Raw genomic sequence first — 60,948 nt, forward strand, 5'->3', positions numbered from 1 at the left:
GCAACTCATTAGTCACAAACATGTGGAGGGTAATATACTTATTCTGTGTATGAGTAGGAATTGAACATAAATAATGATTCTAATGATAATTCACAATTTCACTTACCTCCCCCTAGTTCACTTCCCTCGCCCGAACCCAACTAGTTAGGTTAAAGGAGAAAATTTCAGTTATGTTCCCTTTTTTATTCTAACTACAAAATACAAAAACTCCTTTAGTCAGAAAAATCTGCAGATACATAAACACAGAAATAGACATATTTAAAAAATAGTAATTCCACCCAGAAATAATTACCTTTAAAATTTTTTTAAATGTTTGTTTATTTTTGAGAGAGAGTGTGATTGCACGTGGGGGAGGGACAGAGAGAGAGGGAGACACAGAATCCGAAGCAGGCTCCAGGCCCTGAGAACACAGCCTGATGTGGGGCTCAAACTCACAAACCATGAGATCGTGACCTGAGCTGAAGTCAAACACTTAACTGACTGAGCCACCCAGGTGCCCCCAGAAACAATAACTTGTAATCCTATGGAAGTAACCTCCTAGATCTTTTCAACAGACATATATACATGCATGCATTTACTATTAGATGGGATCATACTGTAAGTACAATTATGCTACTGTAATTGGAACCGCTTTACAGTGCATGACAAATATCTTTCCATTTCAATACAACAAGGGTGGCCTGCTGCCTATCAAGCTCTGTCCTGGTACCAGACCTAAGGCTGTCCCTCCCATATGCCCACCTTCCTCTGTTTCTAGAAGGGCTTTTGAGGTGGTTGTGGCCTTCAGAGGACAGCCAGGGGGCCAAGACAGCAGAAGCCACTTGTCTACACTGCTGTCAGCTGGCTTGGGCCAGTGGCAGGTTAGCCGGCTGCCCCGGGGTGTGCAGGCTAGTCTGACACCAACTATTTCCCGAGGTACCCGCACCCCAGCCCATCAACTTTCCCAAGACTACAACTCTCCATTCTTCCCCAGGCCTTCACTCCCATCCAGGGTGCTCCAGAGGTCCCTCCCTCTCTGGGTGCTTCCCAGTCTGTTAGAGGCATCAACTACTTGCTCCACTACACTGGGCTCTTTCATTTGGGTTCCCCAACCAAGAAGCTGTAGTTTTCTCCCTGCCATGCTGTGTGCACACATCCCTGAACTGAGAGAGATCTGCAGGGTGGTAAAAATCCCCACTACACCAGTAAGTAGGCAAAGGCTTAATTAAAACTGCTGGTGAATAGTTCTAGAACAGGACCCTGGATGTTTTCCCTCCACGCTGCTGAGGGGTAAATGGCAATATTAGAACACCTTGTTTAGTCTGTGACAAGTAAATCTTGCTGCATCTCAGAAATGCAACAGGAATGTTGTTTTGTCATTTTCCTAGGTGAATCTCAAAGCCCTTGGAGGGAACACGAACTTCTCTCAAGAATAATAATGGCTATGGGACATCTGGGTGGCTCAGACAGTTAAGCATCTGACTTTAGCTCAGGTCATAATCTCAAGAGCCAGTGTGGGACTCTGTGCTGACAGTGTGGAGACTGCTTCAGATTCTCTGTCTCCCTCTCTCTCTGCCCCACCCCCTTCTTAAAAATAAGTAAGCTTTTTTTTAGAAGAATAATAATGGCTAACATATACAAAGCACTTTATCTATGCCAGGCGTTTTTCACATATGATCTCATTTAATTCCTGTCAATATCCATGATGTAGATACTAAGAGCCCATTTTACTGATAAGGAAATTGAGGCCAGGGAGGTTTACTAACTTGCTCAGGGTTGCCTGGCTAATAAGTGCTATAGGCTAGTAAATGGTATACCCGAAAACTGAATCCAAAAATCTGACTCCAGGGCTCAGACTGTTTCCAGGGTGCAGTCCTCAAAGGAGGGGTCAAAACAATCTTTTAGTCATCACCCATCTCTCCGTCACTGGAGAAATCTGATTTCTCTTAGAAAGGTCATAAGCCATTTCAGATTCAATTGCTATATTTCAGTCTATTCTAAGAAATAGAATGTCACAAATATAGAAATTCCAAATATTGGACTTCCATGGGCTCAAATCAGATTTTAAGCCATGGATGGGAAAGCCCCTGGAAAGGACTAATTGGGAAGTTGGGTAAGTCACTTCTAAGAACACAACCCAGGAAAGAATCATAACCCTGTGATACTCATTTCAAAAGAGAAGCTCCAGGTTTGAGTCAGTTCTAATGTAAAATGTCAAAATCTTAGCCAAGTTATTCTTGAAGTAATACAATGGAAAACTTGCACAACTGGATGTCAATACTCATTATAAAGCTACAGTAACTCAGAAAAGTTACTGGTGCAATGATAGTAAAATAGGCCAGTGGACAGAATGGAGGAGATCTTCCAAACAGGCTCACACATAGGGGCCCCTGACTTACGATGAAGGTAGCACCATGGAGTACTAGGGAAAGGACTCTCTTTTGTTTTGAGAGAGAGAGAGAGAGAGAGAGAGAGCGCGCGAGAGAGAGAGCACGCGCGTGTACAAGCGGGAGAGGGGCAAAGAGAGAGGGAGAGACAGAGAATCCCAAGCAGGCTCCCACTGTCAGCGCAGAACCCAATATGGGGCTCAAACCCATGAACCAGGAGATCATGACCTGAGCTGAAATCAAGAGTCTGACACTTAACGGACTAAGCCACCCACCCAGGTGCCCCAGGACACTATTTTTAATAAACAGTTTTGTGGAAAGGAAATGAAACCTGGCCTGTGCCTCACAACAGAGACAAAAACTCTTCCAGGAGGACTTTATCCCCCTCAGTTGCCTTTCATAATTGGATCTAATCTAATCTAGAAGAATATCTTTTTGGCTTCAGTTCAAGAAAGTTTCCTATAACAAGTCACAGAAAGATTGCGAAGTTGGACATTAAATTTAAGAATTTCTACTCAAAGCAACTTCACAAGAGTAAAAAGACAAGCCACAGAGTGGGAGAAAACATTTCCACACAATCTAGAATTTTTTAAAAAAATTACAAATCAATAAGCAAAAGAGAAAGAGTAGATAACCAGGCGAGAGATTTGAATAGGCACATCATAAGAAATCCAAACGGCCAATAAGTATATGAAAAGGTGCTCAATCTCATTAGAAATCCAACAGATGTGAGTCACGACCACTATAAGCCTACCCTAGTGAAGCCTTCAGCCCTAACTTTCAGTTTATAGAAAATACCAGAAAGCGGGTGAAACACTGAGAAGAAACAGCAGACAAATGCAGAATGTGGGGCTTCGAGACAATTAGCCTAGCCTTTTTAAAAAGTTGGGGCCATGGGGGTGCAGGGGTGGCTCAGTTGGTTAAGCATCTGACTTTGTCTTCTGACTTCAGCTCAGGTCATGATTTTGCAGTCCGAGAGTTCGAATCCTGTGTTGGGCTCTGTGCTACAACTCCGAGCCTGAAGCCTGCTTCAGATTCTCTGTCTCCCTTGCTCTCTGTCCCTCCCCCACTCACATTCTGTCTCTCTCTCAAAAATAAACATTAAAAAAATTTAAAGGTTGGGGTCATGAAAACAAGAGACAAAAGATACAACAACCAAATGTGATGTATAAACTTTGAGTGGATCCAGATTTCAAAAAACTGGCCATAAAAGACACTTTTGGGTCAGCTGGAGAAATCTGATTGTGGACCAAACATTATACGATATTAATTTTCTTGATTATTGTGATTAATAGTAAAATATCCCTCTTCATGTAGAATTTATGTTGAAATACTTAAGAGTAGGTGTCCTCACAATGCTGTTTTTATACAATTCACACCCACAAAACAGATGATAGATATGGATATAAGCAAATACGCCAATGTTAATAATTATTGACTTGTAGGTATGTGAGTGTTTTCTTATTCTTTATGTTAGAAATTTTTAACAAATATTAAGTCAATCTAATAATAAGTGTTTGGTTAAAAAAACACTCTCACACGAGTGTATTTCCACGCATACTAACAGGGAAGCTAAACTATCAAAGACTTGCATTCCCAAGGGCTGGATGTGAGCACCACCGCCCCCCCCTCCCCACCGAGACCTCTCACACACAGCTGGTGGGAGCATAAATTGACAGAATCACTTTGGCATCATCCAGTCAAATTGAAGGAACAGTCCATGACCTGGCAATTCTAATCCAAAGAGTCTACCTGACTTAAATGTGTGTACTTGAGTATGGGCAGACATGGTTGAGAATGCTCAGAGAAGACGTATTCACAAAATCCCCAAAGTGGTAACAAGTAAGCATCCACAATTAGGCAAATTTGTAAAAATCATTTGATTATTCCTACAATGAAATACAACGGTGACAATGAATTAACTACAGCTGTGTGCAACGTAAATGCATCTTGCGCATATTACGGTGGTAAAAGAAGCCAGACACAAAGAACACATACTGCAAAGATCCATTTCTATAAATTTCAGGAAAAAGCTTTAAAAGTGTCCCTGGATGTGCATTTTTGTAGTAAAATTTTAAAAAGAAGTGATGACCCTAAAAGTACGGTCACAGAGCGGAATATGCAGGAGGGTTCCAGGGTGCTAACAGGATTTCATTTCTTAATCTGATAAGGAGCTTACTTTAGATTTTAAGAAGTTAAACTATATATTATAATTAATATATTTTTCCATAGGAGTGTTGTAGTTCACAACAGAATTAAATGTCAAAAACAGTCTACAGGAAAAATAAAAATAGGACCTGAAATCCCTCAGTGTTCTCAGGGAGGACTCTTTTCCACCATGTTTGCCTGGGAGAAGATGGCCTTTGAAATGAAATAGGGTTCTTTTTTTGTTTTTATTTTTTGAGAAAGAAAGAAACAGAGTGTGAGCTGGGGAGGAGCAGAAAGAGAGGGAGACACAGAATCTGAAGCAGGCTCCAAGCTGTCAGCACAGAGGCAGACTAGGGCTCAAACTCATAAACTGTGAAGCTATGCCCTGAGCCAAAGTCAGATGCTTAACTGACTAAGCCCCTGAAATAGTAGGTTTCTAGGGCTCTTCCGGGGGAAGGCTTTCCAGATTTCCATTGACCTTACTGCAAAAAGAATTGGTCAGCTGTCATCAGACTCTGAGCTCTTGCGTCCATGAAATAAGCTAAATTATGTTTCTTTCTGGAGATGTGCCCATCCTACCAGAGAGGTAATTATTATTTCCCCAGCCTGTAAACTCTGGGAAGGAGGAGGAGAATGTTCTGTCTTCATTACACCCAAGGCCAAGGCAGAGCACAGAGGACATCACAACGTGGGGAGGGGTAGGAAGTCTCCGAGCACTGTAGTCCTGCCTTGACACTGAGTGTCCGTGGTAGAGTGACTGGCTCAGGGGCACAGAATAAGACAGCAGGTCAGACCTCAACCCAGGCCACATGCATCATTCCATGTTGCTAGAAGAAAAGCATCTCCTATTTCTGCTTGCTTGAAGCTTTTCCTTAATTTTCTCATTCATTACTAAGGAATTTCATTCAGCGGTGAGAATTAGAACCCAAGAAAACAAGGTGAGGTTTTCATTTTCTCTTATCTAACAATGAATCTCAAGGTGAGTGGTTGGTTCCATGATCAGAAGGGGATGGGGTGTGGGGGGGTGGGAAGCGCAAGACTTCTGTGATTCTCTTGGCCTTTTCCTAGTGGCCTCAAACCAAAGCCAGCATTAGGGCATGTGACACTCTTGAGCAAAGTACAAAAAGACATTTTTCTGAGCAAGTAAAGTCCAACAGGACTCACTCCATCCCTCGGTGAACAATTTACTAAAAGACACTACCACCAACAAAATCTAGATGTTAAAGGTGTCTCTACATACTCACAAATGTGAGTCAGGACATCTGAAATGAACCTCTGGACTTTTTCCACATAGTACTGAAATCTGAATTATGTAAAGCCTAGGATCTGAGTTCTAAAGTAAAAACCACTACCTCAAAGCCATGCTGCTAGAAATTAAATAGTCAGAGGTCCATCTAGTCTAGTGGCACTACCCAGGCAACGCATCTGATGGGCTCACAGAGTTCACTTGCAAGTTGAATGCATGGCTAGAAGGGGAGGGTAGCAAGTGTCCTGGCAGAGACTGGTGCTAAGCCATTCAGACACAAGTTCAACACCATGGCAGTTTCAGTGCCTGCGTACATGTACCCTAGGCTACACAGGCCCAGCTACAAAAATATCAGCTCTGCTGTGGTATCCACTTTCACGCTTTGGTCAGCTTGCTCTCAGAACTGAGGGAGAGAAATTCACTTGTCCCCAAACACTTCTCCAGCTGATGGGAGAAGGTCAGGAGGGAAGTGGTTTTCATTGCCTACAGGTGGAGCTGAGAGTTAAGTCCGGGGAGGGAGAACGCACAGCAGATCAGCATTTGAATCCGGTTTAATATTTATAACTGACACCACACCAAAGCCCTAAGGGGAGGGGATCTGGGCAACAGGCGCAACAACTACATTTATAAAGTATGAATCAAGTGCCTACATTTATAGCTGCCAGGTCACTGTCTATACAATTGGCAAACTTGGGGAAATGCGCACTATTTTCTCTCCTAGATCCACATCATCTGTAATGAGGGCTTTATAGAAGCCCTGTTTGGATCCATTTAGGAAACCAAATACCCACCCGCTTTGTGGTTAGATTTTACCCTATTTTCAAGCTAATAAATTGGCCCCTGGCTGTGGCTTGCAAATTGCCAAAGACAAGATAGTTCAAAGACCAGAGATTTTACTCACAGCACAGCACCGAGCATGAATATCCTCGTCCCAGTCTGTGGGAGCACCCGGATGGCATAACCCAGAGAGATACCCATCCCCCATGCAGATGTGCCCTTGAGTGGATCCTGCTCACCCCCAGGGTATGGGAGCACCCAGATAGCATAACCCAGAGAGATACCCCTTCACCCCACGCAGTGTTTGTGCACCGCAGCAACACTGGGCTTCGGGGCCCCTCTGCTTTTATAGCAAGCAGGCCTGCTCTTTGTCAGTGAGGGTGAAATAGCGTGTCTCACGACGTTACCAGCCGCATAAACAACCCTGACGCATGGTCGCCACAATAGAGCCAGAAGGGTTTTGCCTTCTTGGTCCACACGCAGGACATGGAAGGGCTCTCTCTCCCAACAATGAGCACCTCTGTGACTAATAAAAAGCCAGAGCCCATCATTCACAGGCCACAGAACCTTCCTGAACGGGAAAGCGCCAGTTCCTGCTAAAGGAGCTGAAGAGATCAACAAACACGAAACGTAGCAAGAAGACAAGCACACGTGCGCCAGCCTTGAGCCTCCGGGAGCCGGGTGTCACCCCAACCCCGGCACTCACGTGGGCACACACCGCAGGGCCCGTCAGCCGTTTCCTTCGTCCTGCTCCGCTTCTCCGCCCGCACTTGCCGCGAGGCCGAAGCCATGGGGCGTCTTGCTGCTGCCACCGGCGGCTTCTCGAGGTGCCCACCACGCGCCCGGGCTTCTGAGCCGAAGGAAGCCACGGGGCCCAGCCTCGAGAGGGCTGCTCAGCCCGCCTTCTTCGTGCGACAGCCGGCTAGACGTGAGCAACTGCGGGGCGAGGAGGGAGAGAGCCGGGCCGGGCAGAAGAGCAGAGGTGCCACAGTCCGCCCACCATACCCCTGCGCAGAGCCACCTGCTCCTCCCGGAGGCTTCCCTACCCACATCGCCCAGCCTCTGAAGCAGGGCTCGGGCTCATCCTTCACCATTTGTGAGGGTTTCCCAAACTTGACCGGGGAGGGGACACTTTATAAAGATTTAATTCAGGGCACCTGAGTGGCTCAGTCAGTTAAGCGTCCGACTTCGGCTCAGGGCATGATCTCACTTGGAGCCGCGAGTCGGGCTCTCTGCTGACAGCTAGCCCAGAGCCTGGAGCCTATCTTCAGATTCTTTATCTCCCTCTCTCTCTGACCCTCCCCTGATCACGCTGTCTCTCTCGCTTTCTCAAAAATAAATTAAAAAAAATTTATAAAGATTTAATTCAACCACCTCGTTGTATTTAAAAACTTTCAGAATTTCCGAACATAATTACCCCCTCATTCTGCCTGCCTCTTCTCTTCCTCTCCTTTATCAGCAATGACTCCTTTTCTCCTTTCCTACTTTCTTTTTGTTCTTTTTTTTAATTTTTTTATTTATTTCTAGGAGAGAGAGAGAGACAGCGTGAGCAGGGGAGGGTCAGAGAGAGAGGGAATCACAGACTCTGAAACAGGCTCCAGGCTCTGAGCTGGCAGTCAGCACAGAGCCCGACGCGGGGCTCGAACCCACGAACCGTGAGATCATGACCGAAGCGAAAGTCGGACGCTCAACCGACTAAGCCACCCAGGCGCCCCTCTCCTTTCCTACTTTCAATGGCGGAAGCCAAAGAGGAAAGGGATGATGGGGACTTGTCAGGACCAGAAGAAACAAACCATTTCAGTTCCCTCCCCATCTGCCACCTCTAACCTGAAAAAAAAAATCCTCTTGAGAAATTCAGACAGTTCGACACAGATCTTCAGGCCCCATTGGTGGTGTGCGGCATGTTTGCAGCCCCATAGTGGGGTGTTTGGTGTTACCTATGCAGAGAAGTACACACATCCACCAAGAGGCAAGTGTCTGAGGAGTGGCCACTGCCGACTGCTGTGCAGGGCATGGGCTTTAGGTGACCATCTTCATCCATACTTGCTTCTCTATGGCCTTGTGACTGAATGATTAGATTTCTAAGAAAGCTAGCAAAGATTAGACACCCAGGAAAGAAAGCAAGGCCGAGTTTTGGCCTCCTCAGCACAATGACCTATTCTCCAAACACTAGCCTAACTCTAGGGCAAGGATGGCAAACACGTTTTACCTTTCATTACCAACAACCAGTGATCAATACTGGCTGCCCAGAGCCTGGGTCGGATTTCATATTTGTACAGGGTCAGATAATATCTTAGACTTTGTGGACAGAATGGTCTCTGTGGCAGTTACTCTGCTCAGCCCTTGGAGTATGAAAACGGCCATGGACAATACATAAACAAGTGAGGTGTAGCTGTGTCCCAATAAAACTTTATTTATAAAAAATACCAGGCAGCAGGCTGAATAAGGTCCTCAGGGCATAGTTTGCCACCCCTCCCCTTAGAGACCACTGTGTTATAAGGAAGTATGATGTCTGGAGGCTCAGGGGCAGTGTTGTAATCAATTAGTCTTATCTGCACAGGTGCTGAAGGGGAGTAACGGGTTCTAGAACACTGATCCACAAAGTGGGCTATACCTATCTCAGGAGGGGTATATGATCCATTGAGATACGGGAGAGGAATGGGGGAACTCATTCGAATTTCTTTTATTTTTATCTTATCTATTTTCATTTCAGACTATTGATCTTGTCTACCCCATCTGGAATCCATGGAATTTGTAATGAGTCAGTCCACTCATGCTATTCAGAAGTCAGGATTACAAACCTCTGAAAAGGATATTACAGCACATGTAATATTGCCCTTGATTGGCAGTATCTGTCCATTGCCTGTCTCTGATGATCTGGTCTGAGCTATATATGTCTCTCAGGAACTCTCTGGGAGGAGGGCAGAGGTCCCTAATTCCTGGCAGGCAAGGTTTTTTTTTTTTTTTTTTGGGAGGGGGTAGTATGGTGAACTTGCCATGCTAGAGACGTCTTGGACTTACAGTTCTGTCTTGAATCTGATCAGCGGCTCAGCTAAAAGTCAAAACCCAAAGAAAGGGAACACCCCACCCCTGCATGCACGCACACACACACACACACACACACACACACACACACACCCCATTCACAAGAGCACTGAATAAATTGTGCTTTCCTGGCCTCTGGTAGTCTACCTCTCCCTTGATCATTCAGGCCTGAGATCTATGGGTGGACAAGTTGTACACTGCACAAGAGTGCTATATCTAGGGAGGCATCATTGACATTGTAAGCACATTAGACTTATACTTACTGTGATAATATTCTGGTAATAGCAGCATCATGTTCTAACAAAATCAGTCCATTGTGACAATTGCTGACCAATGGATGTAAAGTATCGAAGAATAGGGGCCTTTTTAATTCCAAAGGTACTGAATGGGTTAACAGGAGCCACAGCTACATGACACCTGTATTAGGTAAAGAATGGAAAAGAAGAAAAATATACAGAATACAATAAGTTCAAACTTTTCTGGGGTCAGAGCTGTCTTAAAAACACTCCTTACAGTTTGGGGAGCCTTTTTAGCGACTCAGCATTTGAGCTCTGAAGCCTTAGAACAAACCTTTTAAGAGTAACGGTCTGGAGCTGATGGTCTACCTTCAAATAGTTAGCACCACTCTCAACTGGAGGTAAATGAGCAGAGGGACAGAAATTATTTATTTCCCCATCTCAGCTGCTCTCCCTTTCACAAAGAGGAGCTAAAAAATGCAGTCAAAGCAGAACGACGTGTGCTGCTGTGAACCCACACAGAAGGATGTGATGGAGTAAGACTCTCCTTAACGAAGAGTCACTTGTCCTGTGGCTTCCCAGTATCCATTACCCTTTCTCCTAGTAATAACCCCCCACTTTCCCTTTGGGAAATAGTTTCTGCTCCGTTGTGCAAAGTCTCTGTAATTGCCCAACAAAACAGCCTGCCTTCTACTGGCCAAAGGGATGGTCATGTGATTCAACTAAGCCAGATGTGCTCTCTCTCTCCCTCTCTCTGATGGTTAATTTAGTGTGTTTACCAGGCTATGGGATGCCTGGTATTGGTCAAACATTATTCTGGGTGTCAGCACTGCTAGGAATTTACCCAAGGGATACAGAAATGCTGAGGCATAGGAGCACATGTACCCCAATGTTCATAGCAGCACTCTCCACAATAGCTAAAACATGGAAAGAGCCTAAGTGTCCATCAACAGATGAATGGATCAAGAAGATGTGGTTTATCTATACCATGGAATACTACATGGCAATGAGAAACAATGAAATCTGGCCATGTGTAGCAACATGGATGGACCTTGAGGGTGTTATGCTGAGCGAAATAAGTCAGGCAGAGAAGGACAAATATCATATGTTTGCACGTATAGGAGGATTAGGAGGAACTTGACGGAGGAACAAGGGGGAGAAGAAGGGCGGAAATGGTGGGGGAAAGGGAGAGAGGCAAACCATGAGAGACTCTTGAATGCTGACAAAAACTGAGGACTGATGGATGTGGGGGGGAGGGGGGGATGGGCATGGAGGAGGGCACTTGTGGGGATGAGCACTGAGTGTTATGTGGAAACTAATTTGACAATAAACTATTTGTAAAAAAAAAAAAAAAACATTATTCTGGGTGTCTCTGCAAAGATGTTTTTGGATGAGATTGGTATTTTAATTGTATGTGGGTGGGACTTGTCCAATCAGTAGAAGGTCTGAATTAAAAAAATAAAGACCAACCGTCCCCGGAGTAGGAGAGGCTTATCCGGCAGACTGCCTTTGGGCTTCATCTGCAACATCAGCTCTTCCTGCCTAATGGCCCTTGAAGTGACATATCACCTCTCCCTGGGTCTCCAACTCCAACCCACCCTGCACTTGGGGCTTGTCAGCCTCCCTAATTGTGTGAGCCAATTCCCTATCATAATTATCCCTCTCTCACTCTCTCCCTCATCCCTTTCTGTGTATATTCTATTGGTTCTGTTTTTCTCTGGAAAACTCTAATACACTCTGTCTCTTCCTCTGGATTTTGATGCATGGGTGTACACACTCAAAAACAGAAGAGTATCTGGGAAGCAATTATTTCAGCAGTGATGCCATGATGAGACATTCAAGGTCCTCAATCCTGCTACCTAAACCCCTCCAGAAATACTTCATTCTTGTCCTTTCCTGAAACTGGTTCTCAGTCTTTCCTAGCAATTTCCTGTATCTTCTGTCAGCCCGCAAATATTTACTGAGTACCTACTCTAGTCAAGGTCTGTTGTACTGGGGAAACTGATGAGAAAGGTAGGCTCTTGTGGAACTTGTTTTCTGAAACGTCCTTTACTTCCTAAGTAGGTTAACTCTTGGGACGCCTGGGTGGCTCAGTCGGTTAAGCATCGGACTCTGGCTCAGGTCATGATCTCACGGTTTGTGAGTTAGAACCCCCTATCAGTCTCTGTGCTCTGTGCTCAGAACACTGGAGCCCGCTTTGGCTTCTGGGTCTCCCTCTCTCTCTGCCCCTCCCCTGCTTGTGTGCGCGTGTGCGCTCTCTCTCTCTCACATAGCACTCTGTGCTCAGAGCCTGGAGCCTGCTTTGGCTTCTGTGTCTCCCTCTCTCTCTCTCTGCCTCTCCCATGCTTGTGCGCTCTCTCTCTCTCAAAAAAAAGTTAAAAAAATTTTTTAATAGGTTAACTCTTATCAAAGAGTTGGTCTCTATTGCTTGCCATGGAAGAATCCTGACTGATACTAATATTCTCAGATTGGATACTGCTGGTCTGCCCCTTCTCTAGGTCATCAGGGAGAAATGAGATGCCAGTCCTCTGAAAAGAATCAGAGGAAAATCTCCCAGCTCTGCACAATCCTTGCAAGCCACTTCCCTAGGATTCCCGAAGCAGTTTACCTGAGAACCCACCAGTGGCCTTCTCTAATGTACTCACTTTAGGATAACGTCTGACTCAACAGGAACACCTGCATGAGTGTGGCTTCTCAACTGGAAGCCATCTAAACCATCGTTTCTCCTCTCCTGCTAACAACCTGAGAAGATACGTTACAAATGAGCATTACATTGTTTGCACCTCATTATGATTTGTTTCACATTTAATCTTCTTCACCAGAGGCATTTTTAATGTCCTCCCCCAAGACCCACAGGATTTATTCTCGGATTAGGCAAGAGACAAGATGAGAGAAGCTGTTCGAAGGGGCCAGACACAGCTTTCTTTCTCATCAGGTAGCACTGGATGGCTATTTAACACAACTGAAACTCTATCCTGCAGAGAGAAAGCATGCTGTTTGCCTCACCGTGGGGGTGTCAGTGACTGCGGCTGGGAATTGTCACCGTTTAGTTTAGCACTCCTGGCTAAACACTGCTTGCATAATGCAGTGTCTAAAGAACATGATTCTTGTTTGCACTTAAAAATAGAACTCGGTCACATAACAACTCATACAGAACCCGTGAGGCTGCTGGAGGAACAAACTTGAATGACAGTCACAGGGGTTACTGAACACCTGCCCCTGTCATTCAGAGCCTGTGCTCTCTGGGAATGGCCAGCACACAGAAGCCAGCCCTGCCCTGAAATCAAGTGATGAAAACAACTGAACTGACCCAGTTCAATTAAGAAGCATGAGTGCACCTTAAGCAGGCAGCAATTCAGGTAGCCTCTCCAGGCCAGGCCTCCTAGGGGCTTAGCTCTGCGTTCTAAAAGAATTAACCGTTGTAGTTCAGTGGCAGACATGCTGGGTTTACCACCGGATCACAAGCCGTGACCCAGTTAGGTTCTGAATTCCACCCTCACTGACTGGGTTTCACCCCATGTGCACGAGTAGGGCTCCGAATGGGATGCGCTAAACGTGGTCCCCGGCTCCTTCTAAACACACACAGGCGTCCTGTGACCCACTGCTGGGGCTTGCCAAGAGCTGAGATTTAGATAAGAAAGATTTAGGTTTCCCTACCAGGAAACACATTAACACCGTAGTAGAGTTCTCGTTGGAAGAAAGGGCACGCCAGTGAGGGAGTAGAGACCTCTTGCCTGCCAATCCTTAAAGCGAAACCATCAGAACTGCGGATATTGTAATATACTACCAGGAAGGAAAGGACGTGAGCAAAAAGGAGGCTCTTCCTTCCCTACCCCAGCCCTCACCAGCCCTCTGGCCTGACAAATCTCTTCTCCTCTGTCTGCCTCTCTTCCCCCTCTTTAAAATTCGCCTGCGAAGACTGTTTCCCGTCCAGTCGCGGCAAAATTTAGAAAGTTTAATTGGACACATGTGTAAGTTCTTTGTTTCTGCCTGTGGAATTCCAGAGCGGTGATATCCTGTGTGCTTCACAGTCACCTGGGGAGCTTATAAAAATTACAGTACCTGGGCCACAACCCCGGAGATTTGGGGGCGGTGGGTCCCAGGCATGGGTAGGTTTTTAAAGTCTCCCAGGTGATTCTAATGTGCAGCCAGGGCTCAGAACCATGAGCTGCACAGAGAGAAAAAACAAAACTCTACTGCTCCCCCCAGGGAAAGGTGGGAGATGAAAGACACGTGGATTCTCCCACTTCCCCCAAATCTTCAAAGGGTTTCTTTTCATGGGGTTAGACGCATTGTCTTGTTCCCAGACCTTCTATCTCCAACTTCCTCCACCCCTCTGCCAGGATCAGTCAACAAGGAAATGAACAAAATATCTTGAAGAGGTGGCTGGGGACTTTTAGTGATGCTTTAAAATATTTTTAAGCTTATTTATTTTGAGAGCGAAAGAGTGCAAGCAGGGTAGGGGCAGAGAGAGAGAACCCCAAACATGCTCCATGGGGGTCAGTGCAGAGCCTACTGCAGGGCTTGAACCCATGAACTGTGAGATCATGATCTGAGCTGAAACCAAGTTTCTGATGCTGAGCTACCTAGGTGCCCTACTTTTTATTATTTTTAATTAAAGCAAAACTTTAAGTAGCACTTAAGTGTATTATGGGGACACCTGGGTGGCTCAGTCAGTTAAGTGACTGACTTCAGCTCAGGTCATGATCTCTTGATCTCACAGTTTGTGAGTTTGAGACCCATGTTGGGCTTACAGCTCAGAGCCTGGAGCCTGCTTTGGATTTGGTGTCTCCCTCTCTTTCTCCAACCCTCCCCAGCTGTGCTTGCTCTCTCTTTTAAAAACAAACAAACAAATATTTAAATGTATTATAGCCTTTACCTCAAAGTTTATCTTTTAGAATTTACTCAGTCCTGGGGCACCTAGGTGGCTCAGTCAGTTAAGCATCTGACTCTGGATTTCAGCTTATGTCATGATCTCATGGTTTGTGAGTTTGAGCCCTGCATAGGACTCTGTGCTGACAGGATGGAGCCTGCCTGGGATTCTCTCTGTCCCTCTCTCTCCCCCTCTTCTGCTTGTGCTCTCTCTCTCAAAATAAATAAATAAAACATTAAAAAAAATAGAATTTACTCAGTGCTGGGGCATTTATACCCAACCAGAGGGTCTTACAGTCCTTCCTCTGTGCCACCATGTTCAGAACAGGCTGCTGCCTTCACAGCCAGCTGGTGACACTGTCCCCTCTGCCTTGTCATAGGCCCTTATTAGTAAAGGGTGCCTGGGTGTTAAGCACCCCATCCCCTATAAAAATGGAATGATTCAGGATAGAGGATCTTACTATGGTAAGACCCTTGGTGAAGGACTTAATGCCTCAGTGCAGATTGGTCAGGCCAGCTTTCTCTGTACCCTCACTAGGCTCCATGTCCCCCTGACTAACACATCTGTTACTGAAGCTTGTTCCACAGGTCATTGTGTCTCCCACTGGAATAAGTCCTGGAAGACCCAATGTTCATTTCAAGCCCTCCTACAGCCTGGAGTTTGTTCTTTGCCCTTGAAAGCACCCTGTGTGCTTCTGCTCTGTTGAATCAGACATTTAGAAGGAGGCAGAAACCTTGAAAGAGAAACCAGAGGACACAGCAGGGTCACAGTGACGTGGCTAAGAGCTGGGGAATCAAACAGACCTTGATTCGAATCCTGTCTCCATCACTTTCTAGCCATGCACCTGGGATATCATATCTAATCTCTCCGAACCTCTGTTTACTCAAGCGTAAAATAAGTTTAGTTATAAAATCTACATCATAGGATTGACATAAGGACTAAGTGAGATGTACCTGGTGGCATCATGTGACCAGCCCAGATGGTAGTCACTATTGCCACTGTTATTAGTAATAAAGTTAAGAGGGGTGTGATGGACCCATTGGCATCTCCTCAGAATCAATGTTAACTGTGGAGCAACAGGACCTAAGGGAGAAAACCTGAGTTTAGAGCCATCCCTTCCTCTATGATTTTAGACCAGTCGTAGCATCTCTTCAGGCCTCAGTTTCCCCAGGTGCAAAATTGTGGTGACTTCGCAGGGTGGTTAGAAGGACTAAGTGCAACAATGGCTGTAAATGTGCTTTGCAAGCTGCAAAAAACCATATAATATTAGTAATCACTACTCACATCCAGTTCTCAACATTTTCTAGTTCTGAAAACTGATAAAAGGAATAAACAGCTTCTCTAAGATTAGAAATGGAACAAAATGAGACTCGACTCTCATGCCTTTAATCCAACAACTCAATAAAGTCCAGTCCAAAGGGTGAGTCTCACAGAGAGTGAGGGATCTGATTAAAAGGGGGCACCCGTGATGGGCTAATTACATTCTGGAATGATCCCCTCCTTTAATTCAGCAACTGCCTAGTGTTTGCTTACCATATTATCTCCCATTGTCTCAGGAAATACCCTAACAATTAGTTAAAGTTATTGATTTTCATAAGTGATGACCTTCATGAAAGATGGCCTAATATCACAAGGCAAAAAGAGAGAGGGGGCAGAAAATACCATAATGTATGTTTCTTTCTTCAAGGAGCCTGTTTTTCTTAGCTGTCATGGTTTTTTGTGTTTAACTTTTTTTTTTTTTAAATATTTTTTTATTTATTTCTAGGAGAGAGAGAGAGAGAGAGCGTGAGCAGGGGAGGGTCAGAGAGAGAGGGAGACACAGACTGAAACAGGCTCCAGGCTCCGAGCTGGCAGTCAGCACAGAGCCTGANTGAGCAGGGGAGGGTCAGAGAGAGAGGGAGACACAGACTGAAACAGGCTCCAGGCTCCGAGCTGGCAGTCAGCACAGAGCCTGACGCGGGGCTCGAACCCACGAACCGCGAGATCATGACCTAAGTGAAAGTCAGACGCTTAACCGACTAAGCCACCCAGGCGCCCCTGTGTTTAACTTTTTAAAAAGTATATTGGGTTTTGGGTGACACTTTCCTGGTATTTTTTAAAGGGTTTTCCAACTTCTGCTGACTTTTCTAACCTACACAATTTTCCATTGCTATCATAAACATTTCTAATTTGAAGGTTAAAGGCAGGGAGCACCTATGCCAGCCCGAGAGAGGGAATTTAATGTCAGAATGGAACTTGCCACCTGTAAGCAGGCCCTGGATGGCACCTATCAAAGTGGAGGGTCTCTCTGGGTCCTGAGCTACCTAATTACATACTCTCTTCCTCCTCCATCTGCCAGCTGTCCTCAAAGCCTCCATTGACCCAAGATGCTCTCCATTCACATTAAAGATAGAGATAACTGGGGAGCCTGGGTGGCTCAGTCAGTTGAGCATCCGACTTCAGCTCAGGTCATAATCTTGCCATTCATGAGTTCAGGCCCCGCATCAGGCTCTCTGCTATCAGTGCAGAGCCCCCTTTAGATCTTCTGTCCGCACTCCCCTCTCTCTCTGCCCCTTCCCCAGTTGCACTTTCTCTCTCAAAGATAAATAATTCTTAAAATAAAAATAAAGATAGAGGGGCACCTGGGGGGCTCAGTTGGTTAAGCATCCAACTTTGGCTCAGGTCATGATCTCAGTTTGTGGGTTTGAGCCCCGTGTCGGACTCTGTGCTGACAGCTCATAGCCTGGAGCCTGCTTCAGATTCTGTGTCTTCCTCTCTCTCCGCCCCTCTCCTACTTGTGCTCTGTCTCTCTCCCAGAAATAAACATAAAAAAAAAAAAAAAAGAGATGACTTAGGACACCTTAAAATGCTGGTCCTCCGGGACAGTGTTCCTTTAGGAACATTCAAAATTTAGCCAAAAGAAAGATATTTCAGTAGTGGAATTCCAGGCTTCGCTCCTGGGGGGCCCAAGCAGTACTTCGTAGTACTATGGGAGCAAGCAGGACATTATTGCTCCAGTAATCCTTGCAGTCAGTGGTATGAAGTCATTAGAGGGCTTCCTACCTCTTTGCCCACTATGCACTAGAAAGAAATTAGGGCCGACTGGCTCTGTGGACATGGGAAGTGAGCCAGGTCTAGGACCAAAGAAAATTTGCAAAGAATGCACAGGAGGGCCACTCCTCCAGAATTTTTTACATGTTTGCGGAGGCCACAGGGTTAACTCAAACGGAAGAAGGGCAATCTAGCGATTAGGAATGTTCTCTGTCCTCGAAAAGGCTCTGAGGAGGAATGTCTTGGAGTTGAGGCATGTGTACAATACGCATTAATGATAAGGAGTGCCCCTTTTGAGAGCTTTGTTCCCATTTGCCTATAACTTCATTTTACCCCCACATTAGACAACAAATGAAGAGCAAGAAAGGAAAACTTTAAGTCACTCATTCAAAACTACAAAATCAAAAGCTCTACTTACGCAATCCTGCATTTCACCAGCCAAAATAGCAGTGAGCATTTATTTTAGTCCTTGGCAAGTATTCAAGTGTAAGAGCCTATGGAGGTGTTATGAAAGGCACTGGCACATAATTGTATAAGGCAGGCAAACCGGGAAATGGGTCTTCTTAAATGACCAAAAAGAAAGGGGATCCCGATTAAGACGACATCAGCTACCAAGAGGTCTTGTCACCCTTTGAGGGGCTCTAGACTTATAAAAGAATGACCAGGTCGACAGGTAGTGAGTCATAAAGGAGTGAACACATGCATGAAACAAATGGAAATCTGAATTTGTGACCTCAGGTCCCTATGCCCATTCCTGACACACCGGTAAAAATTTGCCCTTGTTGTGCTAGGGCCAGCTCTCTCCCCAACCAAAGTAAATATTAGACAAATATTTAAAGAATATCATTTCAAGGGGGTGGAAAATTATTTGCCTGCTTGAAGCAGTCATCTGTTTTCAGGGTGCCTCTTTTTTTTTTTAAATTTTTTAAATTTTTATTTATTTCTAGGAGAGAGAGAGAGACAGCGTGAGCAGGGGAGGGTCAGAGAGAGAGGGAGTCACAGACTCTGAAACAGGCTCCAGGCTCTGAGCTGGCAGTTAGCACAGAGCCCGACGCGGGGCTCGAACCCACGAACCGCGAGATCATGACCAAAGCGAAAGTCGGACGCTTAACCGACTAAGCCACCCAGGAGCCCCTCAGGGTGCCTCTTTAAACCCAGTAGTTTTGCAAGCCAAGAGCAGAGAGGAGAGGTACAGCTCAGGACTATCAACATTGTCTTCTCTCGTTCCTCCTCTAACACAGGGGCCTAGTGCCCTTGGGCTGCCCAAAGTCAGGAAAAAGGTGAGGTAGGATGAAGAGAAGAGAAGGACAATGAAGTGAGGCCTGCCCCCTCATCCAGTACTGTCTCACTTATGCTTCATGGCATGGAGTAGCACCAGAGGGAATTCCATTTTTTGAGGACTTCTTACCTGCCAAAGACTGCTGATTGCCTTACATACATTATCCATACATGTGTGGAGGTGGTTTTCAACATTCCTACGTTCCATACAAGGCTCAAGGGAAATAAAGAAATTTATCCAGATTTACACAGGGGTTCAAAGCCTTTGGGAGGGTCTCACTTCCCAAGCCCTGCTCATACAGGAGACAATGTGAGGGTCCTCTTAGATTCCCTTGGTGCCACTCTGGCCTGGACCCTCAGCCACAGGCTCTGGCTTGGTGGCCTCTCCAACCCAGGAACTTACTCTGCCTGGGGCCAACTAGAGACTTGCCTGGGAGAATGAGGACCTTCCCCTTACTGCTGTTGGGAAGCTGGGCCAACAAGCCACATAGCCTGACATTTTGGCTTCTCCCACCACTTCCGGACTCCGCCGAAACACAGGCTGTGAGATCTGGTTTCCCTAACTGACACTTAAAGGGGCCAGAGAGGCAACCCAGAAGTGGTGCCCAGTAGTTATTCCCGCATCGGAGAGACCTAGTTGGACAGTTCTCTTCACCCTCCTCCCTTCCAAGGACTCCTGCAAGGCACGGTCTCTCTGAACATCCTCCCTGAAGGATGTTTCTATGTGGCTGAACTGACACACCTGCTGACTTACCAGTCCTGTGTCTTCAGAGCCCTTGGTGGAGCAATGCTAAGGCAATCCCCCTGCAATACTCCCCACCCTTCCCTACCTCCCTTCACTTTACCCTCATCATCACTGCTCAGAGATTGAACTTTCTAAATAAAGCAACAGCCTGAAACCCAGGCTTTTCAGTTTTGTCTTGACTTAGTTATTTATTTTGCCATTCTTACTAATGTGATAGGTGCCTGCAAGCCTACCATCCAAAACAAAAGCTAAACTCTTGACATAACCTTCATCTGACCATGTGGTCCCCCCTCCCCTTCTCCACTGTCCCCACACAATACAACCATCAATACGGACTTCCTTTGCTTTTTCAAATGTGTAGTTTTATTGCATCTATGTGTATTTCTATAAAGTATATTCTTATATTCATTGTTTTCAACAATTAATGAATTATATGATATTGCATACTTTTAAGACATCTGCTTTCTTTGCTTAATGTTGTCTTGTATCATTGCTAGGATTTATCCACATTGTTGTGAGTTAGTATAGTTCAGTTGTTTTTAATGCCATGTAATATCAAGTTGTGTGAATATGTTACAATTCATCCATCCACTCTCCTGGGCATTTGAGCTGTCTCCAGGTTGTTACACTGGGATTAGTGAAGCTATGAACATTTTTGCACACGTCTCCTGTTGTATATCTGTATAAGTTTCCCTTGGGCCCATCCCTCAGAATGAACTATTGGATCCTATGTATACAAATGTTCAACATTAGGAGATATGCCAAGTTGTTTTCCAAATTAGTTAACCAAATCTGTGCCCTTTCTATCATACTCAGAGTGTTCTCTAAAATCCAGTGCTAGTCGCTCCCCTTGTTCTGACAGTTCTCCAAAATTGAGAATTGTTGGTTGGCAGGAAGTACCTTATGTCTCCTCTGAGTATTTGCATTTTTGAGAGGATGCTTGGAAAGGCAGTGCCTTTCATCCAAAGCAATGACTTTCTCAGGCTGAGTATTTCAGGGCCTCTATCTCTATAGGACCTTCCAGATTCACTCAGTCAATACTTCGCTAACATGCTTACTAAGTTCTGGGACTGCAGAAGACCTTAACGATCCAGTATTGGGAGACAGCCCTGCCTTCAAACATTCTAAAGTCTGGTCACCTGGGTTGCTCAGTCAGTTAACTGTCGGACTTTGGCTCAGGTCCTGATCTCACAGTTCCTGAGTTTGAGCCCTGCCTCTCCTCTGTATTTCTTGCTCTCTGCCCCTCCCTCCCTCTCTCTCAAAAATTAATAAGATAGACAAACATTCTAAAGTCTGATGTGGGAGGAAGTCAAGAAGACTAGTAATGCTGGGATGCTTTCTCCGTCTTCCTATTTCTTCCTCGCCCCTTTCCCCCTAGGCAAATGGTAACTCAGATTGAAAGAAGGCAATGGGGGTGAGGAACACAGGAAGTCTTCAGAGAGAGTGGGCAAGTATACACTAAACTTCAAGTTACTCAAAGACAAATAACTTCAAATAGTCCCACCTGGTTATGTGCTATCATCAATCCCCTTCCACTATAAATTTCTTGGGAGAAACTGTCCCCTCCTAACAAGGACACCCGGTTCCATGATGAGTCAGAGACCTGACTACCCCATTCTTGGAGACTGATGGAAACCTGTTCTTCTACTCCACCCACATAAGGATCTCTTAGAATAAATATAGTGTACGTGAGGACCTCTCTGCCCTCACTCTCTATCCACTGTTCATGTTCAGGTTGACTCCATGTGGCAGCCAGATGGACTCTGGCTGCCTCAGACCTCCAGAGTTCCTAGAGTTTCCTATGATTCTGGAAAAAGGATATTTTTCTGGATAGCTGGCAAATAATCAGAGAGACTTCTGGCTGGTCCAACTCATATAATATACTCTTCTGGGAACCAATCACTTTGACTAGAAAGATAAAATACTGATTGACTGAGCCTGGATCACATACCCATCCTTGGGCCAAACCATCTGACCAGAGGGTGGGGGATGTGTTTCCCTAAAAGGATGCTGGGCAGATGGAATAAAATGTGTGCCCATGAAAAGGCTCACAAAGATAGCACTTTACTTGATTATTCTAGTTCATATTCCTCTTATTACCTCTTTCCTAGTGAGGGACAAGGCAAAAATATATTTTACATTGTCCCTCGGTATTCAATCAACTAGCACAATGATCCTTGTAATATAGAAATAACAAGTCATCTACCAGATTTCTATTGTAGTGGCTTTAGTGATCACATGCATAAAAGAATGTTTAGGATGGAGCATGTAGCCTAGCATAGTATAGTTTTATAGTCCTCTCTCACAGCTGAGCAAGCAAGAACCTTAAGTGGCTCCCCCACTCTGCCCCATTGTCCACTTTTCTCTTTACCTGGATTACTGATCTGTAAGTGTTGTGAGTTCACTCTCCTACACGGAGCATTTTCAGTCAGTTTTCTCGATTGCTTTTTTCTGGGGCTCTGAGTATATTCCTTATTCCTCTCTTTAAAACCAGTAGCTCCAAGGGGTGCCTGGGTGGCTCAGTCGATTAGGTATCTGACTTTGGCTCAGGTCATGATCTCACAGTTCATGTGTTCAAGCCTCGCATCGGGCTCTGTGCTGACAGATACCTCAGAGCCTGGAGCCTGCTTCAGATTCTGTATCTCTCTCTCTCTGACCCTCCCCTGTTCATGCTGTGTGTGTCTCTCTCTCTCAGAAGTAAAACATTAAAAAAAAAAAAACCCAGAAGCTCCAAAACTAATCATCTCTCCCTTTTTTCTCACTAAGCCAGTCTATTAGAATTCTCAACCCTGGAGTTTTTGGAAATGCACCTGAAGGATGGGCATTGTGTCCAGGCGGGGATAGCAAACAAACGATAAATCTTAAAATCAAACCTCACAGACAGCAGTCCACCTCACCTGCTTATTAGAATTGGCTTTGAGGAACCCCTTGGTGCTTAGAATGTTGAGTCTACAGAATTTTAAAGGGTTCTGAGAGTGCCGTACAATTTACCCTAGAAATCCTATGCAGGGTTTTTTACATAGGACCTAAGTCAATGGTAGTTGATTACATAAATTATGAAGATTGTAGTCATTGCCAATTTATCTCCATTTTACCACAGATTTTGCAAGATAGTCAAATGTAGAGTGGAAGACAACAAATCTAAAAAGTGTTTTGTGTGCTTCATTGCATATATCACACTTTGAAAATATATTTTCCTTTGGTTTGTTATTGTTGTTGTTTGGGTTTTTGTTGTTTTCCTTGATGTTTTGCTTTGGGTCTATCTTTCCTTTTAGAATTTACATTATCAGAGGACAAAAATATCTAGTTCCACTTTGTATGATTAGCACTTAGCAAAATGCCTGGTTCATATGGGTGATCAATAAATATTGGAAGGAACAGGTCTCTTTTCAGGACTCTCTTTCTTCTCAAATGGTTGGCAAGTACTGAAATTAAATGTGCTAAGAAAATCCCAGTCTTCCTTAAATTAAATTGTGCAGGAATCCAAGTTTACTTTAATTCTGCCTTCTATTTGCCTTTTCTTCAGCCCGGAACAGCTTCTCCGGCACACTTTCAGGCACCCAGTATCCCTTCTGCAACTTCTTGGCAGCCTAGAACTTTTCCTTTAGTTTAAGCCTGTCCTTCTAGGATGGTGCTCCAGATTCTAAGATTACCCTTTTTTTCCTACACTCTCATTAAAATTCCCATTTTTCTCACTGCCAGGAGAAAAATAATCAGATAATTTTCCATTAAAATGTTATGCGGTAATAGACCATTTAATGCAATAATTCTCCAGGGTGTTTGTATTTTAAAATGTGAAGCTGTAGGGGCATCTGGCTGGCTCAGTCAGTGAAGAATGTGAACCTTGATCTCGGGACTGTGGGTTCGAGCCCCACACTGGGTATAGAGATTACTTAAAAATAAAATCTTTAGGGGCGCCTGGGTGGCTCAGTCAGTTAAGTGTCTGACTCTTGGTTTTTGGCTCAGGTCAGGTCCTGATCTCATGGTTCCTGAGTTCAAGCCCTGCATGGGGCTCTGTGCTGACAGAGGAGAGCCAAATTGGGATTCTGTCTCTCCCTCTCTGTGCCCCTTCCCTGCTCACATACTCTCTCTCAAAATAAAATAAAATAATATAAATAAGTAAACTTAAAAATAAATAAATAAGTAAAGTCTTTAAAAAATAAAATGTGAAGCTGTTAACATAAGTAAAGTATTATGAATGGCATTTCAGGATCCCTGTGACAGTGCAGAAGGATGAATATATCTTTCCATAGGCAGGTGGTAGGATGGTTGGGGCTTTCCTCCTTTTTTCAGGGTTCTGTCTTGATAAAAAAGAAATCAGAATTGGGGCAGCTGGGTGGCTCAGTTGATTAAGCGTCTGACTTTGGCTCAGGTCATGATCTCATGGTTTGTGAGTTTGAGCACTGCATCAGGCTCTGTGCTGACAGCTCAGATTCTGGAGCCTGCTTGGGATTCTGTGTCTCCCACTCTCCACTCCTCTTCTCCTCACACTGTCTTTCTCTCCCTCTCAAAAGTAAATCAACGTTAAAAAATTTTTTAAATGAAAATATTTTAAAAAATCAAAATCAATAAATTCTTAGACTTCTTATCATAAGGTCATTCTAGGAAATGAAAAAAAATTAAGAGAAATAAGAAAGCAGAGGAGTCTAAACACAAACAAAAAAAACCCCCTTGCCTTTATGTAAAAAACAAAACAAAACAAACAAAAACAATAACCAAAGAAATTGTTTCAGAAAGCAAAAACCAATTTATTTAGCTTGTAAGGAAATTACAGGGGCACCTGGGTGGCTCAGTGGGTAAGCATCTGATTCTTGGTTTCCACTCAGGTCATGATCTGGCAGTTTGGGAGTTCCAGCCCCACATCAGGCTCTGCACTGGCAGTGTGGAGCCTGCTTGGGATTCTTTCTTCCTCTCTCTCTCTACCCCTCCCCTGCTTGTTCGCTCTCTCCCAAAAGAAATGAATAAACTTAAAATAATTTTTTAAATGGTCCCTCCTCACTGGAACCTGGCCTCTCTTTAAAAAAAAAAAAGAGAGAAAGAAAAGAAAATTACAAATAATTGTTGCCTTTAAAAAAATGGGATGGGCAAAGAGTATGCTATGAAGTATAAAGAATGATCACAAGGAGGTTCTCCAAAAGAATCCTTTTGGAGATTTAAGATCCATTTAAGGCTAACTTCTGAAGTGTATTTAAAATAAAATTCCATTTGCAAAAATTCCATTTACAGTTAACTTTCTAGAAACCAAGTTACTTTATAAACTACTTTCTTCTGCCTCCAAGAGAACTGTAAACAAACTTCCGTTGCCAAAATGTCGTTAGCATCAGAATATCCCTGGCCAGTTCCCACTCAGGCATTTCTTTATTTACTGTCTTCACATGATGTTAGAAAATTGATTTTTGTTATTGATAAGATTACAGGCTTCCTGGACATCTGACCGCTCAGCTTTGAAAGTGGTCATCTGGGGTAACCTCTTCTCTCTTAATAAATGCTACGATGTCACTCCAAAGAGCATGGAGGCCCTGACACAAAATCCCAAGGGCCAGCATCAGGAGGGAAGAACATTTCTCTGGGTTTCCTATGTTAGATATAGAAAATTCAGGTCCCAGAGCGATCCCGACCGGCATGCTAAGAACAAAGAACTTCACCCACCCAGTTTACTGTCCCAGATCTATCACACCCAGTTCTCTCTCTGGCAGGAAGTCAGTTCTCTGCACTTGCAAAAAGAATAAATAAACCATCCATACAGAACTAGTGGACATTCTGTTTTGTTTCTTACCAGATTTCACGAGCGATCCCTGGGTAAGTACAATATTGAAAACTTGAAATCCCTGTACAAATCTTTGGGGGCACTCTACTTCCCAGGGAGACAATAAAACGTGGGAATAACTACGTTTGAATAACTACTTATGATAGAAGCGCTCAAAATTGGATTCTAAAGCCCCTATATCCACCCTGCTGCCTATCTTAGGCAGCCTGCTGAACTCTTCTATCCTGGACAGGATTCTGGGACCAGCCTATGAGACCTTCACATTTGTCTTCATTCCCAAGTCCTAATTTGTTGTTGCAAGTACTCCATCGATGTTAATTAACGTATTTCAGTTGATGCTACACAAATACTGTACTCCCATTGCACAGAGGTAAGCAAAAGGAAATTAAATGGTAATGCTTCAGGAAAACTTCTGGATATGATAAAGCCAGAGAAGAAACAAGAGGTTTCTGCACCTAAATCTTGTGCTTTTGTTGCAGGCAGTATTGTGCTGCTGGTGCTAAGCTGGCTGTCTCCTTTTCACTGGCACCCATCTGGGACCTGGGATCTCATGCCCAACAGGTTTAGAAAACATCAGCTTTCCTGAGGGGTGCATGGGTGGCTCAGTCGGTTAAGTGTCTGACTCTGGGTTTCGGCTCAGGTCACGATCTCAGAGTTTCATGAATTCGAGCCCTACATGGGGCTTTTTGCTGGCATTGAGGAGCCTGCTTGGGATTCTCTCTCTCTCTCTTTCTCTGCCCCTCTCCCACTCATGCTGTCTCGGTCTCTATCAAAATAAATAAACTTTAAAAAAAAAAAGGCATCCAACTTTGGCTCAGGTCATGGTGTCACGGCTCATGAATTCCAGCCCCATGTCAGGCTCTGCTGACAGCTTGGAGCTGGAGCCTGCTTCAGATAATGTGTCTCCCTATCTCTATGACCCTCCCCTGCTCACGCTCTGTCTCTCAATAAGAAATAAATGTAAGAATAAAAAAAAAAAAAAAGAAAAGAAAAAGAAAGAAAATATCCGCTATCTTGAACCTATCCACTAAATATCTTTTGAGTTTACTTTTATAATATTGCCATAGTGATATTCCTAAACTGAAACCAGATCATGTTATTCTTCTTTGCCTCAAAGCTACTCACTGCCAGAGAATAAAGTCCAAATGTCCTGCCTCTACATTGCTCTCCTCAGTCAGACCATCAGATCTCTGATGGTATATGGTCCCACAGAGGAAGCCCCCTCTCCTCTAACACTATTCCCTACCTTTTGCCGCACTTCTACCTGGAACCCCTCCCATCTACCTGGAGAGCCCCCTCCACAGCTCTCAAGCTTCACTGCTGCGTCATTTGCACAAGGAAGCCTTTTCTAATGTGCTCTCATCACTCTGAGCTTCTGCCTCAACAAAATGTGGATCATAATTCCTACACCCTCTTTTGGTTCAAGAGTCACATGAAGAAAGGGAGTATGAAAGGCCTTTGGAAAAGGCCAAACGCTATGCAAGTTCCAAGTTATGTTATAAAAGCTATTATGCAATAAGCCTTTTCTCTTTAGAGACCTAATGGAAGTCCTTGTGATGATTATTGTAAAATTCACCCCTACAAATGAGAACATTTCTCCTGCTTATTCATTGCTTAAATGTGAGCTAGGCTTAAAATGGTGAAAAGGACTGTTCCCACTCCAGCCACAAGAGATCAAAGTCAGGCCCCCACAAAGAGGATCAGCGTGATCTCTGCCCCACGGGATCCACAGTGGTGAAAAATTCCATTTTCTTTGCTTTCTAGAGTCACAAGAGTGACAATTCGAGTCACAAGTTTCATATCTCTTGCCTTTTATCCATGGAATAATCTTCCATACAATCCTTGTCTTCTTCTAGCCAATAAATAGAAGTTTGATCTCCTTAAATGACTTTGGCTCTAGCGTTGAGTCTTGGTTATTTCTCAGCCCCCCCGACAGGGATACTGAGCCACCTGTGGTTTTTAGAACACTGTGATCAAAGCAGGTAACAGTTACTAAGTGATGACTCTGTACCAGGCACTCTTCCACATGATCTCTGCAAATTAGAAAATTTAAACCTCACTACAACTCTCATTTCCTCTCTGCAAAATGGAAATGAGGACGTGGAAACTTAGGAAGGTTCGACCCCTTGCTGAAAGTCACAAAGTAGAGGTAGGGTTTAAGCCTAGGAGTCTGACAACACAGCCCTGCTGTTAACCACTGAATTGTAATTGCAGCTCTAACGGACTGCAGAACAGCAAGAGGTCTCCCTTGCTCTCCAGAAACTTGCATTTAGTGCAGTGGGTGGTGGGGCCCAGGGTCATGAGAGCAGACGCCATATGCACCTGGATCGACCATATGCTGCTGTGGTTCACTGCCACCAGTTGGGACGCTAAGACCTAAGGGGGCCAACCAAGGGGAAGCAGGTGCTGACACTCAGGTAGCCATTGACCAGCAGAATACTAAGGTCAAAGCAATTTGCATATACCGAAGCCTCATGCATTTTGTTCAGTTTTCAACAGAATGTCTTATTCAATTCCCTCTACTCCTGAACACCTCATCCAAAAAGACCTCATTAGATTAAATGTCGTGTCCTAGATTGGATTCTGAAGCAGTAAAAAGACATTAGTGGACAACTTGTGAGATTTGAAAAATTCTGCAGTTAACAGAAATATACCAATGTTAATTTCCTTGTTGTTTTGACACATGTCTTTTGGTTATAGAATTGTTAACACCTGGGAAACTGGGCAAAGTGTATATAGGAACACTGTACTTTGCAACTTTTCTGTAAATCTAAAATTATTCATTTTTATTTTTATTATTTTTTTAAATATTTTTATTTATTTCTAGGAGAGAGAGAGACAGCGTGAGCAGGGGAGGGTCAGAGAGAGAGGAAGTCACAGACTGAAACAGGCTCCAGGCCCTGAGCTGGCAGTCAGCACAGAGCCTGATGCGGGGCTCGAACCCACGAACTGCGAGATCATGACCTAAATGAAAGTCGGACGCTTAGCCGACTAAGCCATCCAGGCGCCCCTAAAATTATTCATTTTTAAATGTTTCATTTATTTTTGGGAAAGAATGTGTGTGCAAGTGGGGGAGGGGCAGAGGGAGAAAGAGACAGAAGATCTGAAGGAAGCAAGCTCTGCACTGACAGCAGTGAGCCTGATGTGGGGCTTGGACTCACAAACCATGAGATCATAACTGAGCCGAAGTCAGACATTCACCTAACTGAGCCACCAGGCGCCCCTAAAATTATTTTAAATATTAGGAGTGACTAGATAGCTCAGTCGGTTAAGTGTCTGACTTTGGCTCAGGTCATGATCCCACAGCTCATGGGTTTGAGCCCTACGTCAGGCTCTGTGCTGACAGCTTGGAACCTGGAGGTTGCTTAGGATTCTGTCTCCCTCTCTTTCTGTCCATCCTCCACTCGTGTTCTGTCTCCCCCTCTCTCTCTCAAAAATAAATAAGACATGAAAAAAATATTAAAATTTAAGGGATGCCTGGGTGGCTTAGTCAGTTAAGCATTTGACTCTTGGTTTCGGCTCAGGTCATGATCTCACGGTTTGTGGATCGAGCTCCATATCTGGCTCTGTGCCGACATCATGGAGCCTACTTGGGATTCTCTTTTTGAGGTGAATTTACTAGGCCCACTGAGTCAATCTATTGCACAATTTAAATAAACTTAGAGTGGTTTTTACAGTTTCTGAACTGATTGTTAAATACATCAGTGAATAGAAAAGAACTGTGTGTTGACAAAACTCAGGTTTTGAATTATCGGTCATAAATACTATCTTTTCAGGATAAAGACAAATATTGGTTGAGAATGAGGTACAAAGTCTGATCTTCCCAATAAAATGACCAGAACTTTGTATTACCATTGACAAATACAAAGGAATGTTATGGTTAGCCAACAATATGATTTCCCTAACACAGATTCTGTCTCTCCTCTTGACATCCTTAAATTCCGAGTACCATAACCTGGCACCCATTTTATAAACAGCAAATAGAAAGCAAAATAATGACAAATTATGTCGATAACTCAGCCATAATTATAGTACCATGGGGAGGACTCAACAAAACTACCTCAAATAGGACAGTTTTGCATTATAAGGATTATTTTCCATAACAGCCCTGGTAGAGAGGGGAACATGTTTTGCCCAGAGCTTCTCGCTCTTAGCTCAGATTTGAAGAACAAATCAGAAAATGACCAATGTTGCCAGTTAATGTGATAATCATCTGAACATTCTTCCCAGATTTTAGACAGTTATGCCTTCAATGAGATGCTATTGTTTAAACACTTGTTTTTCTAGGATCAAAAAAACTTTACAGCTATCTGGTTGCCTAATCAGATCTCACTTGCTCTGCCGGCCACTACCAGCTCCTTCTCAGGCAAGTGGGAGCTTCTCTGAACTGAGAGGACTGGCAGTTGCAGTGCTAAGCTATTTGTAACTCAAAGTAACTGCAGTGGTTCACTCCTGCTTTGTTTTGCCTGGTCAGATCCTGAGAATCAGTTCAGACAAGTGACCAGAACTTGTGTTCAGGAAGTGTTCTTTTGGTCACCTTACATAGTCTCTATCTTTTCTTTCTTTTTTTTTTTTGAGAGAGAGAGAGAGAATGAGCAGGGCATGGGCAGAGAGAGAGAGGGCGACACAGAATCCAAAGCAGGGCCAGGCTCTGAGCTGTCAGCACAGAGGCCAACACGGGACTCGAACGCACAGACCATGAGATCATGACCTGAGCTGAAGTCGGACACTTAACTGACTGAGCCACCCAGGTGCCCCTAATGGCACAGAAACAAGGAAGAGAATTTCTCAAAGTTCAAGGTACGGACTCTAGCAATAAAGGTTTGCTAGGGAGAAACAACTGTGCCTTCCATAGGGGTGAACAAGAAGCAGGACAGGAAACAATAAGGGGTAGAAAAGAGGAAACACAAAATCAAGCTTCTCAGAAGCTGAGCCAATTCTAATTCCTTAGACCTTCCAAAAAAAAAAAAAAGAAAGAAAAAAAAAGCCAAAACTCGGATCCTAAATTACAGTATATTGAAAAGTTTTAAAGTTAATAAAGACTGTTGCAAAGTGAACATCATTCTGATCCACCGGTGTACAGCTCATTCGGAAATGCCAGAGTCTAATCTAACATCGAATCTTTGTGAATATGAAGTCGAAGCCCACACAGCACTACTATCCACAAACCACCCCCAGGGTGCCCACCCACTACTATCCACAACCCACTCTTAAATGCCTCAACAAAAGAGGAATAAAAATTTAGAAATACGGACTAAAGAGAATATAGAGTAGAGCATCAAGAAAACCAGTAAGGAGATGGCTACCTTCGAGCGCCTATAACAGTGCCAGGGGAAAAAGCGCAGAAACAGAGTAGGAAAGAAAGACAACACCTGGGTGTTGAAAGAAAGGCACCTGGGTGGCTCAGCCGGTTAAGCGGGGACTTTTCTCAGGTCATGATCTCAAGCTTTGAGGGTTCGAGGCCCAGCAGCGCCACCAGCTCTGTCTGACAGCTCAGAGCCTGGAGCCTGCTTTGGATTGTGTCTCCCTCGTTCTCTGCTTCTCCACCCCCAACACACCCTCACGCTTCGTCTCTCTCAAAAATAAACATTTAAAAATGTAAAAAAGAAAAGAGAAGAAAAATAACAAAAAAGAAACAGCAGGAAGACCTGGAGTACCACATATAGTGCGTGGTCTCCGGTGCACTTAGAAAGATGTTCAATAACCATTGTCAAACCTTCCTAGAATAACTTCAGTGGCAAGGAACTTAATTCATAGGTGAGTGCTTGGAAGCTGGTACTGGGATCCTATTGTGCTAAATCGCTTTCTTCCTCATTTACTGTGTTACACGGTGTTAACCATCTTACCACACATAGCACAGGCCACCATTCCAGCTCTCCAAGAACAGCAAGATATTGGGGAAAACGCTAAGGCGATCACTTCTTAGGGCTCCAGAAACGGTGCTGTGGGCTGAGTGTCACCAAAGCAGGATCTTGAAGCGGGAGCAGAAATTAGCCGTCTGTAGAAAGACACATAGAGCACCCCAAGTGGCGGACTTGTCCGACGGGGTAGGGGGTGGGCAGGTGGGCCAGGAGGAGCCTGTTTCGCCACACGTTTTTGCGGTCGGTAGAACTTTTCTCCTACATCCTTCAAACCTGACTCCAATGATCATTTCCCCAATAAACTACATTTCTGTAAGAATGTTTCATAAAACACGCTTCTGAGTTGTTCCGCAACAACTTTCCAGCATTTTAACAGAAGGTCCCTAACAGCAGCCTTGAAGCGTGGCTTGGTCTGTGTCAAAATATTATAAATCCATCTATAAACTGGGAACTGTGAGGAGAAACCGCAGGAAGAAAACCGCGGCCAGGAGGGTGGGATAGGGACTGGCCGCAGCAGTGAGGCTTTGCGCGCGGCGGCGGACCGTGCTGCGCAGGTGCGGGAGGGGGGGGTGGTGTTGGCAGTGCGGTGGCGCGCACATGCGCGGGAGGAGACGGAGGGCCGGAGGCTGGCCTTCAGGGAAGGGGGCGCGGCGCAGGCAGCATGGCGTCCAACATTTACTTGGTTCGCCAGCGGATCAGCCGGCTCGGCCAGGTGCGGCCCAAGGAGGCGTCTCCTCTACCCAGCCCCTGCCCCCCCCCGCCTCCCGCGGCCACCCCTCTTCCGTCTCCGCCTCAGCGCCTAGGCCAGCGGCTCAACCGCCGCCGCCCCGCCCCGCGGCCTCCCGGGCCCGCCTCCCAGAGCCCGCCCCGCCTGCCCTTTCTCGCCGCCAGGCCGCTGGGTCTTGTCGGTCCCCCTCCTCCTCCGCCCTGCTGTCCTGACTCTCTCTCCCTCCTTCCTTCAGAGGATGTCCTCCTTCCAGCTCAACCTCAACCCGCTCAAGGAGCCGCTCGGCTTCATCAAGGTCCTCGAGTGGGTGAGTGTAGCCAGCGCCGGCGAGGCCTGGGACCGTGCCGCTGTGACCGTGACCGCGCCCGCGCCGGCTCCGGCCAGGCCAGCGCCCTCGGCTGGGAGGCGAGGGGTCCCGGGAGCAGGAGCGAGAGCTGGGGCGGCCGGGTCCGCGCGGGCTCCGAGGCTCCCGCCGCCCCTGGGAGGGACGGGACGAGATAGCTGGGAGGGGACGGGGGACCGCAGGCTGGGCCTGCGCGGGGCGGGGACGCCGCGGTCCGCGTCGAATCACTAGTCCCTCGGCCGCCTGGGTCCTGGGGGAAGTCGCTCTCCCACACCAAAGCTCACCCCTGGGTGCTCCCGAGGGAGTCGGAGTTCAGAAGTCTCTGGTTGCGCTGCTTCCCGCAAGGGAAGAGAAAACTTCCTGTTGCGGTCTAACCGAAACCTGATGGGTCGGAGTCGCGCCCTGGTCGGCGCTCTCTCTGCGTGTCTGGTGGAAAGGGCCAGCCCGTGCATTTCTGCCCGGTGCTGACTGCAGGCCGCGCTCCGTCGAAAGCTGGTTGTGCCCTCTCGAAGTGATTGGACGAGCAATCGGTTTTTAGTTTGCTTTTGAGATGGCTCCAAGTTAAAAATGGATAAAAATAAACTGTGGGTCAGGACAGCGGACTGAGGTAGGGGAGAAGGTCTTCTGCAAAACGCGTCCAACCAGGCCGTACCAATCAAACACAGGCTAGGAATCGCCATCAAGTTTGTTTTAGGTACTTCCAAGCAACATCCGGCGGTCACCTCTTAGTTCTTTCCTGGGAACATTCTCGGTCATTAACATCAAAGGCGATTTATTAATTTGACCTTGGCAATGATCAGTCACATGGAGGAGTTAGCGAATACATTAGGCACTGCACATTTGCTTCAGATTTCGTGGCGCAGTACATGTTTCAGTGCTGATTTTCAGGCCCGGATTAATAGGCAGCTGGCATCTATCCACTGTGCAGGCAAGTTGTTTTTGTAGCCAGCAACATTTTACGTCCGTAATTCTTTAACCCTGTATTTTAGCGATACCCTGGTGAAGAGTGAGAACTTCCAAATTCCTGGGTTGAGTAACTTACTGAGGATGTTTTTTAAAGTAACACAGAAACTCAAAATCTGTCATGAGTACTCAAGCTGATTTTCAAAAAGTTTCCTACTTTTATGCCAGAGTTTTACTTGTCTTCTGAAAACTAAAATGGTGCTGATTTCACACAAATGTTTACTTGAAGACAAATACTCTCTCTCTCTCTCTCTGTCTCAGGGTTCTGTAAACCTAGGTCTAGATTAAAAAAGAAAGAAAAATGTTTGAGTATATAAAAATTTGAAATTGCAGGAGGAAAATCGTGTTTAATTGGGCTAATCAAATATAAATGTTAAGAAGAAGTCTTATCTCATTGAGGGTTATAAATTTATAATTAAAGTTATCACTCGATAAATGAGGCACTTGTTCATATTTGTGTCAGTCTTTTTAAAAACCAGTCATAACTTTTTTCCTTAATATTTTAAAACATTAGTGATAAGTTTGTTAGTGCTTATAGGTCTGATAACGTTTTGAAAAATATCCTGTTTATGCTTTTTAAAGAAATAGCTACTTTTAGTTTAAACAACATATTACACAAGAGAACTTGATAAATACTTTAATAAAAGTATAGGCAAAGTGTAGTAGGTGAAAGAAAGGAGAAATCAGTTGCTTGGAGGAACTGGTGGGGCGTGGGGCTGGGGGGGATGTCACAGATGAAAGAACACTTGAAGGATGGGTACTTGTTCACTTGCGGGGGGGGGGGGGGGGATGTGGGAAGTGGCTTTCCAAGCAAGGGGAAACATGTTCAGTGGTATGAAAAGTTGAAGCAGCATACCCCTGTTTGAGAACTTTAAGTAGCTGGAGTTGGCTGAAATGGTACTCCGGAGGGTGTGGTTTTAGATGATTCTGAAAGGTTTATAGGGTTTGCAGAGTTAGGAGTTTATCCTATGGGCCAATCCTATAGGCTAATCTTAGAAAGGTTAACCTTTGATGATCTGGGTCCTTTATTTAGGAAAATGAATATTTGCAGGGTACAGAATTTGGAGATATTTATTGGATAGCTTCCATTTAAGCCCAGAATTCCTACCATTTGGAGGGGGTCTCATTGAAGGGTTGTAAACAAGTGAATAATATAATTAGATTTGCTTTTTAGAAATTCTCACTTGTCAGTAATATAGAAGATGGATTAGAAAGGTAATAATTGAAGGGAGACATTAAAATGTTATTTGTTTTTTATTTTGATATATATAGAGAGAGACAGAGCATGAGCAGGGGAGGGGCAGAGAGAGACACATGCTGAATCTGAAGCAGGCTCCAGGCTCTGAGCTGTCAGCACAGAGCCCGATGTGGGGCTCGAACTCAAAACTATGAGATCATGACCTGAGCTGAAGTCAGACGCTTAACCGACTGAGCTACCCAAGCGTCCCTAAAATGTATTTGGAGGGAGGGTGAAGAAGAGGGAGAACTCTAAGATAACAGCCACATTTCTGACACAGTTGGTAGCGGTACCTCTGTCTAAGATAGATCACTAAGGAAAAGGAGCAAATTTTTGGTTGAGCTCAGTACAGTTTAGGATGTATTGAGTTTGTGGTTTCTAAATTATACAGAGGAGGTATCCTTCAGGCCGTTGGCTATATGGATATACAGTTTGAAAGATAAGAATGGGCTGGAGATTCAACAGGTATCTGCCAGCAAGGAAGAGAAGAAATGGTTAAGAAGATGGAGAAAAATAACATCTTGGCATCAATGTTAGAAGAAAAGAGTACTATTCTAACCATATCAAGAGGTACAAGAAAGAGGTTAAGTAAAATATGGACTAAAATGCATACTTTGGTTTTGGTAAGCAGGAGGCTGTTGGTGGCTTTATAAGAGCAGTGCCAGTAAATTCAGAAACCAGATGGTACTAGGCCATATGGGTATATAGTAAGAAAGTGAAGACAGCGAAAGTAAACCACTATTCGACCTTGAAGGTGAAGAGATGTGGTGGTAACCCATTCTAAAGATGGGAAAGAATGAATGTGTTTGTGGGTTTGAGAGAAGACGCTTGTGAATAGAATTGTTGGCGCTTAAAAACAGAGGCAGAGGGGGAATGAATGATAAAGGAAGGTTCTAAAGAAGGGCCCATAGTAGGAATTTTTAAATCTGTTTTGAATTAATTGTTCAGTTTCATAAAGCATTGATTGAAGTGTGGCTGGTTACCTCTAAAAGCAGTCAATAAATAACAATTATAAACAAATCTAAAGTTTAGAGAATGGTTGCTTTCCATCCATATGACTAAAAGAATAATTCCCTAAATTAGCTTATCTCTAGCAAGGTTCTAGAAGATGTTAAACTAAGGAATAACCTGATGATACGTAACTTTCAAGGGGTTAGATGCTCAGTAAATATTTACTGACAGAATAAAAATAAAATTACCAGAGCAGAAGCATTTGCACTTTGTTTCTAAACTGCAGCCACCATGTTATATTCCTTCTGTTCCCTCTTTTAAAATCTACCCCTGGCATCTAGTAACAGTGACCAGCAATGTCATTGTAGTTCCCTTCGTGTAGTAAGTACTCACCAAAAGTTGTATTTTTGTTGTGCTTATCTGGAAAGAGCAATACTTCATAGGGCTATTGGAACGATTGAATTAATAAATATGTGAATGATTATAATGTATTTGAACAGTTCTTAGTGGGTTTCTCAGGACTGAGATGCTGTGTTTCTAAGAAGACTAGACCGCGACAGTGGGTAGAATTGAGGCCCATATGTCAGACATACGTATTTCTTGGTCCTTCAAGATCACTAAATTCTCTATTACATATTTTAACTTTTTAATGTTTATGTCTTTTTGAGAGAGAGAAAGAGAACATAAGTGCAGGAGGGACAGAGAGAGGGAGACACAGAATCCAAAGCAAACTCCAGGCTCCAAACTCAGCAGAGAGCCTGACCCAGGGGCTCAAACTCACAAACTGACATCATGACCTGAGCTGAAGTCGGACGCTTAACCGACTAAGCCAACCATATTTGAAACTTTAGAAACAACATATTATATGCTTTTCATTTGTCTACTTGCATTCCTGCCTTTAGAACCCTGTCAAGGTGTCAATAAAAAATTTAGGTAAGAATAAATGCCCCATGTGTAGAACACATAAGTAAAGTCGAAGATTAATTTTGTCTAAGCAGCTTTTTTAAGTATTTAGTATTTCTCTGGTAAATTTTAATTTGGCTCTTACTTTAAAGTCGTTTATCCCTAATATTTAGGTAAAAGGTTTTCATTGAGATGATTTTATCTTTTTAAAATATTAAACACTGTGTTTTGGACTTTCTTGCTACTATCTTGCATAGGTGGACACTGAACAAATATTTAGCTCTTAATGAATCTAAGTAATGTACTTTCCTAATTCACACACACAAAATTGTAGAAGAGACACTGGGGAATATATAAGGAATTATACACTAAGTTGAATTTTAGAATTATTAACCATCTCTGAATATTTTTGTCTGTGCTGGTCAATTCTATTCTCAACATTAGCAGATGTTTATTGAGTATAGATATATGTGCCAGGGCTTTACCTGTATTTTCTCATTTAATCTTCTGATAACCTGTGACAGTTGTTATCTCCATATTAGAGAAGTGAAGTAACCTAGAGAAATTAAGTAACTTTTACCCAGTTTCCCATGATTATGATTATTCTATCCAGGACTCTAACAATCTGTTCTTAGTCATTTCAATAACTTACCTTAGTGTTTCTTACTGGTCTTTTAATAAATTAACAAAAGGATTACCAAAAATTTCAGGCTTAAAAAACAAAAGCCTAAGTTATCTGAAGTTAATTTTTTTCTTGTTTGTTAGATGCATGTATAAGGTCTTAGGAGTTAAAGTAGGATGTTCTTGATCTTTTATCAAGTTTGGATTTTTTTTTTCTGATTTAATATATGCAGTTAATGAGCAAACTCAAAAGACACTTAAAAACATCACTTTGGGACAAATTATGAGCCAAGAAAATTAGGTTGAAAGTAAATACGAAAATCTGTAATTCTTTAAGTTGCATATATCAATTTGTTTAAACAACAAACTTTCAAATACGCACAATAGTTTATATAAAATACTTAGAATTTAGCCATCCTAAGTAAATTTAAAATTTTTGCAAACAGTGGCCATGTTTTATCCTAACTTTGTGGTTCAGAAATAGCACAGAGGAGCACCCTAGAAAATACAAATTACTTGAATTGCACAGTTTGGGAGACAGGGCATATATAGACTGCTGTTTCATCTATTTGCTTAATTTTTACATTTTTGGGCTATCCATGTCAGGAAACTTTTTCCTAGCCCTATTTTTGTTTATTCCCCTTTGCCCCCACTATGGAAAGGGAAAAAGGATTTCGATTAGCATTTTATGCCCACTAGGACTCTCTGCACTTAAAGATTGTTCATAGATTTATGGACTCACCCCTATGATTTTGTTCTGTTTTGTTTGTTCTACCTGATTCTCACTTATTTTCTGTGAGCATCCTTGAAGGGTAGATCGAATGTCATTGTCATAGACAATGTACGTATACTGTGCTTTGAGAACAAACACACATAACGCTTTCACTCCACACATACAAATAGCACTCTCTGCTAAAACATAAAAGGGGAAATTAAGAGAACAGAGCAGTCCTCTAATACAATGGTTCTCATATACTTTGGTCTCAGAACCCCTTTATACTCCTAAATATTGAGGATCTCAAAGCGCTTTTGTATCTATTGATATTTACGACATCACAAATTTAAGCAGAGGCTTTTAAGGGAACATTTATTTTAAAACACAAAAATAAGTCACTTGAAAGCTTGAATTACACCAATGGCAACAAATATTATCACTTTTCCTTAAAGTAAAAGGCTCACTTCATTCATTTTTGAGAAAAATAGCTGCCAGATACAATGTCTGAATGACTTTTTTTGTCTTTCAAGTAAAAATAATATTTCATGAAAAAAAACCAACTAGTTCAACATATAACTTAGTTATTTAAATGCTTTCCTTGGAGACAACCATTATGTGCAGTTAAAGTATTTGCACATCCTATTTCATCAAACAGAATATTAGGACTAAAGGTTGGTGAGGATTTAATCAAAATCATAATTTTTGCTGCTTCATCCAAGACATTCTTAAGTAAAACTGGCTTTCTTTTTTCCCTGCAAGCTCATGGCAATGAAAGATAATTTCAACATATAATAGTTAAGAGTTAGCAAAAAGACTTGTGTTTATTTCACTAGGAGCTCCAGTTTACTTCTCATGATCCAAATTCTTAAGGGTTATGGAACTGTACTGGCAGGCTGTTTAGAACTTTGTATGATTGTACTTTACAAGAAGAGGGGCATCTTAGAAGAGTGTAACTGACTTCAGTGCAGTGGGAATAAACTGAAATGACAGCATCAATAACCAGACTTTTAAAAAATCAATATTTTTAGTAAATGCATCAAGACTTTAACTCATAAAAATCAATGCTTTGGCACTAGGCATCTAATCGTACTGATTGTAAAGGCAAACATGGTATAAATGCTCATATACAATATACTTGTAGGTCTAATTTTTTCTTTTTTTAGTTTCATTTCTGAGGACTTCAGTTATATCATTTTCCTAGACTGAACTTTGGACAGAAAGAAGTTTAAGTAGGTGACATCAAATTAATGATGAACCAGATAGCAGTCAGGACCCTGCAACTGGAAATTTGTGAAAGACACCCACCCATTCATAGATGAGAACCAGTGTTCCCAATTGAAGCCTCAGTGAGCTGAGCAAGGTCTAGAAATATGTCTAGGACTGGCACTCTGCCTGCAGGCTAAATAACTCCTTGAAAATACCAGGGGTCTCTAAACTTTTTTTTTTATCATGAATTCCTGTCAGTATAAAGTTTTGTGCATGGACCCCGAGTATGCATCAGTAACTTCGGTGCATATTTTACTCTGTCAGTGTCTGAAGGCCTATTATATACTTGGGGTAAATCTCATTCATATTTTTAAATCCTTGTTTTGGATACTTTTGTGGTTGGGTGTGTGTGTGTAGTAATCTTGTGATCTGATTAAGTACAATCTGTTTTTGCCTTGGAACGTTGCTGATGAATATAGCTCATCCTAGGGGGTTAATGCTTTTATTTTCTCTTTTGGACATGAGTTTTTGTATTATTAGTCTGTAATTTATATGAAGACATTTTTAAGCTACTACTGGTCTGTTTTGTGAAGGTTGATTTGGTTAAAACTGGATAATGTATTCCATAAATGCACTTAGCCAGGTATACTCACATGGTGATACGGGAACACTAGAAGGGAAGTGAAGGCATCACCATCCTTGCATGGCGAGACTCCTCTCACCTTCGGGATACATAACATACTGTAGTGGCATGTGACTCGGACCTACAGATCCAGCATGGGCTTCAGGGGTATATTAATTTCAATACAACTGTAATTCCTTGTTTAAGTCTAAAAGTAAATATAAGTAGAAGTTCAAATATTTTCTTCTGGTATACCGATTAATTGACTACTGCAGTCTATTTTGGAGAGTTCTATTCTAGAGAACCAGGCTGAAATGTTAACTCCAAAGTTACAAACCTCAAAATGAGTCAAGCATCTGCCATGTGTCTAGTACTGGTGTGGTGGGCAGAAAATTAAGTGGGACTGTTTCTTTGGCAGTTTGGGGCTGTCATGAATATGGAGCCTTTTGACCTGAAGAGAGGCTTACTGTCATCCTGTCCCTAGATTCTTATTAGTTACTTTATAGATAGAATTTCATGTTAGCAGTTTTAGCCATGCTTCATGGGATCGAGGGGAATGGGAAAATGAGTTTCGTGAGTAGCAAGGAGGTAGAAGTCAGCATTCCAGTACCCCTCGTTTGGACTAGGAGTGCAGACTGAGGTGCACATGGGAACCAGCCTTCCAGAAGGAGTGAGTGAAACAAGCTGTCTGGAGGAACACAACAGTATAAGCTCATTGGTCCTGGTAACTGACATGCGTCCTGAGGATTGTTGGGACAGCAGAGAGTGGCAGTAGCCCAGAAAAAAACACAGGTTCTACGAGTCATCTGTCACTCAGTGCCACACGGTTGTTCCTTTATGGGAATATGGGTCTGATGCTGCCATATTTTCAGTTTTCCCACAGTAAGGAAAAGCACGAAATCCACATTTTTCTGTGCGGAATGCTGATATTAAAATAAAACAAATTCACTTTTTTTATGAATCTGAGAAGATGACACAGGTAGTATCTGCAGGCCAGGTTTCATTGTGGGCTGCCAGTGTATAATTTTGAATCTAAATCATAACAGCACTAGAATATAGGGAGAAGTGAGATAGTCATATAATTTACCCTCAGGTTGTTTTATACTTCATCTAATAAACAGTGTGTATCTTGTCCTTTTGTTCCTTATAAGATAAAGACGAGAATTGCAAACATGTCATTTATTTATCCTTATAACAAAAGGACAGCTTTGAAATGATAGTTATGTAAGACTTGAAATGTTTTATTTGTAGATTATTGGAAATCGATTTTTTTCTTTAAGCAGTTATTAATTGAGCGTGTGCTATGTGCCAGACCTTCTGCTGGGTAGGCACTGAGAATCTGAGTTTTTAAATAAGGAAAAGTGCCTATAGAAGAGTTAATGTACCCAAGTCTATGGCAGCCCAGGAGACTGAATAGTTCTACAATAAGAAATCAGGTAGGGCTTTAAAGGTGAGCTTGTCAGAGAACAGGTTGAGGGGTGGGATAGTTCCTGGCAGAAGAAATAAATACACTGGTGACATAAGTACATGATGGGTTTCAGGGGCGGCAGTAGTACACTTAGAGTCGTACAGTACCTGGCAGGGAAATAGAGCATATAAATCTAGAAAGGTAAGGTGGAGGCTGCCTCAGCCATGCCTCTTAGGCCAAATTAAGAAGCTTGGGCTTTTTTATCTTCTTAAATTTAGTTCTGGAAAGCCATTAAGGAAATCTCTATTTTTTTAAAATGTTTATTTATTTTTGAGAGACCGAGAAACAGCATGAGCGAGGGAGGGGCAGAATGAGAGGGAGAATCTGAAGCAGGCTCCAGGTTCTGAGTTGTCAGCACAGAGTTGGGGCTTGAACTCACGAACTGTGAGATCATGACCTGAGCCGAAGGTGGATGCTTAACCGACTGAGCCACCCAGGTGCCCCAAGGAAATCCCTTTAAACAGGGGAGTAATGTGACCAGATCTTTATTTCAGATCAGTGTGACATTGCTCTAAAGCATGTGTCCAGTAGAAGCACAGTATACAAACTACAAATGCAAGCCACATAATAATTTTAACTGTTATGCTAGCCACACTAAAACAGTGAAAAGAAACAGGTAAAATTAATTTTAATCATCTATATTATTTATAAATCAAAATATTATTTCAGTAAGTAATCAACATAAACAATTATTGATGAAATAGTTTACATTTTTATACTAAATCTTTGTAATTCATTGTCTGATTTACACTTACAGCTATCTTAATTGGACAAGCCCTTTTTTGTTTTTTATTTACTTATTTTAAGTTTATTATTTGTTTTGAGAGAGAGAGCACGCGAGCTGGGCTGGGTCACAGGTAGAGGGAGAGAGGGAGAATCCCAAGGAGGCTCCACACTGTCAGCACAGAGCCTGATGCAGGGCTCAAACTCAGGAACCGTGAGATCATGACCTGAGCTGAAATCAAGAGTCAGATGCTTCACTGACCAAGCCGCCCCCAAACAAGCCATTTTTAAAGTGCTCGAGGGCCACATGAGCCCATGCTACACAGAAGAGATTAGAAATGAGAGGAAGAGTCTGTTGGGTTAGTCTCTGTGAAAAATGGTGAGGGTCTGAACAAAAATAGTGGCAAGAATGGTGTAGACAAATAACGAAAGCTTTTAAAAGAATGGCATCATGCTGTATGACGTCTTAGGCAATTTACCCCCCTCCTCTCCCCCGCCCTCAGCATTAGGTTTCTAGGATTCATCCATATTGACATGGGCAGCTGTAGTTCATATATTTTTATTGCTATTAAATGTCCCATTGTAACTGTTGACTATTTTATCCATTTTCTGTTGCTTCCACTCGATATATTTTGATACGTAAGCAGCGTCACTGTGAACATTCTTATGCATGTTCTGTAGTACACATGGGTTCGAATGTCTCTTAGAGCCCTATACTAGTTGATCCTAGTCTTTTGTGACATTATTGCAAATACTTTCACCTGGTGTGTAGCTTGTTTTACATTCAAAGCTTTTGATTTCAAAAATTTTCTTTTTCTATAGTTGAATTTAACAATCTTTTATGGTTAGTGTGGGTTTTTTCATCTTAAATTTTTTTTCTCTCTGGTCACAGATTTTCTTTTATATTATCTTTAAAAATTTTTTATGGCAATTTTACATTTTACATTTGTCTTTAGCCCATCTGGACCATTTATTGAAGTCCTCTTTTGTAGGAGTTATCTCTTGCTACCCATCATAGCACTTAAAACAGCAGACATGTATTATCTCATAATTTCTGTGGGTCAGGAATCTGAAAGTGGCTTAGTCTGGGGGTTTCCAGCTCTGGGTCTCCCAGGTTGCAATCGGCTGTTGGCTAGGATTGAGTTATCTCAGGTGTCCAGTGCACTCACATGGCTGTTGGCAGGCCTCAGGTGAGACACTTCCAGGGTCACTTACCTGGTTGCTGATTGTCCTTGGTTCCTCATCACAAGAGTCTCTAAGTTGCCTAAGAATCCTCCAAGCGTGGCAGCTGGCTTTCCCCAGAGCCGATGATTCAAGAGAGTGAGTGAGAACGGAAGACAGAAATTGCAGGCTCTTTATTACCTACCATTCTATTACCTGACATCCCATTCCTTCTACCATATTCAGTTTACTAGAAGCAAGTTACTATGTCCAGTCCACACTTAACGGGAAGAAAATTAATCTTTACCACTTGAGGGAGTTTGTGGATGTAACTTTAAAACCACCATCCTCCTTTCCTTGGTGATCTGCACCGCCAGCTTTGTTAGATATAATTTATCTAGTTACACACAGGTCTCTTTCTGGCCTCTTTATTGTTGGTTATTTATTATTGGTTAAATTTGTATATCCTGTTTCTTTTTTATAATCCTAAATGGTTATATGCCCTGTTTTCTGGTCTTCTGTTTTGAGTCTGTATTCGTGTACATTTATGTGTAGAGAGTATCCATTTTTCTGTCTTTACCTGTGTATTCTTAACTGAAGACTTAAAGCTCTATGCTGGACATTACCTCAGACTTTCCGTATCTGTAACCAGACTTCTTTTCATGTATCATTTTTACAGAAAAAAAAAACAAACAAAAAACGTCTTGATAGTTATGATCTTGGTTATGGCCTGATTGAAGGCCCTGTGTTAATCCATGTGGGACATTATATCAATGTTTAACAGTGTAGGCTCCTGCACTGAATTTTATCTGTTTGCTAGAGTGTGACCTTGAGTAAAACAAAATCCCTGCCCTCTTTGAGTTTATCTTCTAGTGATAAATGGACAGATACTAAAGTACCATCAGCCAATGGTAATTACAGTGGCAGAAAAATAGAGCGGCGTGAATAAAGGGAATAAGTATTGTGGGGTTGGGGGATTCTCTTTAATATAGTGTGGTTAGGTAAGACGTCACAGATAAAGTCATATCAGAACCCAGGGCTGTCAGTAGGACATGAACCATATATTCCAGGCAGAGAGAATAGCCAGTGCAAAGACTCTGTAAGGGTTTACCCCTTATTGTTAAGGAATAGCACTGAGACCATTTTGTGTAGACAGATTTGGCAAGGAGGAAAGTAGCAACATGTGATCAGAATTAAGGGAGGAAAGGATCTCGTAGACCATTAAATGAATTTTGGTTTTTATTCAGCGAGAACTCAGAAGCCACTGGAGAGTTTTGAACGAAGGATAGTTTTCTGCCTTGTATTTTTAAAAGCTTACCCTGGTTGATATATTGACAGTAGACTGAAGGAGAGACCAGGACAGAAGCAAGAGGATTATTTAGAAGGCTGTTAGAGTATAATTCAGGCAAGAGGTAATAACAGTGGTTTAGTTTAGGTCAGGATGCTGTGATCAGATTCCAAATATATTTTTTAAATAGAGCCATCAGATTTTGCTGATGGATTGAACTTTTGGCCACTACACCGTATATGGGTTATTTGTTTGTTTTGTAGAAAATTTAGAAGATGTAAACAGAAAAAGGAATTATCTTCTCTTCAGAAGTGACCACTTCTGGGGTCCCTGGGTGGCTCAGTCAGTTAAACATCCAACTTCGGCTTAGGTCATGATCTCACGGTCTTGGGTTTGAGCTTTGTGTACGGCTCTGTGCTGACAGCTCAGAGCGGAGCCTGCTTCGGATTCTGTCTCCCTCTATCTGCCCCTATCCAACTTGTACTCTGTCTCTTTGTCTCTCAAAAATGAATAAATGTTAAAAAAATTTTTTTTAAAAGAAGTAAAATTTGATGTATGTTTTTGTATGCATAATATGCATAGGTGTAGACATATGCACAGTGCATGTGTAAACAAACTTTTTGGGCTCAAATTTACCACCCCAAGATCAAGAGTCACATGCTTTACCAACTGAACCAGGTACCCCATAAAATACTATATATGTAATGATTATTTTTCAGTATCATTGAATATTCTCCAACATTATAATGACTGCATAATGTTCTATCTTGTGAATGAATTATGGTTTATTTGGTTCCATATCAATATTTAGGGTGCTTCCAGTTTTTTCCTGTTATGTATAGCACTTGAGAGGCATCATTACATTCTTGTAAATATATGCATGATCAGGAAAACAAATTTCCAAGTTTTTTTGAGACCTGGAAATACTAAAAAATGAGGTCATACAAGCTCATGAAATAACATCTCCTCCTTGTTTACCAGTCTCTTGGCTTTATAGTTACTGTTAGGTTCCAAATAAAAATGCCTCCAATTCACCCCTTTTGATTTTGATTCTAAAATAGGACTTCCTCTGAATTTCATACAAATGGTTAGTAGGTACACTGAAGTAGGAGCAAAAGAATTACATGGGCTGGTGTACTAACTTCTTGTTGACAATTGCAAATCAATTTTTTAAATGTTTTTCACCGTCTACATTTAATTTGTAATGAAGAATTTCTGGAATGTTAGTGAGCCAGTTTCTAATAACCAACGTATTTAAAGTTTTAATGCCCCATGTTTTGGGTACAGTAATGGTTCTTCCCCTTTTTTTGGTCTCACTTTGTATAGATTGCTTCTATCTTTGCTTTTGCCACCTGTGGAGGTTTTAAGGGCAAAACAGAAATTCAAGTGACTTGTTCTAAACCTAATGAAACTAAAACGATCACAGCTGCTTTTGGCTATCCATTCAGGTAAGCTATTTTTTTGTTTTTATGGTTAACAGCTTTTTTTACTTTCCTGTTGCCTCTTTAAGATTTTCAGCAATTTATTGATCTTGGGACATACACAATTTGAAATTGCACACCTGCTTCATTTGTGAGTGATCATTGCTACTCAGACTGAGGTACATAGACCAGTGCCTGTCTGCAAACTGTGTTCCTGGCCTATGATAAAGTGTAGAAAATGAGAGTAAGCATTTAGAAACCTTTATATGGCCTTCCCTTGACCTTTTTATTCTATCATCCCATGGTAGATTACTCCATCACCTTATTGTGAGAATCCATGATGCAGAAGGAAACACAACTTAAGAAAATTCTGAATTTTTCATGTATTTGCAATTACTAAATAATAGTGTTCTTTATATAGTTTAAGACATGTATTCAATGTAAAGTGAGGAGTTTCTATGTTTATTTTCTTACTCCTAGAGTAAAATGAGTATTTTGTTGTGAATTCTTCTGTTTAAAGTGTTTATTGAATATGTCTTGTATTTAAACCATGGTATAAACCTTTTCCACCTACTACTTAACTTGACCTTTCTAAGACTCAAAATGTCTATCCATTTAGTTGGAATTTTACCTTGTAAGGTTGTTTTGATGATTAAATAAACCCTTACACTGAAAATATGTCAAATAGCAAGGGCTTGGTCATCAGTCATTGCCTCTCCACCTCCCAACCCTTCTCTTATAAAGTTCCTATACGAGGAACGGTTACGGCATCTTCAGTGATAGATGCTTTTGCAGTTTATAGATAAGGAGATGCAAAAACCATGTAAAGTTAGCAGCTAATTAATCTAGGGTTAAAATGTGAATCATAACCCGCTTCCAGTTATACAGACTCAGCCTCCTACAGTGGTGCATCATGTCTCCAATTGCAAACTGTTTTATATCAGCTCTCTTAATCTGCTAAATTTCTATTGCAGGAAGATAGCACTGAGTTCAGAAGTGCTTAATTCAGTCTATATTCAATCTATCATAAACCAATGACCAGGTATAATTTATAATTTAGGTACATTTCTTAGGAAGTTTTTAATTTAAATATTTGATTTCCCCCTCTTCTTCCCCAAAGGAAAATAATATTTTTGCAATACATTTTGAGAGTGTTTTTTGAAATGTCATTTCAGTATTCTACCTGTGTATTTCTGTCTCTGTTGGGAGAGTCTGAGTAATTCACAAATTTATTTGAGCCTTTTTTTAATAGGTTGAATGAAGCATCATTTCAGGGATATCCACATGCAAACGTGTGTGATGAAAATTGGAATAATTACGTCCTTATTGGAGATTACTCTTCTTCTGCGCAGTTCTACGTTACGTTTGCAGTCTTTGTCTTCCTGTACTGCCTAGCTGCCCTTCTGCTCTATGTTGGTTATACGAATCTGTATCGGGATAGTCGAAAACTTCCCATGATTGTAAGTAGTCACTTTATTTGTATACAAAAGTCATTTGTATAAGATAAGTATACATCATATTTGGAGTTAAATATAGATTTTCTTAACACTGGAAATGAAAGTTCTCGGTGTAACCCAGTTCAGCATACTTTGATCTGTGTTAACATGAGGTTAAGCTTTCTCTGGTTGTCACATTGAACCCAACTCGTTGAGCCTATTTGCAGCACTTTCTCCATACCCCAGGGAAGACAGAGGTCTGTTTGTTTCTAACTCTACTTTAACATGAAAGACCTCAAGTATATAGAGCAGATTAGTTGCAAGTAGTAGAGAAATTAAGTAGAACTCTTCTCAGCAACCTCCCTTTATGCCTCTACAGTGTTTTATTGAACTTAATAGTCTATATCAGAAATTAGCAAACTGTGGCCCACAGCTAAATCTGACTTTTTTTTTTAATAAAGTTTTTTTGTAACACAGTCATACCCAAACATTTACATATTGTAACTGCTTTCATGTCACAGTGGCAGAGTTATGTAGTTGTGAGAGAAACCAAAAATACCTACTTTCTGGCCCATTTCAGGAAGAGATTGCTGACTCCTTGTCTGTATTCCTAAATTCCTTTAAAATCTGACCCAGATAATTCTCTAAGAATAGGGGATTCAGCAGTAGTGGTGTTCATGCTAATTTTGAATCTTGGAGATGGCAACAAATGCTTTGCATTTGGAGTCCTAACACCTTTTTTGGCTTCAGAGCCTACTGAGCTAGAAATAAAAATAGTGTCTGAAATTTAGGTAGTAGAATCTCTGGATTATTGGTGCAAATGCAGAGATAAGCCATAGTTTTAAGCTACATGTTCACAACAAAAGAATAACTACCAAGTCAATGTTAGTGTTATTTACTTGAACAGAGAATAGAGGCGTTTTTGTGATACTAGTCATTTTTATCTTGAGAAAACACTGTCATCTGCTAATTATTTGTGAAGCTACTTTGAGGGAAAGGCTGTTTGAGTAAAGAAATTATTAAATAAGATCACAGGTTTTATTTATTATTTATTTTTAATTTTTGCTGCCTGGATCATAAGAATACAAATGGTAAGTAAAGAATGAAACAGTTAAAATTCTTATTTATTTGGTTTCTTATATTTGAGAAGAGATTCTTAAACCTCACGTTGTTATAAAATAATTTCTTAGATATCTTTCAAAAAGATAGACATGAACTATTTTAATTTGCAGTGCTTAATCAACAGAAATTACATGTTAAGAATCTGTAACTTCCCGGGGCGCTGGGTGTCTCAGTTGGTTAAGTGTCCAACTCTTGGTTTCGGTTCAGGTCATGATCTTTTTAAAGACTTAAAAAGGAATTATGAAAGAGGCACCTGGATGACTCGGTCATTTAAACATCAACTTTGGCTCAGGTCATGATCTCATGGTTTGTGAGTTCGATCCCTGCATCGGGCTTTGTGCTGACAGCTCGGAGCCTGGAGCCTGCTTCTGATTCTGTGCCTCCCTTTCTTTCAGCCCTTCCTCCGCTCATGCTCTATCTCTCCCTGCCTCTCAAAAATAAATAAACGTAATAAAAAAATGTTTTAAAGGAATTATGTTGATCATAGAGGTATTCTAACTTGTTAAAATTCTTTTTATTTTTTTTTAAACTTTATTTATTTTGGGAGAGAGTGAGTGAGGGTGAGCAGGGGAAGGGCAGAGAGAGAGAGGAAGGGAGAGAATCCCAAGCAGGCTCTGCATTGGGAGTGCAGAGCCCAACATAGGGCTCAATCTCATGAACTGTGAGCTGAAATCAATAGTCAGCTGCTTAACTGACTAAGCCACCAGACAGTTAAAATTAAGTCTTTTTTTTTTTTTTTTTGAGAGAGAGAGAGAGAGCACGCGTGTGCGAGCATGAGCTGGGGAGGAGCAGAGAGAGAAGAGAGAGAATCCCAAGCAGGCTCCACTCTGTCAGCACAGAGCCTGAAGTAGGGCTCAGTCTCACGAACCCTGAGATTACAACCTGAACTGAGATCAAGAGTCAAATGCGTAACCAACTGAGCCACCCAGGCATCCCTAAAATTCTTTAAAATTAAAGACATTTCTTGCCATTTTGTCATTATTCCAACAAACTTTTAACCCTAGCAATGAGCGTTTTATTTTTCATGTTTGTTACATGAGCTTTTAAAAATCACACTTTCTAAGGCAGCATCCAAATTGATTTTTGTAGAGGGTCTTTCTAATAAAACAGTAAGACTGTGATCTAGTTGCATCATTCAGAAAGCCAGAAGTAATTTTTCATCTCCAAATGATCAATTAGTGGTCATAGAGAGATAATACAGAACTAGCTGTTCTAAGTGGTTTGTTGTTGTTACTAAAATACATAAAGGATGCTTCTTGTCTGTAAAAATTCAAGCTTCTAAATTAAATTTTGACTTCTATTTTTAATTTAACCATATAAATAAAAAAGATTTTCTTGAGATAACCAAATTGAAAATATAACCAAATATAACATTAAGTTTTTTAAGTACTCTGCTAATGAGGACATGCTTTTTTGCCAATGTTCTCAATTCTCTGCGAAGGTGTTTCTAGGGCCATATCAATTGGGACATTTAAAATCAGCTTTACTCCCCTTTTAAGTTAATGCAGCACGTTTTTGGTGTCAGCAGGATCTTAAGGGTTCTAGGCCATGAAGAGAAGCAGAAATAACAAAAAACGACCAAAGATAAAGTCTCCCAAATTCTGGTATGAATCATAGCCTGACTTATTGGTGGGACCAAGGCTGCCACAGGCAGACCAGATGTGCATTGTAGATCTGCAGGTGCACCATTCAGGTGGATTGCATCCTAAAATCAGAGCCCTGAGAAGGACAGAGATTCTCTTCAGAGGCCCAGATTTCCCCCAATACGCCTACCCTGGGTTACTATGTGCATCATTTTCAGGAAAGTAACCTGCTTTTGAAATGTAGAATATCATGCCAGCAGCAAAGTAGATTTAAAGAGCATAATCAGGAAAAAAAAAAATCAGTGTTAGGGCACCTGGTTGGCTCAGTAGGTCTTCGGCTCAGGTCCTGATCTCATGGTTCATGAGTTCAAACACTGCATCCAGTTCTTTGCTGTCAGCATGGCTGGCTTGCTCTCAAAAATAAATAAACATTTAGAAAAGAAAAGAAAAAAACAGTGTGTCTTTTAATTCGGAATTTGGAAGTAAGAAATCTGGAAATCAAAAGAGGATTTGACATATATGGGTTAAAGCTATGAACTTTAGCCCAGAGAGAACTTGTTTAAGGTATGATAACCTTAGATTATTTATCAGTTCTCCAGAAGATATTGTATTTCTTTTTTTTTTTTTTTTACAAATAGTTTATTGTCAAATTAGTTTCCACATAACACTCAGTGCTCATCCCCACAAGTATCCTCCTCCATGCCCATCCTCCCTCCTCCCCACATCCATCAGTCTTCAGTTTTTGTCAGCATTCAAGAGTCTCTCATGGTTTGCCTCTCTCCCTTTCCCCCACCATTTCCCCCTTCTTCTCCCCCTTGTTCCTCCATCAAGTTCCTCCTAATCCTCCTATACGTGCAAACATATGATATTTGTCCTTCTCTGCCTGACTTATTTCGCTCAGCATAACACCCTCAAGGTCCATCCATGTTGCTACACATGGCCAGATTTCATTGTTTCTCATTGCCGTGTAGTATTCCATGGTATAGATAAACCACATCTTCTTGATCCCTTCATCTGTTGATGGACACTTAGGCTCTTTCCATGTTTTAGCTATTGTGGAGAGTGCTGCTATGAACATTGGGGTACATGTGCTCCTATGCCTCAGCATTTCTGTATCCCTTGGGTAAATTCCTAGCAGTGCTATTGCTGGGTCATAAGGGAGTTCTATTGTTAGTTTCCTGAGGAACCTCCACACTGTTTTCCAGAGGGGCTGTACCAGTTTACATTCCCACCAACAGTGTAGGAGGGTGCCCGTTTCTCCACATCCTCGCCAGCATCTAGAGTTCTCTGATTTGCTCATTTTAGCCACTCTGACTGGCGTGAGGTGGTATCTCAGTGTGGTTTTGATTTGTATTTCCCTGATGAGGAGGGATGCTGAGCATCGTTTCATGTGTCTGTTGGCCATCTGGATGTCCTCTTTGGAGAAGTGTCTGTTCATGTCTTCTGCCCATTTCTTCACTGGGTTGTTTGTTTTTCGGGCGTGTAGTTTGGTGAGTTCCTTATAGATTCTGGATATTAACCCTTTATCTGATATGTCATTTGCAACTATCTTTTCCCATTCCGTTGGTTGCCTATTAATTTTCTGGGTTGTTTCCTTGGCTGTGCAGAAGCTTTTAATCTTGATGAGGTCCCAACAGTTTATTTTTGCTCTTGATTCCCTTGCTTTTGGGGATGTGTCAAGTAAGAAGTTGCTGCGGTGGAGGTCAAGGAGGTTGTTTCCTGCTTTCTCCTCTAGGGTGTTGATAGTTTCCTGTCTCACGTTCAGGTCCTTTATCCATTTTGAGTTGATTTTTGTGCATGGTGTGAGAAAATGATCTAGTTTCATTCTTCTGCATGTTGCTGTCCAGTTCTCCCAACACCATCTGTTAAAAAGGCTGTCTTTTTTCCATTGGATATTCTTTCCTGCTTTGTCAAAGATCAGTTGGCTGTATACTTTTGGGTCCACTTCTGAGTTCTCAATTCTGTTCCATTGGTCTATGTGTCTGTTTTTGTGCCAATACCATACTGTCTTGAGGATGACAGCTTTGTAGTAGAGGCTGAAGTCTGGGATGGTGATACCTCCCGTTTTGGTTTTATTTTTCAGTATTACTTTGGCTATTCGGGGTCTTTTGTGGTTCCATACAAATTTTTGGATAGTTTGTTCTAGTTTTGAGAAGTATGCTGGTGCAATTTTGATTGGAATTGCATTGAATGTGTAGAGTGCTTTAGGTAGTAATGACATCTTAACTATATTTATTCTTCCTATCCATGAGCATGGAATGTTTTTCCATTTCTTTGTGTCTTCTTCAATTTCCTTCATAAGTTTTCTATAGTTTTCATCATACAGATCTCTTGTATCCTTGGTTAGGTTTATTCCGAGGTATTTTATGGTTTTTTGTGCAATTGTGAATGGGATCAGTTTCTTGATTTCTCTTTCTGTTGCTTCATTATTGGTGTATAAAAATGCAACCGATTTCTGTACGTTGATTTTGTACCCTGCAACTTGGCTGAATTCTTGGATCAGTTCTAGTAGGCTTCTGGTGGAGTCTGTCGGGTTTTCTATGTAGAGTATCATGTCATCTGCGAAGAGTGAAAGTTTGACTTCCTCTTTGCCAATTCTGATGCCTTTGATTTCCTTTTGTTGTCTGATGGCTGATGCTAGGACTTCCAGCACTATGTTAAACAACAGTGGTGAGAGTGGACATCCCTGTCGTGTTCCTGATCTCAGGGGGAAAGCTCTCAGTTTTTCCCCGTTGAGGATGATGTTAGCTGAAGGCTTCTCATAGATGGCTTTGATGATGTTTAAGTAGGTTCCTTCTATCCCAACTTTCTCGAGAGTCTTTATTAAGAAGGGATGCTGTATTTTGTCAAATGCTTTTTCTGCATCTATTGACAGGATCATATGGTTTTTATCTTTTCTTTTATTGATATGATGGATCACATTGATTGATTTGCGAATGTTGAACCAGCCCTGTAACCCAGGAATGAATCCCACTTGATCTTGGTGGATGATTCTTTTGATATGCTGCTGGATTCGATTTGCAAGGATCTTGTTGAGAATTTTTGCATCCGTATTCATCAAGGATATTGGCCTATAGTTCTCTTTTTTTGCTGGATCTCTGTCTGGCTTGGGAATCAGAGTGATGCTGGCTTCATAAAATGAGTCCGGGAGTTTTCCTTCGACTTCTATTTTTTGGAATAGCTTGAGAAGAATTGGGATTAATTCTGTTTTAAATGTCTGGTAGAATTCCCCAGGGAAACCATCAGGTCCAGGGCTCTTATTTGTTGGGAGATTTTTGATCACTGATTCGATTTCTTCACTCGTTATGGGTCTGTTCAGGTTTTCTATTTCTTCCCGTGTGAATTTTGGTAGTGAGTGTGTGTTTAGGAATTTGTCCATTTCTTCTAAGTTGTCCAATTTGTTGGCATATAATTTTTCATAGTATTCCCTGATAATTGCTTGTATTTCTGAGGGGTTGGTTGTAATAAGTCCATTTTCATTCATAATTTTGTCTATTTGGGTGCTCTCTCTTTTCTTTTTGATAAGCCTGGCTAGAGGTTTGTCAATTTTGTTTACTTTTTCAAAAAACCAACTCTTGGTTTCATTGATCTGTTCAATTGTTTCTTTGGTCTCTATGTTGTTTATTTCTGCTCTAATTTTTACTATTTCTCTTCTTCTACTGGGTTTAGGGCGTTCTTGTTGCTCTGCCTCTAGCTCCTTTAGGTGAGCTGTTAGATTTTGGACTTGTGCTTTTTCTAATCTCTTGAAATAGGCCTGGAGAGCAATGTACTTTCCTCTTAGGACTGCCTTGGCCGCATCCCATAGATTTTGAATTGTTGTGTTTTCATTTTCATTTGTTTCCATATATTTTTTAATTTCCTCTCTAATTGCCTGATTGGCCCATTCATTCTTTAGAAGGGTGTTCTTTAACCTCCATGTTTTTGGCGGTTTTCCAGACTTCTTCCTGTAATTGATTTCAAGTTTCAAAGCATTGTGATCTGACAGTGTGCATGGTATGATCTCTATTCTTTTATATTTATTGAGGGCTGCTTTATGTCCCAGTATGTGATCTATCTTGGAGAATGTGCCATGCGCACTTGAGAAGAAAGTAAATTCCCTGGCCTCAGGATGTAAAGTTCTAAATATATCCGTCAGATCCATCTGGTCCAATGTGTCTTTCAAGTCCATTATTTCTTTAGTGATTTTCTGTCTGGTTGACCTATCCATTGCTGTAAGCGGAGTATTAAAGTCCCCTGCTATTAGCACATTCTTATCTATAAGCTTGTTTCTGTTTGTGATTAATTGTTTTAGATATTTAGGTGCTCCCATATTCGGTGCGTAGACATTTATGATTGTTAGTTCTTCCTGATGGATGGACCCTGTAATTATTATGTAGTGCCCTTCTTCATCTCTTGTGATTGTCTTTAATTTAAAGTCCAGTTTGTCTGATATAAGTATCGCTACTCCGGCTTTCTTTTGATTTCCTGTAGCATGATATATATTTCTCCATCCCCTTACTTTTAATCTGAAGGTATCTTCCCGTCTAAAATGAGTTTCTTGTAGACAGCATATAGATGGATTTTGTTTTTTAATCCATTCTGCTACCCTATGTCTTTTGATTGGAGCATTCAGCCCATTTACATTCAGTGTTATTATTGAAATATGTGGGTTTAGAGTCTTTGTATCTTTTGTAGGGTTCATGTTTGTGGTGGTGTCTCTGGTATCTTTGTTCCTTGCAACCTTTCCTTCAGAGCATCCCCCTCAGGATTTCTTGTAGGGCTGGCTTCGTGGTGACAAATTCTTTCAATTTCTGTTTATTTGGAAAGGTTTTTATCTCTCCTTCTATTTTGAATGACAGGCTTGCTGGATAGAGGATTCTTGGCTGCATATTTTTACTGTTCATCACATTGAAGATCTCCTGCCATTCCTTTCTGGCCTGCCACGTTTCAGTAGATAGGTCTGTCACCACTCTGATAGGTTTCCCTTTGTATGTTAGGGCCCTTTTCTCCCTAGCTGCTTTCAAAATTCTCCATTTGTCCTTGTATTTTGCCATTTTTACTATGATATGTCGTGCAGAAGATCGATTCAAGTTATGTCTGAGGGGAGTCCTCTGAGCCTCTTGTATTTCCACATTTACTTCCTTCCCCAGTTTGGGGAAGTTCTTTGCTATAATTTGTTCTAGGACTCCTTCAGCACAAAAGGTATTGTATTTCTAGCAAGTGTCTAGAAGATGTCTATCTGGGGGGCATCTGGCGGACTCAGTCAGTTAAGCATCTGACTCGACTTCATCTCCAGTCCTGATCTTACAGTGGTGAAATAGAGCCCCGTGTCAGGCTGTGAGCTGGGCATGGAGCCTGCTTAAGATTCTCCATTTCCCTTTCCCTCTTTCTCTAAAAAAAAAAAAAAGTCTACCTGCAACAAAAGTAGAGCCAAGTGCAAAAGCAGAAAGGAGAGCATCCCACAGTGCACAACCTTTAAGCTATGTTTCTTTTTTCTCTGATCTACATTTTTTCAAAAGAAGACCAGAAACAGTGGAAAGCTCAAATGCAAAATGCAAATAAATACTTCCATCCTTGTAAGATTTAGTCATCATTTTTGGTTCTCCTATCACAAGGCATTTACTCCTTGCCGTCCTGACCTGGTGGATAGGCCATATATAGTACAGTCTCTATTTGTCCTAAGTGGTAACTAGTGTGTAGTCTAAATAAATGACTACAAGCTGGTTGGGAAAAGCAATTAAAAACGAATCAGATTGACTTGAAAACCAAAACACCTCTGTGGTGAGCTCTAGAACCCATTTCTGAGCTTGCGGAGAACTTTGCTGCAGATGTGACAGAACTCGTAGCTTCGGGTGTACCCAGATGCTAAGAATATACATTTGAAAATACAGATTTTACATTATTCCACTTTGGTGGTTAATTTACAAGAAAACCTAACGAGGGGACTTAAGCTTTTTATTATGCAAATGCATACTTTAAAAAAAATTCTGGGGGCCATTTGGGTGGCTCAGTCGGTTAAGCATCCGACTTCGGCTCAGGTCATGATCTCACATTTCGTGGGTTCGAGCCCCGCATCGGGCTCTGTGCTGACAGCCAGCTCAGAGTCTGGAGCCTGTTTCAGATTCTGTATCTCCCTCTCTCTCTCTGACCCTCCCCTGCTCATGCTGTCTCTCTCTCTCAGAAATAAATAAAACATGAAAAAAATAAAAAAAAAAATTCTGGGGTGCCTGGGTGGCTCCCTCAGTAGAGCGTCCGACTTCAGCTAAGGTCATGATCTCGCAGATTTTGGGTTCAAGCCCCACGTTGGGCTCTGTGCCGGCAGCTAGCTCACAGCCTGCTTTGGATTCTGTATCTCTCTCTCTGATCCTCCCCTGCTCACACTATTTCTCGCTTTCTCAGAAATAAATAAAACATTAAAGAAAAAAATTTTAAATTCTATTGAGATATTTTGTAACCAATTCTAGCTGACAAAATTTTAGTTCTCCAGCGGAATAGATTAAGTAAAGAGAATACTTCTTTTTCCTTCTTCATCTTTTAGTTCAGCAAGAAACTCCAGTTAAAAACTTCAGTCCTATTTGAAATGTAATAAGTAGCAAAGACTTTAGTAGAAAATTACTAGTGAGAAAATGTCTTAAGAGGTTTTTGTGTCCTTAATAATGAGTATCCTTAAATTTTGGGGGTCATGAATTTTAAAAGATCAAGTCATCCTGGATATATGCTTTTTACCATTTCATTATCCAAATCATGAACAGCTAGATTTTTTTTTTTAAAGTTTTTAATTTTCATTCCAGTCTTGGAGAGCTAGGTTTAAGTGAAGTTAGAATTTTACCCACAGTAAGAGAAAAAAGCAGGGGAAGGCGAGAGACTTGAGAATGTGTGCAAGGGGTTGTAATGCGGGACTGTAGAATAGAAATTTAGGGGGAAATGAGAACATGAGTGAAATCGAGAGACAGTAAGAAAGTGGTGAAATCAGATTATAGCTCTCAGTGGGATCAAAGGATTTTTGCAGTTAGGGTGTTTGAGGGAGTGAGCTTGGAAGAGAGGTGATATTGGGAAGTGGGGCTCGTGAAACTGAAACTATGGAGGGTTCCAGTTGTTGGTGGTGACACGGTCTGAGATGTGAGTGAGTGACTTGGTTAAGGTTGTGGTAAGGCTACATGCAACTGATTTTACTGTCAAAATCTTAGACTCCTGGGGTGCCTGGGTGGCTCGGTTGAGTGTCTGACTCCTGATTTCGGCTCAGCTTGTGATCCCAGAGTCCTGATCCCAGAGTTGTGGGATCAAGCCCCACATCAAGTTTCGTGCCGAGTGTAGAGCAAAGATGTCATGTGGGACATTTCTAGATACCATGTTCAATGTGATCTCAGTTCCTTCATCATGGATTTAAAGTTATTATTTTTAAATTAACTCTTCATTAACTCACACTTATTTTTGCTTTAGGACTTTGTTGTTACTCTTGTTGCCACTTTTCTGTGGTTGGTGAGCACTTCAGCCTGGGCTAAAGCTCTTACAGATATTAAAATAGCTACTGGTCACGGTATTGTCAAGGAACTTCAGCCTTGTAGCTCTCAAGAAGTGACGTGTTCCTTTGTCTCTGTTACTAGTATGGGATCCCTAAATGTGTCTGTGGTATGTATGCAGTATTTATAAGATATTTTCTTTCACTTAGAAAAATCTTACCAGTAGTATAAGAAAGCAATAGTTTTTAATAAATCTCTGAATATATTGTTTTTATTTTTACTAAGCTCTCAGAATCCTAATTACCAGACAGTCTTTACCTTTGTTATCATGAAGAAAAGTTTGTTAAGAAAACTACTACTTGCTAAACAAGTTTAAACAAGATCATGATTGGGTCTTTTTCATTAAAATTGAGTAGGCAAGACTTCTACCTGAAAGGCACTAATAGTAGTCACTAACATTTATAAAAACTATGTGTCAAGCATTGTGCTAAGGGCGTTACATTCATCTTGTTTAAGTTACCCAATAATCCTAAGAGGAATGTGGGAGCTAGTATTATTATCTTCACTTTACAACTGGGAGAAAGGTAGCCCATATGTTAATTTGCCCAAGATGACACAACTGGTAAGCCAAGGTGTCGACCTCGACTGACTCTAGAGCCCATTCTCGAATTCACGTGTACCAGGTCTCTGAAAGTCATACTTTTATGGCTTCTTAAATGATCTTTAAAAATTGGTATATATAAATTTAAATAATAGTCTGCTATCTTACTAAAATACAGATAAATGTATCACTAAATACATTATCAATAGACTGTTTATATTATGTTTAAAGAAGTCCGTTTTTTCAGGAAAATACTTTTCCAGTGGATGAAGTCAGCCCTGCCTTATAAAGTAATTGGGCTGAATTTTTGTTTTATAACTATGATTTAAAAGTCACTTGTTTGCATTTATATTGACCATGATCTGAGATGAACAGTTTCCAAAATGTTTTTGTATGCAAATATGCAGAAAATAGAAGGCATTAAGCCTTCAGTTATAAGATTCTACTCTCCAGCTCTTTACCCCACTCTTCCATCAGAAGTCACTATTATATTTATTTAAAAAAAAAAAAGAAAAAAGGGTAGTTTCAGTTTATTCATCTCTTAGACTTTGATCTCATCAGATTTGTAACTGGGAAGACAATTCCCGTTACATTGACCACTAGGATGTGAAGTAAAGTTCTTGTGTGAGTGCTTTTCTCTTCTGGCTGCAGCTGTTGAAATAGGAGAGATAGTGATAGTGGGAGAGAAACTAGGGACCTAGGAGACTCCCAGGGGCAGTTTATAACCAGTCAGTTGGAGAAAAGTGAAAGCCCCCAACGAAGGAAGCTCCTTCCTGCTCCTGTTCACCTTCCCTGGGAAGCGCTAAAGTCTGATTACAGAGTAGTAGTAGAAGGGTAAGACGTGTTTCTCTTAAATTTAATCCCATCTTTTTGGTAATGACAAGCATGCCAAGATAAGATTTCTTTTAGTCATAATTTTATAGGTTACAGATTGAGAGATTTTAGCTTGATTTCCTTGGGAATAGTCATTATGTATTCAGATTTGGCACAGAACTGGAAAATCTTCCTTTTTTTATTTTACTTTACCTATAGTTTAAATTGTAAATGAAATCATGGTATTCTGCCTCGAAATGTTAAATATTCAAAATTAAATGGGTATAAATTTTTAAGGAGATACTAAATTTTCATGTTTATTTTTCTCTTCCTTAGATCTTTGGCTTTCTGAATATGATACTTTGGGGAGGAAATGCATGGTTTGTGTACAAGGAGACCAGTTTACACAGTCCGTCAAACACTTCTGCTTCCCACAGCCAAGGAGGTATTCCACCTCCTTCTGGAATATAATTAAAGGGAGAAATACACTGTATGAAACATATGTGTATACTTTGACCTGTTGCCAACATCTTGAGAAGCATTATTTGTTTCTAATAAAAGTAATGGCTTTTTCAATAAATTGGTGGGTTTAAAATTTTGCTGCTTTTTTATATAAAGCCTGTGCCTTTCCTAGAAATTTAAGATGTAAATGTATTCTCACATGTAAATTTGAAAATTCAGGGGCCTATTATGAGATGATACACATTTTTAAATGACTGGTTATTTCTTTACTAAGTTGTTTGCCTTCCAAAGTGTTTACACCTTAAGCCTTAATGTATGTCTTTACTCAGAAAAGAGTTACATTGTCATAATAGGAGGAAAATCTCTATTTGGAATATACACTACTGTAAGTTTGTACAGATCATATTATCTAAGACCTGTCTTTGTTTAAGAAAGCCTTGATTACATAAATCATATTTAGAAAAAACAGTTCAGAATTTGTATCTGAACATTGTTTATATGTTATGAAAAACTTGTACTTGCAAAGACTGGTTGTATGTTTTGTTTCTGTTTTTCTAAGTGACCTACAGTACTTAATAGGTATACTAAAATTGTTTTGGGAATGGGATTTGGAAATTTCAGATAGACGTATAGTTAAGTTAGTGATTCTGTTGCATGAGGCAGAAACTTCCAGTATGCTGGTTGTTTATTAGGCTTGCTATAGAAGTAGAAAGAACGTGGTTCAACTCGAGAGTTTGATATGTCCGGGCATTACTCTCAGTGGTGTCTTCTGCTGTCCTCTGTTGCTCATGCTACTTAAGTGCAGGCTGAGACCTAGTCTCCTTGCACGCAGAATGAAATAAGCCACCTTTTCTTGCAGACCCTTTCATAGGGTTAAATTTGAGATCGCCTTTTACTTTTGAAACATTTAACCTTTAGATTCAATGAAGTTGCTATTTTGAGTGTAGCATTGATATTGTGAAAATAAATGCAATTTGGATTTCATGTTTCTTCATGTTCATTCTTGCACAAGTGGATGATTAAGGAATTATGCATCATAAACAGGAATTTAAGTGAGCTGTATGAGTCTTTGTGCACACATTTGGTATATTCTGAATGCAGGGATTATTCACATTTTCCTTCCTAATAACTTTTTGTTGTAAAGGGCCAGATTTCTTATTCTTACCAAATGATTGTTTATAGTGAAGCACATCTTGCTATTGCCTTATTTTTGTTGCTTTTGTTTATGGTAAGAATTGTCAGTATGAGAATGTATATCTTTTATGCAACAGACTTAATAAAGAAGTTAAAAGAAAGAGTGCACTGATTGTTACATTACAAAGAAAACTTCATCTTAAAGGCAGGAGCAGTACAAAATGGAATTGATTTCCAGAGTAGGAAATAGAATGTCATAATAATTTTGTTTAATGTTTGACAAGAGGGGCACCTGGGCGGCTCGGTCGGTTGTGTCCGACTCTTGATTTTAGCTCAGGTCATGATCTCAGGGTTATGAGATGGAGCCCTGCATAGAGCTCTGGGTGGGGCTTGGAGTCTGCTTAGGATTCTCTCTCTCCCTCTACCCTTCCCCTGCTCGTGTGCTCGCTGTCTTTCAAAAAAAAAAAAAAAAAAGATTAGCAAGAAATAAGAGACAAATATACTTTGGAGACCCTGGTTCTATCCTCTTTTCTTTCACTCTTATTTAAAAAATGCTCATTTGTAAATGTTAAGCTGATAAAATTTTTCTCATTGACCTTCCATTATTAGGCAGCAGATGTTCTTGATTAAGATTATA

The 60,948-nt window shown here is 41.7% G+C and overlaps 1 protein-coding gene across 2 annotated transcripts; it reads left to right on the forward strand.

The window, feature by feature from the left end:
• The first annotated feature begins 31,983 nt into the window (after window positions 1-31,983).
• Window positions 31,984-60,472, forward strand: SYPL1 (synaptophysin like 1). 2 transcript variants are annotated; one of them, XM_039249810.1, is made up of 6 exons: window positions 31,984-32,084; window positions 32,335-32,406; window positions 45,627-45,748; window positions 46,974-47,181; window positions 57,282-57,470; window positions 59,052-60,472. In XM_039249810.1, the coding sequence occupies exons 1-6, from the start codon at window positions 32,034-32,036 to the stop codon at window positions 59,184-59,186; spliced, it is 777 nt and encodes a 258-aa protein (XP_039105741.1). In that variant the 5' UTR covers window positions 31,984-32,033; the 3' UTR covers window positions 59,187-60,472. The 2 variants fall into 2 exon arrangements, with proteins under 2 accessions (XP_039105741.1, XP_039105742.1); XM_039249811.1 differs by lacking the exon at window positions 57,282-57,470.
• Window positions 60,473-60,948: the final 476 nt, after the last annotated feature.

Source organism: Hyaena hyaena, unplaced genomic scaffold (assembly GCF_003009895.1).
Source record: "Hyaena hyaena isolate Hyena2069 unplaced genomic scaffold, ASM300989v1 scaffold_347, whole genome shotgun sequence".
In the NCBI taxonomy this organism is placed as follows: domain Eukaryota; kingdom Metazoa; phylum Chordata; class Mammalia; order Carnivora; family Hyaenidae; genus Hyaena; species Hyaena hyaena.

Bases quoted from the DNA above. Each gene is read 5' to 3' on its own strand.
- SYPL1 (XM_039249810.1), top strand. From the start codon at position 32,034: ATGGCGTCCAACATTTACTTGGTTCGCCAGCGGATCAGCCGGCTCGGC. The intron at 45,749-46,973 runs GTAAGCTATTTT...TTTTTTTAATAG, and splicing joins GCTTTTGGCTATCCATTCAG to GTTGAATGAAGCATCATTTC. The intron at 57,471-59,051 runs GTATGTATGCAG...TCTCTTCCTTAG, and splicing joins GATCCCTAAATGTGTCTGTG to ATCTTTGGCTTTCTGAATAT.